This window comes from Marmota marmota, unplaced genomic scaffold, assembly GCF_001458135.2.
Source record: "Marmota marmota marmota unplaced genomic scaffold, marMar, whole genome shotgun sequence".
NCBI classification, from domain to species: Eukaryota; Metazoa; Chordata; class Mammalia; order Rodentia; family Sciuridae; genus Marmota; species Marmota marmota.
In genome coordinates this window covers 12,085,092-12,146,961 of record NW_026000000.1, presented here as the reverse complement: position 1 = coordinate 12,146,961, position 61,870 = coordinate 12,085,092, and the positions used below count along the sequence as shown (strand labels likewise).

Below are 61,870 nucleotides of genomic sequence, written 5' to 3'. Positions count from 1 at the left end.
TGCATTTCGCCTAGCTGTCTCCATGCAAAATTCCTCATTGACAACCTTCCATAACAAATACTGTCCTCCATTTAGCACAGATTTACACATGTTAGCCCAATCTGCTGGCGTCATGTCCAAGTTGGTAATGGATTCAGCCATGCTTACAATGAAGGGTGCTTGTGGACCATAGGTTGTTACAGCCTCCTTTAATTGCTTCACTGTTTTGAAATCTAAAGCACAGTGAATTCGTTGCCCTCCTGCCTGCTCAAGTACAGGGCATGCTAATGTTTGAGGTCCTGCCTCAGGATTCCATCTATCAACTGTGGGGGTTGAGGGCCACTCAGCTGTCTCTATAGATGGAGCTGTTGGTTGAATTCCGCCCTCTGGTGATAGAACAGAGTTAGTAGCAGCCACCTCTTGTAGCTTCCCTCCTGATAGCTGTTTGTCCTCTAAGCTTTCTTCCTTTAAATTTTCTTCCTCTATCTGACTAGCCTGAGAGACTTTCTCTTTTGCTTGATCTAACATGTTTTCTACCATAGTCTGGACCTCTAACAATTTACTTAACACTCTTTTGGTTTGTTTTTTACTAATTTCTAATCTACTATAAAGATAACGCAACCCAATAAGATAGCATAAAACAAAACCGAAACAGAATGAAACTAAAACGGAACAAAAAATCGTATCAATTTTCTCTTTCTCAGGGCGGAACAACTTCAAACCTTGAGCCAACCATTTTTCCCAGTTTGCCTGAGAAAGTTCTAGGGATAGGCAGCTTGAAACAAAAACAAAATAAATCAAAACAAGAACACATTGTTTTTTGAAATGGTCACCCATTCTCTCGCCTTCCCTCAGGGTTGAGCAATTTTGCTTACCTCTGAGCTTCAGGCGTCCCCCACACGGGCCACCAATTGCCGCAGTCTGGCTTGGCACAAAATCACGAGCCACTCAAGCAGGAACAAACTTTATTTCTGAAACTCCTGCCAATGCCACACACTCTCCCGGGAAATATGCCGAACCACACACCTGGCGTTCTACTGGGCCACACTACTCCAACAGACAAATCCCTCCTCTGGAAATCCCTCCTACTGCACTTCCCCAACCAATGGGAACTCTCCAGGAGTCCCGCTAGAGCTTCAAAGTAGCAGACCAGGCCCAGGCAGATAGCAGGGTTCTAATATCCATTTGAATGCAGATCTTAACATAATCATATCATCTCAATGGCTTGCTGGCGTCACCTTTCAACCAAAAATGCCATGCATCATTACTACTTGGCTATGGCTCTCAGCAGCAACCTCCCTTTAGTCAAAGGGTACTAGATGTCTAAATGGAGGCTGAAGTTTGGGAATTGAGTACCTGTGACTCTTTGTTTTCATTCAAGTAAGAGTTATGTTTGCTTGACCTAGAGAATTTCTGCTTAGCTCAAGAAAGAATTTAATAAGCTTCCTATTTCATTTCTAAGGACAGGGACACAATGATCAACTAGGCAGTAGGATAAGTCTGCATGAGTCAAACTATTCTGATCACTACTTCACTCATTACAGTAACCTTACCTACCTTGCCTGAATCAGTTAAGTGCTGCCACTTGTTCTCTGACACCACAGGATCCAATTATGGTCATTGTATTTAGGTTTTCCAATTCAATGACTGCAATTTCAACTATGAGGTCTGACTTAAAGAGAAGAGCAATCACAGAACTCTTCAAGGATGGCAAGGCTCCCCTCACAAATTTATTTCAGTCATGGTGAATCATGTCTTCTAAACCCTCTGTGTGTGGATGAGTAGGTGTACTCTAACATCCACATCGCCCTAAGCCTTTTAATCCCTTCTTTTACATTAAACCATGACAGGTCCAGCATTTTCAACTCTCTCAGGCTACAATATTACATGCAGAATCTCTGCTAAGTGAACATAAATTTGGCTGATCCAACTTTGTTTCTTCCATCATTATCCCACAGTCTTAGTATCTATTCCTATACACATTTCCTGATTGTATAAATTAGTGAGCTCCAGTAATTCTTTTGAATTGTAGTTTACCTCCTTCCTTTAGGGGCCTGCTAGACCCAAAATTATTTATAGGTCTAGAAGCAAATAGGAATAGTGAAGGTGGGTCCTGAGGAGACTCAGCATTGTCTTGTATGCAACTACTTCAGGGGCTGAATTATTACAGTTTCCTCTTGCAATATAGGGCCAGTGCTCCCAAATGAGGGTAGGGAGGCCTATTCTACTGGCAAAGGAGACTTATCAGAATTTAGGACTTCATGTCCCCAGCTTCATCAGTCTTCCTTCACATCCATTTCCATTCCAACTGTCACGACCCCGTCTCCCCCATTCCTTCCTAACCTTAACAGTAGAAACCCACTTTGTAAGGCTGTGAGTTTAACTTCATTAAATTCACACATTCACAGGATAAGATTTTGAGTTTGATTTTCAGCAATCTTAGTCCTGTGCTACAGGAATTAAGGGTCGGCTGGAGGGAAAACATGGGGGTTTTCAGATTATTTGTATGTCATTCGATATGAGGATTTGAATACCTGAGCTTATCTTTTCCTTTCCCCATTTTGTCCAGTGACAATAGAAGAAATCAGCTGATCACATTATATTCATTAGTTTTAATTTAAAAAATATTTCCAAGTAATAGTATACATGTGTAATCCAGATCCTTGTTTCTTAAAAGTGGTACTTCTATCCAAGTGATATTTTGTGAACTTCTATAACTAGATAAGGCCAGGACTATCAGTGTTCTCTTTGCTACTGGAAATAGTTATTAGTATACCTAATCAGACTAGAGACACAATTCTAGAAACCCCAGAACCTATTCAGAAAACTCATTCTCAAGATTCTGTTCCTTTAGACCCCTTCTTGGATCTACTTTGCTTGGGTCACAGTTCTACCTATCAGAAAAGAAGGTACCTGGGGGCCACAGGGGTTTGGGAAATGAGAAATGGATTAAAGAATAAAAGGAGTTTCTTGCATTCTGGGTTTTGGAAGGGGGCTATTTTATGCTCTCCAGCCAGATATGAAGGCTTCTTACAAGCTCTGTTTTCACCATGAGCACAGGCTGGGAGATCTCAGGGAAGGGAAATTGGTAAAACTCAGTGACAGCTCTGTGAAAATTTGAATTATGTTTCTTTTAAAATACCTGCAATTATTTGATTTTAAAAGTCCTCAAATAGCTTCTCCATGCTTACTGGCCTATATTTATGGTGGCATTCAACTGAAAGGTAAAACGTGCTTAGTCTGTTTCCCCTAAACTGAAATTCTCCTTATTTAGTTTCCTCAAAATGAATTACTATGAATAAGATCCCTTCACCATGTAAAAATGTTTATTATCTTTAAATAAATATAGATTTATATAAAGTTGCAAAGAAGTTTCTGTGCCCTTTTCCCAGCTTTCCCTAATGCTAATATCTGGCATAACTAATAGGAATATCAAGAAATTGACATTGGTACAACCCACAGAGTTTATTCAGATTTAATGAGTTAGTGCTGTACTCATTTGTGTATATGTGAATAACTCTATATAGTTATGTATAGTTTTGTGTACCTACCACCATAATCATGATACACTTATCATCACAACAAGGTTTCCTCCTATCACTTTATAGCCACATGACCCTCACCCCCACCTTCCTTAACCCCTAGAAAAGACTAATCTGCTTTCCATTGGTGTAATTATGCCATTTCACACGTGTTTTATATATGGAATCATGTAGTATGTATTCTTCTAAGATTGACTTTTTTTCACACAGCATACTTTCCTTCAGCATCGCTGCTATATCATTAGTTCCTATTAATTTGTGATAGTAGTCCATAATATGGATATACCACTCACCATTCTCCATTAAATGACACCTGAGTAATTTCCAGTTTTTCACAGCTACAAATAAAGCTGCTTTGAACATTACATATAAGATTCTGTGTAAAGTAAGTTTTCACTTCTCTGTTATAAGTGTCCAAGGTTGTATTTTCTAGGTTATTCTGTAAACTCTATTTTAGTTTTTAAGGAGCTACCAAACCTTTTCCAGAGTGGCTTACCATTTTACATTCTCACAATCAATGTATGAATGCTCCAGTTTCCTCTGCATCCTTGCCAGCATTTTATGTTACCACTTTTTTAAGCCATTCTAATAGATGTGTGATAATATCTCACAGTGGTTTTAAATTGCATTTCCCTAATGGCTAATGATGTTGAACATTTTTTCATGTGCCTATATGCTGTCTGAATAACCTCTTTGGTCAAATATCTGTTCATGTCTTACACATTTTTAAACTGTATTTCTTATTTAATGTCATTCTGAGATTTCTGTTATTCTAGACATAAGTTCTCCATCAGATATGTGATTTGTAGATATTTTCTCCCATCTATAATTTTTCTTCTCATTATCCTAACAGGATCTTTGGCAGAGATAATAATAATAATAATATCCCAATTTATTGATTTTTCCATTTATGGACTTTAGATGCAAAGTCTAAGGAACTCTGCCTATACCTCCTGGTCTTGAAGATTTTCTCCTGTGTTTTTTTTTTCCTGAAACTATATTTTCACATTTAAATCCATAACCCTTAAATTAAATATTATATAAAATGTGAAGCTTAGGTCAAGGTTTGTCACTTTTGCCTGTGATGTCTGAGTTTTTGAGGAGTACTTGTTGAAAATCCTATCTCTTCTCTACTAGGTTGCTGTTGGATTTTTGTGAAAAACTGAGCATATTTCCATGTTTCTTTCTGTGTTCTCTGTTTTTGCATCATTGATCAACATCTCTATCATTTCCCCAGTATGATTACTGTATGGAGTAAGCTTTATTGGCTAGAGTGATTCTTTCCATTTAGTTGTTATTGTTCAAAATTGTTTTGGCTATTCTAGAGCCATTTCCCTTTTACCAAATTTTTTTATAATAATTTAAGTTATTAAATTTTAGAATATACACACACACATGCACATAATACACAAAAAATCTTGTAATTTAGATAGGAATTATGTTAAATCTACTGGGTGATAACTGAAGGCAAGTAGGGTGTGGTTGGAGGAAGTGGGTCATTTGAGATGTGCCTTTGGGGTATATATTTTATATCTGGCAGTGAAATCTCTCTCTGCTTCCTGGTACCACGTTCCCAGTTGCTTTCCTCTGCCTTACTCTTCCACCATGATGTTCTGCCTCACCTTGAGCCCTGGCTGTCAAGGCTGTCTGTGGACTGAGACTTCTAAAACTGTGAGCCCCCCAAATAAACTTTTCCTCCTCTAATTGTTCTTGTCAGGTTTTTGGTCAGCAGTGAAAAAGCTAAAACAGATTTATACCTATTTTTTCTTTTGGAGCACTTGTAAATAGTATTGCTATTTTTTATTTTAGTTTCACTTGTTCATTGTTAGTACATCAAAGTGCAGTTTGTGTGTTTGTGTATTGATCTTGTGTACTGTGGCCTTGATGTTCTGATTAGATCAAGAATGTTTTTATATATTCCTTGGGGTTTTTTTCCCCCACTAGATGATCAAGCCTTGTGCAAATAGACTGTTTTTTTTTTTAATTTTAAATTTGCACATTTAAAATTTTTCCTTGCCAGGCACCAGTAGTGCATGCCTGTAATTCTAGCAACTCAGGAGGTTGAGACAAGAGCATTGCAAGTTTGAGGACAACTTCAGCAATTTAGTGAGGCCCTAAGCAACTTTATTAAGACTCTGTCTCAAAATCAAAAATAAAAAAGGGGCTAAAGATGTGGCTAAGTGGTTAAACACTCCTAGGGTCAATCTCCAGTATAAATAAATTAATATAATATAATTAATATAATATAATATAATATAATATTTCTTTTCCTTACCTTATTGCACTGGCTAGGACTTGTAGTTCTATATTGAATAAAAATGGTAAAAGGCTTTTGCGGGGAAAACATTCAATCATTCATCATTAAGTATGATGTTCGTTATAGATTTTTATATACACTTTTTATGAAATTGAGGAAATTTTCCTCTATTATAAGTGTGCTAAGAGAGTGTATCAAGAATACATTTTGAATTCTGTCAAACTTGTTTATAGATCAATTGATATGATCATATAATTTTCATTTTTAACCTTTTATATGGTAGATCACATTGATTTTTCAAATATTGAAACAGCCTTGCATAACTTGAATAAAATTCCTCTTGATTGTAATCTATTATTCTTTTTCTACATGGCTGAATTTGATTTGCTAATATTTTCTTGAGGAATTTTTCATCTAATTTATGAGCAATATTGGTCTGTAGTGTTCATTCTTCCCTCTCTCCCTCCCTTCATTATCTTCTGTGTGTCCTGTTTAATATCAGTACAATTCTGGACTTATGAGTCAGGAAGTGTTCCCTCCTATTCTATTTTCTGGAAGAGATTGCATAAAACTAGTATTAATTGTTCTTTAAATATCTGAGGGGTTGGGATTGTGGATCAATGGTAGAATGCTTGCCTAGCATGTGTGAGGCACTGGGTTCAATATAAATAAATGAATAAAATAAAGGCTCATCAACATCTAAAAAATTTTTTTAATGTTTGATAAATTCTCCAGTGAAACTACCTGGGCCCCTATATGTCATGTTCAGAGACTGTTGATTATAAATCCTATTCATATAATGATTATATGATTATTTGGGTTGTATATTTCATCTTTTCTGAGCTCTGGTAATTTGTGATTTTCGGTTAATTGGTCCATTTTTTCCCTAGGTTGTCAAATTTATGAGCATAAAATTATTAATAGTATTCCTTTTTTTCATGGCTACAGTATCTTTTGTAACATTCTCTGTTTTGTTCCTCATATTAGTGATTTGTGTGTTCCCTCTTTTTGTGTTTGTCAATCTTGGTAGAGGTTTATCACTTTTATGAATAAAAGTGGAGTGAGTGCCAGGATACCTGGGCAGGTTGGCTGACAGTACTGGGAAACTTCTTACTCCCTACTGTGAGGGAAAGTCAAATCACAACATCCAGACTGCACCCAGGTTAGAAGGACAGGGAAGTTTCTTGGGGGCCAGAGTAGCGCCATAGAAATGAGTAAAGAGGAATTAGATTTCTGCCCTAAACTCTGCCCAGAGAAGCCACCTGCCTTGAAATCCATCTGGAAGGTATCATCTTGGTTCTAAGGGTCTCTACCAAGGATAGTTAGCCTCCATATCTGTAGGTTTCATATTCCAGAAGTCAATCAACCACAGATAAAAAATATTTTAAAAAATTACAATTGTATGGAACATGTGCAGACTTTTTTTCTTGTCATCATTCCCTAAACAATATAACATAACTATTTACATAATATTTATATTGTATTAGGTATTATGTATCATATATCATCTAGAGATGACTTAAAGTATACCAGGAGATATGTATAGATTAAATACAACACCATTTTATAGAAGGAATTTAAAGCATCTTTGGTTTTGGTGTCTACAGGGGTTCCTAGAGCCAGTCTCCTATGATAATATGAGAAAATTGTATACCTGACCAGTGAAGATGGCTGACTTTCCCCCAGGGAAAGAGAGTGGCCAATAGGAGATACATGAAAGGAGAGAACACATGGGAGAGGGAAAGATCACAAGCTGAACAATGGAGGCAGCAAATGAACATTTAAGAAAGGAAAAAGCATTTCCATATGCATGAAACATGTCCACAGGAACATAATGCAAATGTGATGCTAGAAGAAGCAGTTATGCAGGAACAATATAAGTAGAGAAATGATGAGATTTGTGGGAAGGCTGAAATAATAACTGCATGAGGTGGGAGGTCAGGCTGGGGAGCACTTCTAAAAGGGACAAGCCAAAGCTAAGAAAAAGAAGTGATTATGTTTATCTAATGGAAGAGCCAGAAAGAGATAAGAGGAAATATCTGAAAAAAATGACTGTACATTTTTTATAATTAAGAAAAGACATATGCTTGCTTGCCACACTTTGGTAGCACACCCTTCTGCAAAATTTGCCTTGCTGAAGTGCTGAGTGACTTTTGAGTATGTGCCTGCTTTCTTGTGGCACCCTCATATTTCTAACAATCTTGAGGGCTCATCTGGGATAATTGTGTCATCCAGGGATCATGGAGAACCCTTCCTTAGAGGAATGTATTCCATTGCCTTGTTGTGGTGGCCTCAGAGTTGGGGGTTGTGGGGGGAGGAATCTGCAACCCCTGAAGCTGACAATGAACTTGAAATAAAAAGTTGATTGACAGTGCATGGAAAGGGTCCAAGCAAGCACCACAGTGACCAATTAATCCACTCAAGGGCCAAGGTAGGAGTTTTTTTTTTTTTTTTTTTTGCACCTAGTAGGTACTTTATTTATATTTCAGTTTATACTAAATTTTTTTTTTCACTTAGGATATCTCTTAATTTATAAATTTGGTAGTTCCAAACTTTTACAAAAAAATGAAAACAATTTCTGTGTACATGTCACCTAAGTTCAATAGCTGTTAACATTCTGCCATTCCTATTCCATCCATACTTCTTCCCACTTATACTAAAACATCTGAATAAATGAAAGCACCTCTTTCACATGGGCACAAACATCACATAAACAGACATATATGTATATCATCTGCCAAATAGGAATCTATTCTTGACAAAGAAGTACTTCCTTGTGGTTGAGACATCCTGGAGATTATGTGAGTGTGACTGAGATGTGAGTGCAAGAAACTTCCAAAATGGGTGGTTAAGCCTGTATTCAGAAACATCAGACCACACCCAGGACTGTGGGATGGGGAGAAGTGCAAGAAACCTCCAGTGGGGGTCTTGAACCTTTAAATAAAAATTCCTGCTGGCACAGGAAAAGACACTGAAATTCCCCCAGATAGACTTCTGGGCCTTAAGTTAAAATATTGGAAAGATAGTCACAGAACGAAAGGAAAAAACATAAGATTATAAAATACTGTTGTTTTATTTGGACTCAGGAATCTATATTAAAGCCTTCAGTAATTTGGCCAAAGTTCTAGGCAGATAAAATTGGATATGTCCATTATCAATAGAACATGTAAATGATAAAAGGTGGTCAGAAAGAGATAGATTATGCTCTTTATTAGAAAGGGGGGCCTATAGTCCTCTTTACTCTTAAAATTACTAAAAATGAGGATAACACTGGTAAGATTCAGAAGGAAGAATCAAATGAATGGGATCCCTTAAACTTGTCTTCCTCCCGGAATGTTTCAGAAGAGGGCTGAGATGAAACAGAGCTGGCTGCAGTGGCTTTTGCCCTTCCTCCAGCTTAGTACCCTTTCCTGCCTAGACTAAGAAAAAATCAGAACGATGCAAATAGGATATCCAAAGTTTCCTCTTTCCCCAGGGAGAGAAGAAATCTGGCTCATTTCCCTCCCCATCTACTCTTTATATTTTATGCCAGGTTCTTTTGGGAGGGGGAGAAATTGGGGAGAAATATTTCACCTCTAGCTAGCTCAGAGGTGAAATATTTAAAATGGGAATTAAAGTCTCTGTTAGAAACCAATTAGACCAATTCCTTGGCCCTCAACTTTACACCTGGACCAAGCTTATGTCCATCTTGACCATTTTATTTCCTGGGGAGGAATGGGGAATGACTCGGAGAGCAGTGATGGCAGCTTAGGAATGTGAACATCCTGCCATATCTGAGATTCTACCTGCCTATGTACAATTTTCTAAATCTAGAACCCTGCTGAGGTAATGATCATGAAATACATAGGGACACATGAGATTTTAGAGATTTGTTTGTAAAGGGAGTAAGGGAGACAGTCCCTTGATCCTAAAACATAGGCAAGGCTTTTGATATAAAACAAGGGCCAATAAAGGGCCAATGAAAGTTTTGAATAGATTGAAGGAACCGATGAGAAAATATTATGGATTAGATGTTGATGACTCTCTAGAGCAAGGAATGTTAAAACTATACTTGTGACTAAGGGCTGACCTGATATTACTAAAAAACTACAGAAACTAGAAAATTGGAAGGATACAAGTTTAGAGGAATTATTGAGGGAAGCTCAAAATATATATATAAAGAGGGATGAAGAGAAACAGAAAAAACACTAAACTATGTTCTCCATCATAGAACAAGTAACCCAAAGAAAAACAGGCCCTAAAAATCAGAGACAAAGGTTCCTCACTCAAGATACCCTAAGAGACAACAGACCAATAAGGGGCTGGGGATATAGCTCAGTTGGTAGAGTGACTGCTTTGCATGTATGTGGTCCTGGGTTCAAAAACCATGAGAGGAAAAAAAATTATTTTGGACTAGGATGTAGCTCAGTGGCAAAGGGTCTGCCTTGCATTCGCAAAGCCCTGGGTTCAAAGAGCCCAGTTCCAAAAGAGACCAAAAGAAAAAAAAAATCAAACAAACAAAAAAACAAAAACCTGGACCAAAGGACCACAGAAGGAAAAAGGAGAATGTTAAAGTAATAGTCTAATATTCTTTCTTTAAATTTTTTGTAGTTGTTTTTTATTTTTTAGTTTTAGGTGGACACAATAACTTTATTTTGTTTTTATGTGATTCTCAGAATCGAACCCAGTGCCTCACACATGCTAGGCAAGCGTGCTACCACCTGAGCCACATCCCCAGCCCTTTTTGAGGTTGTTGATAGACCTTTATTTATTTATTAATTTATATGTGGTGCTGGGAATCAAACCTCACTCATGCTAGGCAAGCGCTCTACCACTGAGCCACAACCTCAGCCCTATTCTAATATGCCTATATGCTATCAATGGGGAATAATAATTCTAGGCCTAGGTACAGGGAAAGGAAATGGAAAGATACTATATATACAAATCTTTTCCTTGAAAGCTTTTTCCTCAGTAACTCATGGACTCCCACATTTTTTAAACATCTGGACTGAAACTAATCTGGTCCAAAAGGGCACTGTGCTCTGATATAGGTTCCTTGTTCACCTTTGGGGTAATTATGGCTATATCATATTTTTTCAGAACCTCTATCTTGTTTAAGCTCATGGTTTTTATGGTGAATTAATGTTTTGTCCTCTAAATTAATGTGTTTTGTTCCAATAGTCTTGCTTTGTCTAACTGGAGTTTTAAGCCCTCTATTAGTTTTAATTGCTGTCTTTATTCAGAGGTCAACTATTCAACGAAAAACGATAAAATCTTTTTTTCTGCTGGTTTTATGTATATTTGTGCACACTTGTGTATGTTGTGTTTACATATGTGTTTTTGCCTATACATGGTATTCATTGTAACAAATTAGCATATAGATTAATGAGAGCTCATAAATGTAGAAAAAAGGGTCCAAATGCTTTTTTAGTTTATGTGACTTAAACCTTCAGGAAAATTTTCATTTTAAATTGATTAAATAGATAAGACTAAAGTTGTCTTTTAAATTACTAACCCACATGTTTTTCCAGGAGGCTAGCCAATCAAGAAAATATTAGTTTCCATAAAATGTTTAAGGTGCAATGTCCCCATTGCTTTTAAGGATTTTCCTTTGATGGGAATAACTGACTTAAAATGTTAACTAGACTTATCTGATACCTTGGTGTATGTAAATAAGTTTTAACATAAATGGAATTAATCTTCATAAATATGTTTGTTAGAAAAGACATCTGATTAATTTTTAAAGTTAAAATACTAAAACAGCAACTGCTACATATAAATTCAACTACCCTGGCTTCTTGAATGCTATGACACTATATTTGGGTCTATTAAATGTGTTTTTATAAGTTGTTGGTAAATGGGAAAACAGTTTAAGACTGCTTTGTTTCTGGGTGTTCATAGCAAGATTACTAAGAGTTAAAATCCTAACAGGTATAATGCTATATGCAAGATGTAGAATGTTCAAGTAAGTTGCAAAAGTTTGTAGAAGGTAAATCTCAAAAAATTCCTATATGAGATTAAGTTGGCTATAATCAGCACAGCTTAAGTTATTCAAGTTTTTTTTTCTTCAGCTCAACCTTTAATATGCTAATTCTCTATATTTAGAAACAACAAAGGCTCCTTAAAACATTGATTTGCTTCTATTATGATAATTTCTTGTATCTTTTAGGTTTTATTACCTAGGGAAACTAAGCCTTAAAGGGATTAGGGTTTATATCTGTTTTAAGGTCTTAGATGATTACTTTATAAGTAGTTAAGTAAACAACTGTTATTTTAGGTTATTACAACATAAATGACACCCCAAATATATATGTGTATATATGTGTATATATACACTTATAATATGTGTATATGTGTGTATGTGTGTGTGTGTATATATATATACACACACACACACATATATATGTATATATCTGAGAACTGTTCGTCCAACCTTTGTGTGTTAATGTACAAGTTTGTAAAATTATATTTTATGGAGGGTTACAAGCAAGTGTAACCTTGTCTCTAAGTGATGTCTCTTTCTTTTTATTTATTTTTTATTCTAATGTGTTATATATGACAGCAGAATGGATTACAATTCATATTACACATATAGGACACAATTTTTTGTATCTCTGGTTGTATACAAAGTATATTTACACCATTCTTGTCTTCATACATGTACTTAGGGTAATTCCACCATCTTTTCTATCCCCATGTCCCCTCCCTTCCCTTCCTACCCCTTTGTCCTATCTAGAGTTCGTCTAATCCTTCCATGTTCCCCCTTGCAACCCCACCACGAATCAGCCTCCTTATATCAGAGAAAACATCTGACATTTGTTTTTGGGGGGTTGGCTAACTTCACTTAGCATTATAATTATTCTCCAACTCCATTCATTTACCTGAAAATGCCATGATTTTATTCTCTTTTGCTGAGTAATATTCCATTGTGTATAGGTACCACATTTTCTTTATCTATTCATCTACTGAAGGGCATCTAGGTTGGTTCCACAGTTTAACTATTGTGAATTATGCTGCTATAAACATTGATGTGGCCATGTCCCTGTAATATGCTGTTTTTAAGTCCTTTGGATATAGACTGAGGAGGTGGATAGCTGGGTCAAATGATGGTTCCATTCCAGGTTTTCCAAGGATTCTCCCATACTGCTTTCCATACTGGTTGCACCAATTTGCAGTCCCACCAGCAATGTATGAGTGTGCCTTTTTGCCCACATCCTCACCAACACTTTATTGTTGTTTGTCTTCATAATAGCTGCCATTCTGACTGAAGTGAGATGATATCTTAGAGTAGTTTCGATTCTGCATTTCTCTAATTGCTAGAGATGATGAACATTATTTCATATATTTATTGATTGATTGCATATCATCTTCTGAGAAGTGTCTATTGGCCAATTTATTTATTGGGTTATTTGTTTTTTTGTTGTTGTTGTTACGGTTTTTGAGTGCTTAGATTAATCCTAGAGATTAGTGCTCTATCTGATGTGTGAGGGGTAAAGATTTGCTCCCATTCTGCGGGCTCTCTATTCACCTCACAGATTGTTTCTTTTGCTGAGAAGAAGCTTTTTAGTTTGAATCCATCTCATTTATTGATTCTTGGTTTTAATTCTTGCACTATAGGAGTCTTATTAAGGAAGTCAGGGCCTAATCCAACATGATGGAGATTTGGGCCTACTTTTTATTCTATTAGATGCAAAGTCTCTGGTTTAATTCCTAGGTTCTTGATACACTTTGAGTTGAGTTTTGTGCATGGTGAGAGATAGGGGCTTAATTTCATTTTGTTGCATATGGATTTCCAGTTTTCCCAGCACCATTTGTTGAAGAGGCTATCTTTTCTCCAATGTATGTTTTTGGTGCCTTTGTCTAATATAAGATAACTGTAATTATGTGAGTTAGTCTCTGTTTCCTCTATTCTGTACCATTGGTTGATCAGTCTATTTTGGTACCAATACCATGCTGTTTTGTTACTGTTGCTCTGTAGTATAATTTAAAGTCTGATATAGTGATGCCACCTGCTTCACTCTTCTTGCAGAGGATTGCTTTAGCTATGCTGGATCCCTTATTTTTCCAGTTGAATTTCATGACTGCTTTTTCTATTTCTATGAGGAATGTCATTGGGATTTTTATTGAAATTGCATTAAATCTGTATAGTGCTTTTGGTAGAATGGTCATTTTGACAATATTAATTATGCCTATACATGAGTAAGGTAGATCTTTCCATCTTCTAAGGTCTTTGATTTCTTTCTTTAGCATTCTGTAGTTTTCATTGTAGAGGTTCTTCACCTCTTTTGTTAGGTTGATTCCAAGTATTTTATTTTATTTTTTGAGGCTATTGAAACAGGGTAGTTTTCCTTTCATAGTATTTGTCACTGATATACAGAAATGCCTTTGATTTATGGGTGTTGATTTTATATTCTGCTAATAAGTGCTCTTTTTTATACATTATATCTGATATAGAAGGGCTACTCTGCCATTTGAAGACCTGGCTTATATCTGTTTGCTTTGACCAAGTCTATTTCTCATCATCAACACTGTTTCCTAAACATTTAAGATATTTAAAGTTATATTTTGATTTTTGTCAGTGTTGCTAACATATACAGACCTGAAATTATAATTACCCTACACTATGAGTTCTAATTTTTTCTTTCAAAGTTAACTTAGTTAGTATAAGGACATTGGTGTAACTGTAATACTAATTATTACTAGCTTTTTTGTGCATCTTAGATGTATTTGTGTTCTCTAAGTATACCAGTCTTTTAAATGTGAACCTTAGGAGTGCATTTTACCAAGCCTGTACTCTCCAAAACAAAGTTGTCTGCAGTGGTAGTCTCTTTCAGATTTATATAAATTTAATTGGGAATTTATTTAATGTTTTGTAATTGGATAAAATAACTTGTCATTAAATGATATATAAAGATTTTGTGTTACTCTTTACACTGGGATGATAATTTAAATATATTTTCAAAAGGTAATCAGGAGAGCCTGATTTATTTAAAGGTTGACAATACAGAACATGGAAACATTTTTGCCACTTTCTCCACAGAAAGAAAGTTCAAAGCTCTTTTAGCTTTTGTTTGATTCACGTTTCAGATGTAATATTGTATTATGTTAACTGATATTCATATAGACTGAGGAAGTATATATGAAAAATTTTTAAATAATATTTAAGAAGGAGGCAAAGATCAGCTTCAGAAATTGTGGAATTTTTTTTGTTCATAGCTATTATACAAACTGAATATGTTTTTGCTCTTTTTAACTTCATTTTGTATTTCCCTGTTAGTGTTTCACAAAAGTACTAACAGAACAATTTGAATTATGTGAGATAATAAGCCATCACATATAGGACAGACAGGATACAAAGCTGATTTTCAGTACTAATACTGACCCCCATTAAATGGAAAGGATAACTATAAAATTATAGTCATTGAAGTTAAAACTCAAGACTTGTGAAACTGGCATGCTGGGTGTTTACAACCAAAACCTGGGGACCAATGTCAAGGAAGTAAAAGCACCAAGAAAAACGCATACAATATTTTGGCCTTTGCCCTCTATGGTCAGCCAGGATCCAGGGAACAACAGGACTCCTCTAAGGGTCATGCAACTCCAGTGAGTCAACCTCTTTATCCCGAGAGCTCTAGAGGATAGGAAGACAACTAATGCACAGTCCACAAAGAGGAGGGTCATTGGAGAGGAAGAATATGTTCCTAATGTTTCCAAGAGAAGTTGCATGTGATCAGCAAGATCCTGACCCATCCTAGCAGATGGCATTACTGATAGAGAAAAGCTAAAGGAGTCAACAGGCTTCTTACAAGTTCCTAAATAGTGATAACTGACAAATCCCAGTTGATTCCTAATAACAAATAGGAAAAAGGCCAATTTTCATGTTTTGGTCTTAAACACCTGGCAGGAGAGTATAATCAAAAAGCACAGTCATATATGGCCATTTAAAAGAAAAGAATGATTCTTCTAATGTAACTTGAGATGTACATTTTGTCTGTCCTCTCAAAAGTAAGTAAAACTAAGAGGTTATAAAAAAAATGGCTTTTATATAGAAGCGTCTGATAAATATCACAAAAAGCTCTGTCAGAATCTCAAGGTTGTTCTGAGTTGATTTGAGACCTGTGTTTTTTTCTTTTTCTCCCTGTTATAACTTATTATGAACTGCTACTCAGACTACTCCTCTGGAGTTTACAATTCATCACTTCCAGCCCAGCAACTTTGATTTTAATCAAGACCTGGAAAGCAAGCTTCAGTTTAGCTGGGAAGGAACTTACAAGTGTTCCTGATCACCAGGATGGCTATTTGAACTCCAAACTGCTAAAAAGGGAAAAATTCATTACCATAGGTGAGGAGTGCTCTTCCACCTCAAAAAGTTAAGGTGGCAAGGATGGATGACAATACCAAAGGACACAAGAACAAACATGAGAATGAAATCAAAAGGTATAAAAAGAAAAAGGGGGGACTTGTGAGAAATAGAAAGTTCAGTGGTCCATTTTCAGAATATAGTATTTAATGTTAAATATGAAATTAGAATGTAAGATCCAATTGAAGCCATTTTGAGCTTCCCAATGTATATTATTTAATGTTAATTTATAATATATTATTATATATTAATATTATAAATAATAATATTTAATATTTAATTATAAAATAGCCATTTTAACTATAACCCTAGCCCTTTAAAATAAAGATTGAAAAAACAAGTTAATTCTCAACTAGTGTTTTCAATCTTAATTTTAAAAAGTTAATATGTGCATTACAGAAAACAGAAAAACAACAAAGTTATTTAGCCACAAGCAGCTTCTAGATCCTGGGTATGTCACAACATTCCATTTTTTGTGATTGAGATCATAGTGTGTGTTGTGTTTTTTCATACATCATGAATATTTATCAGCCACATTAAAAAATTCCAAAGTTACATGAGTATTTTTGATAACCAAGAATATACTATCCAATTCAATCTGTTAGAAAAGGATTGTAATTCTGCCTTTCTTGGGGATAAAAATTCCACTGAAGACAGAAATGACAACAGGTCTCTAGAAAGAAATACTGGCAGAGTTACAATTAAAATACTGCATTCCCTTAATGCTAAATTTAAAATAAGACATAAGTAACAAAGTACACCAACCATAGTGTTTCTAAGGGAGTTCATTATCAGATTTCTACTATTAAAATATTAGTAAGGAAGTTCCCAGATGCACATGCATTATCGGCTCCCATAGACACATAGATCTGAGTACTTGATCCCATCTCTCCTGTGCTTCCTACTGCCCTTCTGCCTCCAGCCTAATGAACAAGTCCTGATGCACACTGCCCAGAGGTGTAAAAATACCATAAGAAAAATACATTTTTTCTATACATTTTTTCAAATGATTCTTACACATTGGCTATTTCACTAGCTCTAACCTTTTAGAGCTAGTTTTTTACATTGTCACCTTAGGATCATTAACAAAAATAAAGTGTACTTTACCAAAACATGCACATATGACCTAAGGTTATAATCTAAAACTGTCTTCCAGATAGGAAGATCCCAGCAAAGAGCCCTTCCTCTTCTACTTCCTCTTCACCATTCCAGTGACTAAGTTCAGGACTATACCTAATTCCAAGAAGTAGATTAACAAAAGTCACCCTAGGAGACAATTCTTCCTAAAAACTAACAAAAGGACATTTGTATAGGGATTATTATTATTATTATTATTTTTGCTTAGGATTTTCTTGAATTTTATTATCAAATCTCTACTATAGAAACACTAAACAAAAGGGGAACATGAGGGTAAAATATCACTAGAGACGCAGAGCACAGTGGTTGGGACACGGCCTCTGGAGCCAACCTCAGCTCTACTCCTTACTAGCTCTGGTCCTCAGCTGGGTTCCCCAACATTTCTGCCTCGGTTCCCCATTTGTAAAACTGGGGTAATGGTAGTACCTAGTTAATGGGATTAAACAAGTTAATATCTGAAAAACATTTAAAACAAAACGGCAAATGATAAGTGCTATATGTATTTGAAGAACAAAACGAAAACATCTTAAATTAAGTGGGTTAATTTCTCCATGGGCCTCACAGGTCCTTATCCATATATACATTTTTTAGATCTGTTTTAGTAGATATCACTCACAATTCTATGTTCTGTTAATTCCTTTGTGTTATGTACATTGAAGCCATGTCCAAAGTTATAATTTATAGTGATTGTCTAAAACAAATTAAAAACTACCACCCAAGGAGGGAGTCATGAGCAGTGACAGGCAGTGGACCCTGGCCCCCAGGTGGTGAGTGTCACCTTCGACCCACACCACCCTCACCCTTCCAGGCTGCACCCTTTCTGCCCTCAGTGATCTCACGCACTCATCTTGTCTAAGGAGGTTCATCTTGACCAACAGAAAACCCCCACTCAAAACTATACTATTTCCTTTCCTGAACCAGATTAATATCCCATATTCTACCCCTTAAAGGGCACCTAAACCCTGCCCTTATAAAAGCAAAATCTATCTGCATTTCTGTAATTAATTATGCATAAAATGGTGTTATAAAGATTTCCACCCAATATCTCAGCTCCATGAGAAGTACATTCCAGTCCAACATGGCTCTGCACGAGCTCCCCCCCCCACGACAGAGCACGTGATCACAGAGGTGGGAGCACCTGCTGAAAGGTGCCGCCCCCCCTCCACCAGATCCTCAAGCACAGGCTCCTGGTGGGCTGCGTGAGGAGTCCAGAGCTTCCTTCTCTGTGTTGATATGAGGCTGAAAGGGCTGATGACTGCAGACACCCTTTCCCTAATTTTCTCATTCAGGGATTATTTTGCTACTTCTTTTTTTTTCACATTTTATTAACTTTATTGGTCCTTTAAAAGTTATACATAATAATAGGATTCCTTTTGACATAATTATAAAAGTGTGGAATATAATTTGTTTTAATTCAGTCCTCAGTATTTCCAATTTCCCTCCTCTCTTCCCTCCCCCTGTTCCCTCCTCTCTACTCTACTGATGTTTCTGCTATTTACTTACAGTTCTTTAAAAATTTAGTGTCTTGCGGATGTACATGATGGTGAGTTTCACTGTGGTATACTCATATGTGTACATTGGAAAGTTATGTCAGATTAATTCTACTGTCTTTCTCTATCTCATCTTTCCCCTTCCCTTCATTCCCCTTTGTCTACTCAACTGATGTTTTCTTCTTTCTATTCTTTTATTTATCTTCCTCCCTTATATTGGATAGTTTTGACTTTTTTTTTTTTTTAAAGAGAGAGTGAGAGAGGGAGAGAGAGAATTTTTTTAATATTTATTTATTTTTTTTAGTTATCGGCGGACACAACATCTTTGTTTGTATGTGGTGCATGAGGATCGAACCCGGGCTGCACGCATGCCAGGCAAGCGCGCTACCGCTTGAGCCACATCCCCAGCCCGAGTTTTGACTTTTTGAGCTGACTTGTATCACTTAGCATGATAGCAAATGCCATATAGTTATTCTCCTTTATGGCTGAGTAATACACCATTGTGTATATATACCACATTTAAAAAATACATTTATATGTTGAGGGGCACCTCAGTTGGATCCATAGCTTGGCAATTGTGAACTGTGCTGCTATAAACACTGATGTGGCTCTGTATACTAATTAATATACTATAAATATAATATAGTATAGTACACTAATTTTAAATCTTTTGGATATATACCCAGAAGTGGGATAACTGGGTCACATAGTAATTCCACTCTTAGTTTTTTTGAGGAATCTCCATACTGATTTCCAGAGTGGTTGTACAAATTTGCAGTCCTACCAACAATGTACAGATATTAATGTCCTATCTAAGGAGCAGGTGGTAAAGATTTTGTCCCATTTTGCTGGCTCTTTCTTCATACTCTTAATGGTCTCCTTTGTTTTGAAAAAACTTTTTCATTTTATGCCATCCCACTTCTTGATTTTTTATTTTATTTCTTGTTCTTATGCCATCTTGTTAAGGAAGTTGCTCCTGGTGTTGCTTATGGAGGGGGTCTTCCAATTCCGTTTCAAAAAATCACTTCCAAGAGTCAATTCTTTTATGATTTATGATTTTAAATGGGCATTGACTAGATGTGTTACTTTTCAACTCTAGCATATGTCGACAACCTACATTCAGATGTCCACAAGTAGCAAAGTTCTCTTTTAAAAGGGGTGGTGGTGGGGAGTACAGAGCAGGGTTTTCATGTTATACACACAATCTTTCTATAAAAGGAAAGTAAATCTTTCTAAAGGTGGTGGGCATTTCTCACTGAGCAAATGTGGTGTGTTACTTTCCTTTAGAAGATCAACCAGCCATTATGAAGACAAACAACAAGTGTTGGCGAAGATGCAGGGAAAAAGGTACACTCATACACTGTTGGTGAGACTGCAAATTAGTGCAGCCAATCTGGAAAGCAGTATGGAGATTCCTTGGAAAGCTGGGAATGGAGCCATCATTTGATCCAGCTATTCCTCTTCTCAGACTATACCCAAAGGACCTAAAAACAGCTTACTACAGGTACACAGCCACATCAATGTATATAGCAGCACAATTCACAGTAGCTAAACTGTGGAGCCAACTTAGATGTCCTTCAGTGGATAAATGAATTTTAAAAATGTGGCATTTATATGCAATGGAATATTACTCAGCACTAAAAAAGAATAAGATCATGGTATTTGCAGGGAAATGGATGGCATTAGAGAAGATTATGCTAAGTGAAGTTAGCCAATCCCAATAAAAACAAATGCTGAATGTTTTCTCTGATATAAGGGGGGTGACTCAAAGTGGGGCAGGGAGGGAGAGCATGGGAGGAAAATTACCTCTAGATAGGGAATAGGGGTGAAAGGGAAAGGGAGAGAGAAGGGGAATAGCTAGGATGGTGGAAGGAGATGGTCATCATTATACAAAATACATGTATGAAGATGTGAATTTGGTGTCAACATACCTTATATACAAAGAGAGATATGATAAATTGTGGTATAAAGGTGTATTAAGAATTGTATGCAAAAAAATAAGAGAGCTCATGTATAATGGCATAATTTGGCGTGAACATACTTTATATACAGAGTTACGAAAAATTGTGCTGTGAATGGATAATTATGAATATAATGCACCCCACTATTGTCATGTATGTAAGAAATAAATTAAAAAAAAAAAAAAGACCAACCAATCGCTGAGGACGTCACTCACCTTCCACAACTATTAGGGCTTTTATTGTCTTTATGGGTGTAAGCAAAAATAATCAACACAGTTTTGGCACCATTATGAAAACACAAATAACCCTGACAGAAGCAGGCCTCAAATGGATCAGCAAGCTTTCCTTTATTCCACAGCGGAGTCAATCAGGCACTACTGGACGGGCTCATTTTCTAGATATGAAAATGGCCTGCAGTTACAAAAGGGGTTTGAGTTTTATGGTTTACAATGAAGGTAATTTAGTCATTGGAAACTGCAGATGTGTTGATTTGGACAGTCAGGAAAGAAGTTGTAAAAAGCCCAGAACTCACTGTCACTGGGAAAACCTCAGAACTTGGTGTTCATTGCTTATCTTCTTTCTCTGGGACCCATTGTTACCCAGAGCTTCACTATTTGCTTTTCTCCTTCCAGAACTCATGGGCAATGGAAAAGGGTAAAAGTTCAGGGCCCAGCATTTCAGTCTATGCCTCCTCCCTACAGGACCCGTTGTGGTTGTGAAGGGATGGATGTTTGATTTTGGTGGAAATGCTGGGGATGAACCCAGGAAGGGAGGAAAGTTTGCTTTTTTTCCCTGGGGCTCATTGTTACTGGGAAAGGGTTTATTGGAAGAAGTTTATGTTTGGCTAATTTCTCTGCCTCCTCAGGAGCCACACCATCTTTCCATTTTTCCCAGGTCTTGTAGAAATATTATTTTCCATAACCCTTCAATGGGGACCAGGTGAGGTCTTGTCACCTGGCACAGGGCAGTCACCCATCTGTGCAATTCCATCATCTAAAGCGTTGGAGGAGCTTGCAGGGGTCAACCTGACTTCTTGGGCCCTGGAAACCCCCATGACCCTGAGCTATTTCTGGCAACCCCAGTTCTTCCCTCCAACCATGCAAAGGTGCTGCAACCTCCCTGGCCAACCAGACATGTATGTATACTTAAGGCTACAAATTTTCTCCTGAATACTGCTTTGTACATATCCCATAGATTTTTATATGTCATCCTTTTATTATAGTTTGTTTCTAAAGAGTTTTTCATTATAGTTTTTATATTTTCTTTGGCTCATGCTACCATCAGCTTTCTCCTTTCTCCCTTTTATCTTGTTTATGATAATTAGTTTGAGAATACAAATTTCCCTCTAATACCAATTTTGTTGAATTTCATAATTTTAGTATATGATACCTCATTACCCTTGAGTTCCAGACATTTCATAATTATCATTGTGCAAATTTGTTTCCAAAATGTATTCTTTTTTCTCCAACAGCTGAAGCCAGCAAGCTAGCCAGGGGAGGCCTGAGGCTTCAAGGCTTGGCCTGGCAGCAGCAGCAGCAGCAGCACAGGTCCCAAAACTGCAAGGGCAGAAGCAGATGCCAGCGGTAGCACCCTCTGCTCCCAAAAAGCTATTCCAGGTTCCTTTCCTCCCCACTATGCAGGAAGTGTTTATTTCCCCATGCCTACTAGTGGTGAATGGACACACGACTTTTCATTTTTGCCAGTCTGGTGAGCACAAGACACATTTCATTATTGTTTAAATTTGCATTTTAATCAGATAACTAGAGAGTTTCAGCATCCTTTCATGTGTTTACTGGGTATTTGGTCTCGCGTGATTTGTCCTTCCTTACCCATTTTTCTGCAGGGTTGGTTGCCTTTATTCATAGAAGCTTGTTACATGATTTCTGCATAAATCCTGTGACTGTTGGTAAGTGTTAAAAATATATTTCCCCTAGCATAACACTTGTCTTTTAACACATCCACAATGCCTATTTTTTTTTTTTGTTCAAAGAATTTAATGTCTATAAAAACAAACCTAATATTTTTCTGTATGGATTTAAAGTTTTATTTTTTGCTTGAGCAAGTCTTTCCTGCCCCCTAGTCATAAAAATGCCCTTCTATTTTAAACATCATCCTATCATAAAAAAAAAACTTTGTATGCATTTTTTAAATTTTTAACTTTTATTCTTTAGCTGAAAAATATTTTAATTAATAATTATTAAAGTATCATTTTTCTTAAAATTGTTTATTACATTATTAATATCGCCATTATTTATTTACATGTGTTAATTTGCATCAGTTTAATTGAATTGTTTTGAAGTACTATATGAATGTATTCAGTTTGTAAGCATCCTGACAATACAGAAATAGAGTGAAAATATGCCACACTTTCTGTATCTTTTGTAGGTGTGTGTGCTGGGGAAGAGTGCTGGGGATAAACCCAGGGTCTTCCATATGCTGGTCAAGTGCTCTACCACTGAGCTAAACATCTCCAGTTCCATATTTCCTCTCAAGTCCCTTGTCTTCTCCTGGCCAGTAACAAGGCCAATCTCTCTCTCTAGACATACATATATGTGTCTACATATTATTACTTTCTTCTGTGTGGTGTCCTTTTTTATATTAAAAATAAAAATCATACACACAGAGAAAGGATGGTTCAGAAACTTACTATTTGTGTATATGTGTAGTTCTGGGGATGGAACCCAGGTCCTTGCTCATGGTAGGCAAGTGCTCTACCACTGAACTACACCCAGCCCAGAAACTTCCTATTGACTCCTAAGCATCATAGGGTATCTTCCCATGTCATTGCTGGGTGTGTGATCCTTGTTCAGTTTGTTTATCTTATAGATAGAACCAGAAGCTTTCCATTTTCTCCTGTGGCTTGGGATATCCAGAACACAGCTATCCCCCGTCTCTGGAAGCTGATGGAGCCACTGAACACCTTTGGTTACTTTTCTAGTCTGTCCTGGGTTTCTTGTGCTATTCAAGTTTTATGTCTCCTGTTAAGCCAATTTTGGCAATTTACATATTTCTAGAAAATCTTCCATTTCATCTAGAAAAAAACAAAATCTACAAGAATGCAGCTATACCTTACTACCTTCTTGTGGTTTAAAACACCCCTATACATCTATGGTTGTGTCACTATTTTTAACCTAACATTTTCAATTTTTGCCTTTTCTTGTTTTCTTTTGCTCTACTTCAAGAGATTTATTTATTTATTTATTTATTTTTGTGGTGCTGGAGATTGAACCCAGGGCCCTATGCATGCGAGGCAAGCACTCTATCAACTAAGCTATATCTCCAGTCCCTATTTTAATAATCTTTTGAAAGAACAAGTTTTGAATTTTATTTGTCAAATCTACTTTTATTATGATGGTTTTAAAATGATATAAGTTCATTTCTTATTTTTTCTTTTTAGGAAAGCTGCTTGTGCTATTTCCTCAGCTTATACAATTTTATATTTCTTATGTTCAAGCACATGTATGTATACTTAAGGCTATAAATTTTCTCCTGAATACTGCTTTGTACATATCCCATAGATTTTTATATGTCACCCTTTTATTATAGTTTGTTTCTAAAGAGTTTTTCATTATAGTTTTTATATTTTTTGGCTCATGCTACCATCAGCTTTCTCCTTTCTCCCTTTTATCTTGTTTATGATAATTAGTTTGAGAATACAAATTTCCCTCTAATACCAATTTTGTTGAATTTCATAATTTTAGTATGTGATACCTTATTACCCTTGAGTTCCAGACATTTCATAATTATCATTGTGCAAATTTGTTTCCAAAATGTATTCTTTTTTCTCCTCATTAATACAGTATTTATTTGTCTTCCCTTTGTCAAAAACCCTGAGCCAAACACTTCCCCAGACTCTCGGGGGAGGAGGTATAGGAAAAGGGACATATAAGGGAGGCAAGACACTGGAGAAAGAATGAGAGGTGGAGACTGCTTCCTCACATGGCAAAGAGTATGAGAAAGGCCACCCTCAGGCAGAAGAGCCCCATGGCCTCTGAGAGGGCAAAGCCCAGAATGGCATAGGAGAAGAGCTGTTGCTTCAGAGAAGGATTCCTGGTATAACCAATAATAAGGCTTCCAAATACAGTTCTAATCCCGCTCCAGAGCCAGTCACCCCAACTGTGGCAGCCCCAGCCTCAATGAATTTGTCTGCTATGTCAATGTCCCTTGGAAGCTGTGGCTAGGGATAAGTGAGGTCAGGGAATGTAAGACTGCCAAGCTGCTGAAGCTCTCATATGTCAGTGTCTCTGGTCAGTTCAGCACCACTGCAGATAAACAATGTGGTTGGCTCAGCAGCTGAGAGGTACTCTTGACCAAGGAATGAGTGGAGAGGAACTTGGAACAGGCATACATTTGCATGAGGTGAGTGGCTGTGGCAAGAGAGTTGCTCCCAGTGCAGAGAAGACAGAGAGCTCCAAAATGTATTAACATTGTCTTTTTAAATGTTTCTTTCCAATTTTATTGCAACTTCACGAGAGAATATGATTTGTATAATATCTTGAGGTTTCCTTGCCCATCCTTACAATCAATTTTTCAATACACAATATAGAAACTTGAAAGGAACACATATTCTCCATTGGATATGGGTTCATATTTATCTGTAAAAATGAGTTTAAGATATTCCAATTTTATCTTGTTTTATAGAGTCTCACTAAGTGTTTTTTTTGTTCAGATCTTTTGAGCTAGCGAATCTTTTCATACATTCTGGATGTTTTTCTGCTTATTAGGTTTATAGATGGGGGAATGGAGACAAGCCTGGTATCTGTTTGTTCAGGACTGGTGAATTTTCAGTTGCCTTAATTGTGCCTTTCCGGGTAAGCTCCCTTGCCTATCCAAGCAAGTGCAGTGAGGCGCACGTCAGATGTATTTCCCTTGAGTTGCCGATGCCATCAGAGGGTTCCACCTATTTGTTTTTTGCAGCTGAGGCACTGCCTAGTGTACTAATAATGATTGACTATGTCAGCTGGCTTCCACCTGGTGAGCCAGCCCACCCTGTGAAGATGAGCCTACAGGTGTGGAATCTCTCCTTCAGAGATCTTAAGTCCCCCATGAATTTCTGCTCTGATGGTGTCTAAGGTCCCTTCCCAACCCTGGCCCTGCACAGAAATAACCCTGTGGACTTGCTTTCTTCCATTATGGTTTTTACAGTGCCCTGGATCCCTTGCACTGTGTCAAACCCCAACTTCCTCATTTCTTCACTCTGATGTCCCACACTGGCACATTCCACTTGTGCTCTTCCCTGAGTTTTATGGGAAGTGATTCTATGTGGCACTAAGAACATGATGTTTTTTTGAAAACAGGAATTTCAGCAGATATTTGCATACCCATGTTCATAGCAGTATTATCTACGATGGTCAAAAAGTGAAAGCAACCCAACTGACTATGGATAAATGAATGGCTAAGCAATATATGGTTATACATACAATGAAAAAATCATTCAGTGTTAAAAAGGAAGGCAATTCTAACACATGCTGCAATATGAATGAACCTTGAGGACATTATGCTGAGTAAAATAAGCCATTCATAGAGAAAGAAAATAGAATGATGGTGGCCAGGAGTCAGGAGTTGGTGTCTATTGGGTGTGGACTTCTAGAATGATCAATAAGTTCTATGGATGGATGATGGTGAAGGTAGCACTATGGGAATGTACTTAGTGCCACTGAATTATACACTAGAAAATTGTTGTAAATTGTATGTTTTGTGTTTTTTTTTTTTCACAATTTAAAAATCATGCCAGCTCTCATCTGTCAAATTGAAGTTGTGTGTATCCTGAATGGTTCTAGGAGTTAATAGGGCAGAACTCCTACAGAAGGTATGGGCCAAGGCTCAGATTACCACCCAGAGGCCATGTCTGTGCACTTGTCTGAACCCATTTGTCTTTCAGTAGTGCTTTGACAGCTATTCCTCCCTCAGGAGCCTCAGCACCCACTTTTGTTCTCTCCCCTGACTTTCAATAACCTTGACCTTGGAGACTTAGCTTTAGGGTTGTCCCAATCAGGGAATCTGTGTGTCCTGTCCCATGTCTTTCTCTGCACCATGTAGATGCCCATCCTAATCCTCGGAACACTCCATTGCACCTCTTTTTTCTGAGACATCTGCTTCCTGGTTGCATTTGAAAATGCAGGACAAACCTTCAGTTGTGACCGACAGAGGCCAAAGCAGCTCCTTCCAGGGCCCTGTGCTGTAATGCACAGTCTGCCAGCATTGCTGGGAGCCAGGGCTGGTGGTGACATCCCTGGGGCAGTAGTGCTGCTTTTCAACCTGGGAGCTGACTAGACACCACCCTGGGTCCCACATGTGGTGTGGGACAGCAGATACAGAGGGTTGGACTCAGGGTGTCTTCTCTCAGGTGTCCTGCTCTTCTCATCTTTTATAAAATAAACATGAGAGCATCAGGGCTCTGACACCTTGTGCCTTTGTGGGGGGAAGCAACATCCATTCCCCCCAAAGGATGAGGAGGGAGAGAGTGGTGCGTGTGCCTGTGAGTGTGCCAGTCTGGGTACAGCCACATGTGAGAGACCATGCATGATACCTTTGAAGGTTCTTGTAAGTGCCTGCATGTGCCTGTTCTTGTGAAGGTGTCAGTATATGTTCAGAGGACAGTCCCAGATCTCAGCAATGTTGGGTGAATTTTTTTGGTCTCAGGATCCTGGGGATTAAGGGGTGGAGACAGTCCTTTCTCTGTGTTTTCCCCACCCGCTTTTCTGTCTCTAGGTGGCCATTTGAAAGCTCTTTTCACAAGCTGCTCCAGCTCCTGCCAACCAAGGCCCACCCTCTCAAGGCCCTCTTCATGGGAAATTACATGCAGTGGCCATGAGGTGGCGCCACAGACAAGCGCCAATTTGAGGGAGGCTTTTGAGCCACCTGACCCAGACCTACAGTGACCCACTAGAATAATTGTTAGTCATAACAGTTACTGTTTATTTAGTGCTTACACTCCCAGGGTTGACACATGCATTTCTCATCTCATTTCTCCAATATTTGGAAGTTTGTCTTTTAAAAAATCTGTCATTTAAAAACACCCAGCTGAACTAAAAATGTACTAGAGATTTGAATTTTGCCAGTCCCTAGTCCTTTGCCTTTTGAACATGCCTTTGACCCTGAGGTTCTCTAACATAAAATATGTGTTTTAAGCATAACTGTGTGTATGTGCACATGTGTGAACATGTGTGCAGGAGTATGGACATGTGAGAGTGTGCACGTGTGCATGTACATGCCCGTTTAGAATTGAGGACTCAAGAGGAAATGCTTCCATTTACTGCTCAGGAGAGAAGCTGCCACCCAGATGCAGCCTAAGGGTCACATTTTGGGGCATAGGGTTGAGGAAGACCAATTTTAGTAAGGACCACTGAGGGTGGGACTAGGGCACTCCTGCACTTCCTCCTACACTTCAGGGGAGTTGAGGGAGAGTGTGGCCAGGAAGATAGAGAGTGACAAAGGGCATGGGGAGAATCAGAAGCATTGAGAAAGCCCCAAATCATCAAGAGGATAGCTTGGTGACTAGATCATCCCTTAGGAAGAAAGCTACCCCAGGATTGTCTTTGCAGGGGCCCACAACATGGACAAACAGGCACATAACCATGGTGGTGACTCAGGCTCCCCTTGAAATGGAAGAGACGGGTTATTCAGCAAGTGGGGTTGGGACCGCTAGTTATGGTACTCCACTGAGCATATATAAAGTCACTGCCCCCATACTATGCTTTAAAAGAAATTCCATATGGATTAATATCTTAAATGTAAGAAAGAGAAAGAGGTGGTTAGTTTGGGGCAATCCCAGGAATCAGGAGTGAGGGAGCAAACACAGGAAGGTAAGCAGCTTCTACGTGGAACTTCTGAGGACCAAGCAGAACATGCTGACAGCTAGTAGAGACCCTCCTCCCTCTGTGCCCAGGAGCTCCTCTGAGGTGTAATCTTGCATGTCCAGCCCCTGAACCATCAAAGAAATGCTCTGGTGAGGTACAGCAATTGAAATCCTGGCCTTGAGTACAAGGGGCACCCACCTCAATGGTTTGGAGTAGGGAGAAATTCTCAGTCTCCAAGACACAGGAAGCTAAAGGGTCAACGGAGGATTCCTGGAGTTGCAAGGCAGGAAAAAAAAAAACAAGTGAAGAAGGCAGTGAAAGGGGTGCGCATGGAGGAGTAGCCCAGCAGCAGGCCCAGTTATAGCTGGAGTCCTGCCAGGGATGGAGGCCCATGGCAAACTGCCCTCACAACCACCAGAGGGTGATGGAGCTGCTCTGTGTCTTTGGATATCTTCATTTATCCTTGCATTTGTACATTTTGTAACGAACCTAATGAGAAACTCATATATTTTCTCTCCATAGTCAGCACATAAGAATATAGAATTATCTTCCCTGGGAACGTTTATACAAAGTATTCTTGGAGAAGAAACTAGGAGGCATGGTTGTGGGATATTGATATCGTATCTCTTGGTTTTTGTGGATTGGATTAATAGGAGTTGTGTCTCAAGAATACTGGGACTGCAAAGTAAAGGAGCAGATCTGTGGGTTCCCTTCTGTTCAGGCACTTACTCCCACTGGAATGGTTCTGTCTTGTCTTCTAAGAAGTTCAGCTGCAGCTGTTATCATTTTCTGGTGCTTTCTTACGCCAGGCTCTGTGTTTAGTGCCTTACCTACATTCTCTTACTTTGAACCTCAAAGCAAGCCTATTATTATTCCCATTTCACAGGTGAGGAAAGTAAGCCTCAGAAAGGCTAATAGATGCACCAAGTTTCCTTAACCAGGAGGCCATAAACCAAGGTTAGGCCCAAACTGCGGACTCCAAAGTGTCTATCTGCATGTTCTGTGTCATGTATTCTCACTGCTGGAGTTTTCTGTTCTCAAAGCCTTCTTCTTGATGGGCTGAGGCACGGATGGGGAGCTGGAATGCCCTGCCCAGCATGCCAAGCAGGAGTTGGTATGAAATGGTGGGCTCAGATCCTAATCTCCCTGTGGCTTTGTGGCTTTTTCTAGGCTTCTTCCTGACCTGTAAAATCAACAAGGCTTGTGACATGGGGCCATGAGGCAGTAAATGGGGACATGGTGTGTCAGGGGTCTGCACAAGATCTCTGGGAGGGACTGGTCCTGGTCCATGTACATCAGTACTGCCTGCTGGCTCTGTGTTGCTTTCTAGCCCAGGTAATGCAGCCCTTAGGTCCTCTTGCCTCCCATCCTGAGTCCCAATATGGGACTTTCCTCCATCCACTATAGCCCTGGTTGCCCTAATTGAGCCACACTTCAGCAGCTTCCGGAAGCCGTATTCTCCAGGGAGATTTGATTATGTCCTGGTGGTGTGACCTTGTTAATGCAATCAGGAAGTTTTCTCAAGACTTCAGCTGCTTTGCTGGCAGCCAGGCCCAGCTCTCAGGGCGTCCACACTGCTCAGTGCTCACAGCTTCTCTCCAGGCTGGAAGGGCCCCAGAGACCCTCCAGCCACCAGGCTGCCTCTGACAGGGAGAAGCCTGCATCAGGCCAGTGTTCACTGGTCTTTCTTGTCTGCCCTCTTCCCTTCTTTAGCTCTGATTTTATTCAAAATCATTGAGTCTGCATCTGCTTGGAAAAAGCACTTAACAATGAGGAATCAGCACTTTGCTGAATACTCTAGAAAGTGGCCATTTTCCATCAAGGTTAGGCTCTTAATTGAAATTTTTAAGAGAAGAAATTTGGGGAGAATCCAGAAATTCTCTCCATTATGTTAATAGAGTGAAATCAGAGGTTGAGAGCTGTATTAATACTGGGGATTGTCTCCCTAGGATTTTCCAGGGAATATCAACATCAGGTGCCAGAGTTGCACAGAAGAGGACTGATAAGGCCAAACATTCCAGGAGATAGATACAAGGAGGCTCTTTGGCTGTCCTGCCCCACCCCCAGCCTGCACCTAGGATGATCTTGAAGGCCGCTCAGTTTTGAGAAGCTGGAAAACACCCCAACAGGGCCTTCTAGGCAGAGTGAAGAACAATAGCACAGCTGGGAAAGGTGGGGCAGGGAGTGCAGGGAACCTCCAGGGTCTGGGGTCTAAGTTTCCCAGCAAGGAAGGGCAAGGTGGAAGGGATAGGTGCAGTGCTTCTATTATGTCATTGATGGGGGTTGGGGTCTTGGAGGGCTAAATTGCCCGTAGCAGGCAGGGCTGAAAGGGAAGGAGGTGCTGGGGGTATAACAGGGTAGATATCACAGGCTTCCAGGAGGACCCAGCTGGCAGGAAAGCCCTTCTTGTCATCCTAGTGGCTGGAGTGTGTCTGGGTGTGTCCCCTGCATTTTTCTGACACAAGTGTCCTTTCCTTGTGGGGTTCCCACTGAGCTGGCTTCAGCTGACTTGGCCTCCTTATTCTTTGCAGTCTGGATGGTGTCCTGCATCTGCTTGGAAAAAGCACTTAACAATGAGGAATCAGCACTTTGCTGAATACTCTAGAAAGTGGATAGAAAGGAGATGCCCATTGATTTCAACTGTCCTCTGCTTCTTGAAACCTAGGTTCTGGACCCAGAAAAATGTCATATCACTGGCTTCAGCAGAATCCTATCCCATAGCCTCATAGTTTGACCATGCAGAGTGGCTATCGTGCAAAGAACTCAGCATAGGGCTTTGGAAATCTCAGGAGACATGGGACATGAATAGTGATGGTGACTTCCATGTCATCAGTGACTTCCACTGACCCCTGCTCTTCATGTCCCACTGCTAGCTTTTCTGGCTGTTTATTGACTTGGAGACTCCAGACTAGAAAGGAGAAGTGAAATTTTGCTTTCCTTGTTGGTTAAGAGGTAGTTAGAAAAAGCATCACCCATGTTTCCAACACTGCATACCAGAAGCTTTACATAGCACCAAATCCCTGTAACAATCTTGCCACTTTTGCTCCATCACTTTAGGTGACTGGAGGATAATGGGATTCTAGGAGGCTTAGTGATGGGCCTGAGGTACTTTTCCCCAGATGACTTGTTCTAGGTGGCACAAATAGCAAGGAGCCCTGACCAACAGGCCAAGCCCCCCACATCATGTGTCCCATGTCATACCAAGGCTCATGCTGGGAGAGTAAAGTGCTGGCGACATCCCTTTTCTGTTGCCTAACTGAGACCTCTGGTGCCATATGGTAACAAGGACCTCTGTTCCCCCAAAAGGACCAGGACCTTTGAGCAGGCAGCAGGTATCCATCCCACCTCCTGGCCACTGAGGGAGAGGCCACTTGCTGCTCTTGCCATTTTACTCCTTCATACCATTTGTGCCCATCACAAAATGAAAACCAAGGCTCTGTCAGGGAACCAGGAGTCTTGACTGCCATCCATTTCTGACCGCATTCAAGCTTGAATTTGTTCATTAAATGACCTACCTTGATTATAGTATGAAGTTTTCTTCAGAAATCTGTCAGAGAACCAGAACCTAACATGGCTTTTTGATGAGGTTGGGATGAGATTAGGCCACATAAAGGTAACCAACAATTGGAGACTCTGGGATGTCTTCAGATCTTTATATGTAACAAAAGATGATAATGCATCTCTTGGAGTCAGGTTAAGAGAACATTAGTCTTTCCCACAAATGATTATTGCTTCTTGTCCTGGATCTCTTTTTTACCTTGGCTTCCAGGAAGCTCAGTGGCAAGTTTTAGTCTCAACTCTAGTTCTACTTTTCCTGGGCTGGTTCTCTGGTACAACCCCTGGTCTCTCTCTCTCTCTCTCTTCTTGAAAGGGACAATAATGGGACATTTTTTCCCAACATTTTTCCCCATTATTATTGATTGCTGGACATCTTTTCTGGAAAGAGGTTGGGCATAAAGAGTGAGTAAATAAAGATGGGATGTGACAGGGCTTTCTGCTAAGGATATGGGTTGTGATGTGTGATATGGAAGTAAGAGAGGGAACCCTGTTCTTCAGGGGTGAGCAACAGGGAGAAGGTGAAGGAGCACACATCTATGACCTAGGTACCTTCTCCCCAAATTTGGAAGCCACTGTAGGTGCTGCCAAGCCTGGCTGGGAGTGGTCTATGGAGGCAAACTTTGCACACTTGTGTCCAGTACCTGGATACCTCCTTGTACTTTATTCCCACTGAGAACCCCTTTTTCTTGGGAGCTTGTTCAACACCTGGAGAAAATAGGTCAGCCAGTGTCTGGGTCTTCCCAGATCTACTGGCCCTTCCTGATTGAATCAGCTGACACAGAGCCCTGGTGGACACCAAGTTGGGGTAGCTTGAGCAGGCAAGTAGGAAGCTTTGTTCAGTGGTAAGAGACAAGTGGGGCTGCTAACAGCCCAAGAGATGCTGTTCTCCAGACTCTCATACCCAGTGTCTGCTCAGTCCTCTTTCCACCACACTGTATCCTTGGGTGTTTTTGTCTTCTTTCAATCCTACACCCCTACACCCATCCTGTCTCCTCTTTTTCCTGCTTTCCTTTGCTGATGTCAGTCGCCAGATCTCTGCACTATGATTCCTAATGATATATCTCAGAGGACTTTAGGGTAGAGGTGTCTGGCAGGCCCAGACTTGCTGTGTGCCTGTCCTGCAGAAGTGTAAAGGCCGTTGTTGCTGTTGATGGATGAGTGGGACCTTGGCTTTGAGAGGAAGAGTGAGGTTATCTTCTGGTCCCTCTGGAATACCCTCCCTACTTTGAGAGGTAAGTGCACAGACTGGGGGTTCTCTGGGGGATGGGGGAGGACAGGAGGTACCCCACTCCTGGACACCTCATTGTGGAGCCTGGGTGCAACTCAGGAAGACAGCCAGCTGTCTGTCCCCTTGTCTCCGGTCTCCTTTGTGTGTGAGTCACCATCTGGAAGTCGCCTGCATTTGTTTTAATTTAAAGGGACTGGGATCATCCCCAGAGCACTGCCACTGGCTCATCCTTCTTTCCACTGCAGGGAAGGGGGTGGAGTGCAGAGTGCTTTGCAATAAAGCACTTTCCTTTCATCATCTTTAAAATATTTTTTTTTCTTAGCAGAAGCAATGGGAGAATTTACTGGCCTGTCAGAAAAGCCATTGCTCATCAGACTTGAGAAAGGAAAAGCAAAGGTCATCAATTCATGGGCAGTGTCTCAGGAAGGAATTAAATCATTTAGAAATGTGTCCTTAAGAAATCATTGAGGCTTCACACTGCTGGCTTCCTGGGTCTTCCCATCAAATCTATTTTCGAAATGCAAAGCCGATCAGATGCAGGTGGCCACCTGCCCAGCTTCTCAGAAGGCTCTGCCAGAGCCACTTTTTGGTAGAAGTCTAGGCAGAACTTTGTGTGTGTGTGTGTGTGTGTGTAATGCACAACTGAGTGCCTACAAATAGGTATTTGTGTGATACAGTTACATACACACACAATTACCATCTAGCTATGATGGTATTCAGTTTTCTTAAGTTTGTGTTATATTGTGAATTGCCACAAATTCATCCAAATAATAAGGGTATAAATAAATAAAATCCCCTTGCTAGAGGATTCCATCAGGCATGTTAGAGTTCCCTGGGAGTCATCTCTGTCATCCACTGTGTTCTGCAGCAAAACCTGGTACAGCGCTGTCCTCATTCATGTTGTCAGATAATGGGGAAGCTAGAAAATACCCTGGGTGGGTATATCCTTGAGAGTCAGTGGCCCAGTATTTGGGAGCTTCGAAGCTCAGTTGACCTGGGTTCAGATGCCAACTCCCCACAAGCCAGCTGTGTGGCTTACTCTCCTCAACCTCTCCTCTTAGAGCCATGTAAGACTGACCCCTGTGGCACTTGCTCAGTGTTTCAATAGATGGGTGAGGATTCTTTTGGTCATTAATGTGCTGATGTTAGGGCAGACTGTCTCAGCCAGCTGGCCCATGCTGGGGGAGACCAAACATGAGGCACGAGGTAACTAAGATATTGTGGTGGTTAGCGTGTGCCAACTGGACTGGACCATGGGGTGCTCAGATTAACCATTATTCTGGGTCAGCCTATGAGAATGTTTCCATAAGAGAGTACCATTTGGATTGATGGACTGATTCCCTGTGAGTGGAATCTGTTGAAGACCTCAGTAGAACAAAAAGGTGAAGAAGGGAGGGCTCTTTGTCATCCTACCTGCTTAGGTGGGACATGACTCTCCTCCTGCCCTAGCACCCATTGACTCCCCTGGTATTCAGACATTTAGGCTCTGACTGGTTCTCCTGGGTCTCTGACTTGCAGAAGGCAGTTTGAGGAGCTTGGCTTCTACAATCTTGTGAGCTGATTTTAATAATACACCAAATCTTCTATTGGTTCTCTTCCTCTGGAGAACCCTGACCAATATAGATATGAAGATGGTGAGTACAGCCTAGCCAGTTGTGAAAAACAAAACAACAACAACAACAAAATTTTTTTAAAAAGTCTGTTGGAATTAAATAGAAAGCATTGGAAGAACTAACTTTATCACCCCTGTTTGACCATTCCACAAAAACTGGCTGAGTGCTTCCTTCTGTAAGTCCTGGTCCAGGGATTCAATGGACCAACCCCTGTCTCTGTCCTTCTGTGGCTTATGTTCTTGGGGGAGGTGGCGGTGAGCTGGCAGGTGAATACAGAAGCAGAAAGCACAGAGAACACAGGGAGATGGCCTAGAGGCTGAGGGCTAGTGCCTCACCCACTGCATGGAGCATCTGGGCAAGGACATAACTGTGTGGGTGCTTTCCAGCTCCCCTCAAGGAACCTGTTGGTAAGGCAGGAGAAGCTCAGCAAGTCCATGAGACACAGGAGGCTGGAGAAGTGCCAGGCTCTGCAGGGAGTCACCACAGACAGGGTAACTGAAGTTCAGCTGCGTGGCACTGCATCTCAGTCTTGTTTCCATCTTATAAAAGCCACTGAGACAGGGACCATGAAGCATGGAGGTAGGCAGCCCTGCTCCTTATGGCTCATGGACTCTTAGATCCTTGAGTATCCTGTTCTTGCCTGCCATCCATAGAGTGACTTCCATTCTCCTTTCAACGTGAGGATATCAGCCTCCCTCAGGCCCCCAGACAGGGCCTGCCCTACCCTGATTCTTCACCTGGTCCCTGCGATTTGATTGGCATTCAGCAATCAGAGGGTCCTGCTGAGCTTGGTGCGACCTCAGCCAACAGGAATCTGAGCATCCTTTGAAGTCACCTGGGTGGATAACACATGGGCTGTCTGACCTATGGTCACCTTTGGGGTCCCAGGATGTTTTGTGGGGCAACTCCTGCCATTCCCCTTTCTCTCTGGGCTCTTGTCACTGCTCAGGCCATAACTGCAACTGGATGTGCTTCTTGGGCTGTTGAGTTCAACAAGTATGTTACTAGCAGGGACAGAGGGATAGAGTCCTTCAGAATGGCCAGAGCTTCGCCCTGTGGATAAAATTCAGCAGATGGCTGAAGACTGACTGCAGGATATAGAGTTGTGGAATGCACTTATGTCCTGCAGTGGGAGAGGAGCCTTCTGTGCTAATGATGGGCTCCATTTGGACCTGTTCTCAGCATGGCCTGTGGCAGAGGGAGAGGAAAAGTTCCTCAGGTAAACAGCATCTGCCTGTCCCTATAGAGCTGTGAGGCCCCTCCTTCATACCTACTGAGGGCCCTGAATGCCTTCCTAGACCTCTGGGCCACTAAGTGTTGGTGCTCTCCATGGTGGGAGAGTCCCCAGGGAATTGGTCATCAAAGATTGAGAGTCCCCTGGGAGTACTTAGGGCAAAAAGAGTCAAGGGCTGCCAGAGGGAGCTGCTCTCAGGAGAGCCAGAGGGACCCAAGGAGGTAGGGCTGAAATCACTCACCAGGATGGGACATAGGGCACAGGCAGAGTAGCTGTCAGGGCCATAGAGGGGACAGTGGCAGGTGTCCTTCAGGTTTGCCCATTGAATGCTTTAAGAGATCAGTGTGAGCCTGTAAGTGTGATTTCCCTAGTTGGCTCCTTGGAGCACGAGATGGGCATGTCCTGGGTGTTGCATGGGAAACAGTGCTGAGAGCAGTTAAGTTTGGGAAAACAGAATTCATCATGTTAAACGAGTTTCTAAGTGACTGACCACTCAGGGCCAGACCTCAGAACTTGCCATAGGCTTCTGCCCAGGAGGACAGGTTCTCTGGTTATATACTGGAAGGGTTGCTGCAGAATCTGCTGGGGGGTTGGCCACAGCAGGGAGATGAGGTGGTTTTGAAGCCAGTTATGGATGGGGCTGAGGGAGGCTTTATATTTCCTTTTTTTCCCATTAAGAGAAGAGATTAAGCACAGTTATATGTGTTAGGGGACTGGGGAAGAAAATGGATTGAGGGGCCAGATGGAAAGGTGCAGGAGCTTGTAGGGAAGTGGACCTTTGATGAGTGAATGACTGCCTCATTAACTCCCTCAGTAGTGCAAATGACTTTGTATGAGCATGTGTGTTAAACATTCATGTGTGTGCATTTGTGTGTGTGTGTTTTCCAGGGAAGGGAGGCGTGTATTATGACAAATGTAGGCATTGAGAGACGGGGGTTAGGAATAAGGCAAGAGGTGGGGGTCCTTGAGGCTGTGATGCACCTATGATAACTCCAGAGCAACAGCCATATTCTGAAGGAACCAAGAAGATGGACATTTGGTTGGATTCAGGTCAGAGATGGGAACAGTCAACAGAAGGATAAGAGGTCAAGAGGTTTAAGGACACCGTGAGAGCTGGAGAAGAGAGTTTGCATTTTATTTTTATTTATTTTTTTAATTAAAAAAATTTTTTTTATTAGTTGCTCAAGACGATACAATGATCTTGACATATCATATATTTGATTCAAATGGGGTATGAATTCTCATTTTTCCACATGTACAGATTGCAGGATCACATTGGTTATACAGCCACGTTTATACATGCAGCTGGGAACTTCTAGTGCTAGAGATTTGAAATAGTCAACTCTCAAGGGCTGCTGGCAACTTCACCCATCCCAGCCCAGGAAATTTTGGGGGACAAAAGCACAGAGCAAATGGAAAACTACAGGGATGATTAAGGAGTCTACAGGAGTGGGTCCCTGATTACAAGGAACATGATAGGTACAAATGAAGGAATGTTGGGTAGCTCCCCAGTCATAATGGGTTCTCTCCTCCCTCTGCATTACCTAGCTGAAATAGTTTGAAGGGTACTTGGCTTCCGAGCATGGAGAGGCTCCTCCATTACTGGCACAAAAGGTCCTCAGATCAAGAAGCTCAGACAAGACAAAATCCACATGTATCTGCACGAACAGTCACCAGCTTTTCCAACCTGCCCCTACCCTGACCATCTGTATAGTTTATGCCCTAGAGTTGGGGGATTGGGAAACAAGAGGTAGCCCCAGTTGTGACATGAAGATTTGCTGGGCACAGAGCTGGTGGAAATTCGGTGAGATGATTGGATTCAGGTCAGAGATGGGAACAGTCAACAGAAGGATAAGAGGTCAAGAGGTTTAAGGATATCGTGAGAGCTGGAGAAGAGAGTTTGCATTTTATTTTTAAAAATTGTTTTATTAGTTGCTCAAGACAATACAATGATCTTGACATCTCACATTCTGTGAGATGCTCTAACAAATTATTTGAACCTGAGGAGGGGTCACAGGGACCCCAATTTATAGACAGTTGGTCAGAAGCACAAGTAAGATTACCCAGGGCTTGCAGGTAGCATCTAAAATGTGAGATGACTGCAGTCTCCTGGGACTAAACCCTCCACCATGGAATCTCCAGATAGTTTCAGAACTGAATTGAACTAGATGACACCTAGCTGGTGTTCACTGAAGAATTGCTTGCATGCTATATGAGGAGAAATCTCCACACATCTGGTGTCAGAAGTGCTGAGTGTGAGAGAGTTGGTTTTCTACCCCTGTTTCTAAGAAGCTAATAGACAACTTCCAAGAATTAAAGAAAAACATGACTTCACAAGAGTTTTAGGCAAATGGCAAAGTCATCACCAAGAAAGCTGTTAAGGGCAAATACAAGTTTTTGAAGAAGTACTATCACTGAGGTGCTTTCTTCATGGATGAGGATGAAGAATTATACAAGAAAGATTTCAGTGCTCCTACTTTGGAGGATCATTTCAATAATAAAATCATTCTTCCCAAAGTCATGCAGGTCAACAACTTTGTATATTCTGTTTGTACCAAATACACCCATCTTGCAGATCAAGATGCCACCTCTGTTGACTCAGCATGGGGCCAAGAGAGTGCCCAGAACACAAAGTTCTTTAAACCAAAGGCAGTCAGAATATGAGATGTGTTTGAGTGACCATCTGGTCCTTAATTTTCTTTTACCATTATTCACATGGTCTCTACTGGACTTACTGCCATACCTGTTACTGCATAGTCTAGTCCTTGAAGGTATTTGCGAGGTTTAGACTCACACTGAGAAACCCATAGAAAAGCATTATCCAGGTAGGATTAGAGGCTTCCCACTTAACACTGTTTCTGATAAATCTTAGGTTTCTCTGCTATGGCTTCCCATATTTGCTTGGGACTATTCCGAGTTTTCTTGCATCCACTTAGCTTGTGTCAGAAATGTGGGCATGTAATGGAAAATGCATTACTTCTACCTTTGGGTTAGGAGTAGTATACCAGGAAATCTAGGCTCATTGAAACCTGTTTTGCATTTTTGGTTGGAGTCAACTTTTTTAAGTGAATATAATTTTTATCCTTTTGTGTGTGTGTGTGTGAGAAAATAAAAGATACACACCAGAATTTTTGGGATAATACTAGATAATAAAATATGCAAGCTGACAAGTATTAACTACCTATTAACTAGAATAAAAAATAGTAGGGAATTGTAAAAAAAAAGAATTTAATAAAAACACAAGACTTCAGATGGAAGTGTTCACAGATTGCCGCCCTCCCCCAACCAGAATCAGAGAAGGAAATACAGTTTTGGAGAAGCAAGAATGCGTCTCACCTCAGAGTTCTCAGAGCCTCACAGTGTCACCAAGTGAGTGGGGAAACTATTGGAAAGCTGGACCATATAGTAGGCAGGAGGGGGCACAGCTAAAACATGAAAAGTATCAGAATGAAACTATAGTCCAATACCACTAATATGCACCAAAAAGCCCACATAAATGTTGATTTGTGGTTTTCCTATGTACAAAGACATGTAAATAAATAATTGGCACATGGCTTGGAAAGGACATGTAACATGCATGGAGAGACTCTCAGGTGGGCCATGTGAGGAAGGAGATCAGGACAGTGGGGAAGGGTTAGACCAATGCCAGTGATAGCCAGCCTGAGCAGGGCAAGGGCAGATGGGTGGGTAGGGTGCCCCTCATATGTGTGGAGCTTCTGTTTTGTGTACCCGAAAGTCACCAAACACAAAAAACTAACTGCCATTACAACCAAGAGACTTTATCACCTCTAGATCAGTCATGGGGATAGAGAATAAGAAAACTTGGTCCACTAGATAAGAAGCAAAAAAATGGGAGATAGAAAGTAAGTTGGTACAAGTCATTAAAATACCATTAGCTTATATTTCCTGGTAAAATGTGAAGAGATTAAACTCACCTATTCATAAAACATGCTCAGATTAGGTTTTGAAAAAGAAAGCCATCTAATAACTAAATGCTAACCCAAAGAAAGCAAATGTAGAAAGCCATTAAGGCAGGAAGTAGTGCAGGGATAACAGGGCCACAGTGATGGAGTGATAACCTGGACATAGTAGTAATACATCAGGAAGCTATAAGAGGCTGAACAATGACATGGCCTCAGAGTGACAAGCAAACCTTGTCATTAACAAGTACAGTTGTACAATGTGATATTTTAACACACCTCTCAGAAAATCATATGTGTAGCAGAAAAACAAACATAAAAACAAGGGGATTTGAAATATGCAGTTGTTAAGTTTGATATTTTGAGCAATTATAGAATCCTGTAAGGCATTCTAATTTTTTCCAGAACAGATGGGACATTTGTAACATTGACTACATTTTTGGCTACAAAGGAGACTTCAACAAATACCAAATATGATACACAGGACATGCTCTCTAATCACAATACAATAATGTTAGAAGTCAATCACAGAAAGACAGGTCCCAAACCCAGATGCATCTGGAAAACACAATAATTCAATGGCCAGAGTCAAAATGATAATGGAAAATACAAAAGATATAAACCAAACAATAATAGAAGCAGCATATATTAACTCTCATGGGATGCAGGTAAAAATGGTACTAGAAGGAAATTTATAACCTTAAGTGCTATGGTAGAGAACAAGATAGAATGAAAATTAATGAGCTCTATGTTCAACACCAGATGTTAGGAAAAGATTCACAAAAGAGCTTAGGGAAGAAGCTGAATACAGAGGAAGTGAAGTAAATGAGGAAAAAGGAGCACCAGCAAGGCAGTATGAAGGGTGTGGTGAGGGTTGGAGGGGGCCTGGCGTTCCAGCTGAGGGATGGAGTAGAGTTGGGAGTGTGGAGGAGGAGCTGCTGGTGTGTGCTAAGTTAGGTATTAGAGAATGGGCTGCTGCTGTGTTGGATGGGCAATTCATACATATGTAAGCCTTCCCAAGGATTTGGCAAGACTCAATGTAGAGCTGAGGAAATTCAATTCCAATGTCCTGTGTTAATGTGGGGTGTGATGGTGATGATGAGAGACCATCCAAACCACATGACCTCAAAGGCAGGTGATGGATTTCTTTTACTCACAGGGAAGAGCTGTTGTCTAAGGAATAAGATGCTTGAAGAAAAAGCAGGTTGATCAGGGGACAGGATTTGATTAAGTTAGATGTTCTTGCAGAGTTGAGTGATGAGGTTGTGAGATGTTTGCTTATTTAGGTCCCTGGGGGCAAGAAGAAGGTTCATGGGAACAATATGACTGTTGGTGGTAGCTGTTCTCAAAACACAGTTAGTTTAAAAAGTACAGATTACCTTTGGCTTTGAGGGGTCCAGTGCCGAGGACTCTGCAGAGAGATTATGCAGCTCTTGGATGTTTTGAGAGAGGTGTGTAGGATGGTTCTATACCTGGCTTGCTCCCTCTTATTGCTTCTACCCAGTTTGGTCTTTCTGAGCACTAGGGCCTGGGGCAAGGCATCCCCATAGACTAAGTCCAAGGCCCACTTTGCTTGTTGAATGACTGGGCTATTCTGGTGTCTACTCTTTCTGCTATCTCTGGAACTTTTTTGTGAAGTCCTTAGGATTTTCTACGTACACAATCATGTAATCCACAGATAGGAACTATTATTTCTACCTTTCTAGTTGATATGTCTTTATAGATTTTTCGTTGCTTACTACAGTGTCTAAAATGTACAGTTTTTGTTTAATAAGATTGGTGGAAGCAGATCTTAAGGAGAAAGAATCTAGTCTTTTACCATTAAGTGTGATCTTAATTATATGTTTTTATAGATTTTTTTCACATTGAAGTAATCATTATCCATTCCTAACATTACTAGAATTTCTTATTATTGTGGTTGTATTATTATTATCATCATAATCAAGAATGGGTGTTGGATTTGTTAAATGCTTTTTCTGTATTAATAGATATGATAACATGATTTTCCTTTTTTAATCTATTGATATAATCAATTATATTACATACCTGGAATAAATTCCATCTGGTAATATTGGAATTGGTTTGCTAATAATTAGTTGAGGAATTTCTTTAAGTTTATAAAGGATATTCCCCTGTGTGTACTGTTTTTGCTGATTTTTTGAGATAATACTGTTCTTCATAAAGTGAGCTGGGAAGTGTTTTCTCTTCTACTTTTTGGGAGACAATATGTAAAATTGGTACTATTTATTTAAATGTTTGGAAGAACTATCTGGACTTGAAGATTTCTTGTTCAGGATATTTTAAATTCCAAATTTAAGTTTTGTTAATGGTTGTAATATCATGGAAGTTATCTATTTAATCTTTTTTGAATTTGGTAGTTTGGGGCCTTCATGGAACCTGAGAGACCTTTCTTTCCCCATTTCTAATATAAGCATTTGGTGCTATAGGGTTCCTTTTCACTGCTAGGTTATTTGTATCACATATATTTTGACCTGTTGCTATGCTCATATTCATTCAGTTCTATGTTTTTTCCCTTCCAATACTTAGAATTGAACCCAGGACATTGCACACACTAGGTAGGCATTCTACCACTGATCTGCATCTCCACCCTTTTTATTTTTATTTATTTTTTAATTTTAAGACAGTGTTGCCCATGCTGGCCTCAAATTTGCAATCCTCCTACCTCAGCCTTCTTAGTAGCTGGGATTATAGGCATGTACCACCATGACCATCCAGTTCTATGTATTTTTAAATTTTATTTTGAGACATTATTTGGCTCATTTCTTCTAGGTTGAGTATATGAACAAAAAATTGGTCATAGTATTCTTTTGATCACTGTAGGATCTTTGTAATTTCCTAGTTTCATTCCTTTTGTTGGTCATTTATGGATTTCTTCTTTTTATCCATATCAGTTTTACTAGCAGATTATCAATTTTTATTAATTTTTAAAAAGAATCAGATTTTAATTTTGTTAATATTGTCTTTTGATTTCCTATTTTTAATTTTATTGATTTCTGTTCTTTGCTATTTCTTTGGTTCTTCTTGTTTTGGGTTTACTTTGTTCTTTCTTTTTCTGTTTCTTAAATTATTGATTTGAGTCTTTTCCTCTCTTTTGTGGGAATGGGATACCAAGGATTGAACTCAGGGGCACTCATCCACTGAGCCACATCCTCAGACCTATTTTGTATTTTATTTAGAGACAGGGTCTCTAGGAGTTGCTTAGCACCTCGCTTTTACTGAGACTGGCCTTGAACTTGAGATCCTCCTGCCTCAGCCTCCTGAACTGCTGGGATTACAGGCGTGCACCACTGTGTCCTACTCATTTCCTCTTTTCTAGTGTAGGTATTTAATTTACATGTTTACCTTTAGTCCATTTTCTGCTGCTATTATTGAATACCACAGATTGGATATTCTTTTACAGTTTCATTTATAAAGAATTAAGGTTTATTTAGCACATGTTTCTGAAAGTTGTGAGGTCCAAAAGCATGGTGCCAGCATCTGCTCAGACCCTGGTGAGGTCCTTCTTTCTATATCACAAAATAATGGACAGCATCACATACTGAGACAGAGAAGCCAGAGAGAGAAAGCTCTCTTTCATTAAAAAAAAAAAAAAAAAAAAAAGCCATTCCTGTGATAATCCATTAATCCATTCATGAGGGAACAGCCCTCATGACTCAATCATCTTCCAAAGATCCCACCTACAAATACCATTAACATATAAATTTGGGGATGAATTTCCATTACATGTATTTGAAGAACACAGATTCAAGGGGAGAGGCAATGTTTCATCCCTTGGTAGATGGTGTGGCATGTGTGTACAAGAAGGGAAGGGAGGTGGCCATCTGTGGAGTTTTCTTCACTCTTTTTTATTTTCTGTCAAAAAGTGAACTTACCAAGTGAACTAGCTCAATACCAGGTATGTTGTCCTGAGACAGGATTATTTGGATACTTGGAGAATACTGCTATGATCATTAATTTTATGTGTCAATTGTATATATCACAAGGTGCCCAGATATTGGGTCAAAAATCATTCTGGATGGTTCTTTGAGGTGTTTCTGGATGAAATTAATATTAGACTCAGTAACTGAGTAAAGCTCTCTAAGCTGTGTGGGCCTCATCCACATTGAAAGCTTTAGCAGAATAAAAAAACTGAGTAAGAAAGAGTTTTCTTTCTGCCTATCTAGAGTTGGGCCATTGGTCTTCTCCTGCATTTGAATTCAGACTTGAACTGGAATTTATACCATTGGCCTTCTGGGCTTGGATTTCTTAGGCCTCAATTTCTTTGAGAGTCAGTGTCTCTCTCTCTCCGTCCCTCCCTCTGTGTATATACACAGGTTGAAGGTCACTTATCTGAAATTCTTGAGACCATAAGCTTTTCAGATTTTGGCATATTTACATATACATAATGAAATATTTTAGACATAGTTCTAAACACAAATTCACTGTATTTCATATACCACCTTATACACATAGCTGCATTGTATTTTTATGCAATATTTTAAAATAGTTTTGTGCCTGAAACAGTTTGTATATCACAGTTGAAGAGGCTGGGAGGATCATTTTTCCTTTGAGGATGTTGAATAAACTGTGTTGTGGGTCTGTGTTTTGATAATGACTTGTCACATGAAGATCAGATGTGAAATTTTCTACTGTGGCGTCTTACTGATGACTTTGTGGAGCACTGCAGATTTAAGACTATAAGATTAGGATACTCAGCCTTTGTGTGTGTCTGTCTCTGTGTGTGTGTGTGTGTGTGTGTGTGTGTGTGTGTGTGTGAGAGAGAGAGAGAGAGAGAGAGAGAGAGAGAGAGAGTCTATTGATTCTGTTTCTCTGAAGAACCCTAATACATCTGCTTTTAAACAGAAGGTTGGAAACAGTATGAGTAATACCTGGCCATCTAATTTTAAAAATGCGTTTGATTTATTTTTTGAAAATACAAAGTATAGATACAAATTTCAAAAGTGAAAACTAAGTCTCCTCCAGCCCTTATCCTATGATCCTGTTTTCTTTTACTGGAAGTGACACTATTAACAGTCACTTTTTTTCCCTTCCAAAATGTCATTTTGTTTTACACTAACCATAGCTGTACCCACAGTTCTGCACCTTGAGTTCTGTCTTTAATAATATAGAGATCTCTCCAGATAGATTCATATAATGACATCTCATTTTAAAATTGCTACTCTTAGTTATATGGATATATATCTCTTCTTATTTATTCCATTTCTCATTTATGGAGATTAGATTGTTTTCCTGTTGGAAACAAGATTGTAACACACAGCCTCATTCACAGATACTTCAAACAGGAACAAATCTGTTTGTGGGACCAACAAGTAGAATTGATGAGTTAAAGAGTCTGTGTGTTTGAATGGCTTGATGAAACGATTACCTCCCAAATGATGTTTTGGGAGAGAACCACTTTTGTACCAGTAGTAGATGAACCACTTAGGAGCCTGTCTCTAGCAAGAAGGGTGTGTCCTTTCCACATAACAAAAGGTGGTCTTTATTTCTCTTCATTTACTTTGGCCTTGGAAGTGTCCATTTCTGAAAGTAGAACGTGTACTTTGGAGAGAAAAAGGAAGGACATATTTAAAACATTCTAAAGGTATTTATTTAAGATATTTTCTCAACGTATCCTTGCTGCAAGCTCTTTATATATTTCAGTGAACCAGAGAACCTCAGGATGGGGACCGTGTGCCATGGTTCTAGTTCATCTTATCCTGAGAGGGGCAGGTGTGTAGACACTTGATAAATACATATATAGAGGAAAGAAAACAAATAGCACATTCTCTTTTATATGTACAATCTAAAGAAGTTGATATCATAGAACTGGAGAGTAGAATGATAGTTACCAGAGGCTGAGGAGTGTGGAGGTGGGGGAGAGGCTGGTGAAGGGGTACAAAGTTACAGTTAGACAGGAGGATAAAGTTCTGCAGAGTAGGGTGGCTACAGTGAAGAATAATATATTGTATATTGTTTTACCACAAATAAATGATACATATTTGAGGGGAAGAATATGCTAATTACTCTGATTTGATCACTATACAATAGACACATGTATTAAAACAGCACATAGTGCTCCATAAATATGTATGATTATGTGTTGATGAAAAAATCAAATTAAAAATCCCCTTGTAATGTGTATTTTATTTGTTTCTCATTTGATGGAAGATTGCTTGATCAGGCAGGAAAATGCCCTGTGTTCTGTGCACTATGGCCATCAGTGTGTAGCAAGGATGAAGTGAGAAGATAGAATGGCCACTTCATCCCAGCAAGGGACTCAGTGACCAACGGAAAGCCCTAACTGCTCACAGCTAGGGGACAAGTTCCTTCAAAGTCCAGCTTCCTGCCCCCTTGTGCTTCATCCCTTCATACTTTATAAATACATATATTCACCTCTCCTGAAAGCAAAAGTTATTTTAAAAATGCTTCTTCTCCATGAAGGAGGCATCTGCAAGCATTATTGTAAGACCCACTTTGTGCTGAACACCAATTCTAAGTCCAGAGTGGAGATGATTGTAAGGACTGTCTTAGGAATAGCGCTGGGCCCTGTTATTGCTTTTTAAATCAAGGAAGGCATGAGTCTGGGTCTCTGATCTTCTTTTTCTTCTTTTTCCATTATTGTTAAAGTAAAGCAGTGAGGAGAAACATTTCAGTGCTGACCACAGATCTTGGAAAAGAAAATAAATTTCCCATTTCTTGGAGAAGAAGCTTAAACTGGGTGAGGCAGAAGCAAAGTTGCTTGCAAATAGACTTTAAGGCCAGTGCTACTGCCCAGACCTACTTCACCCTATTGAACTTAATGCCTAATTATGTTCTTTGAGCTAGGAAAGTGGCTGCTTTGACTGAACAAGGAGAGTGTTCCTTGGGCAGAGGCAGGTGGGTGGCATTTTTTACCTTTAGTAGCAAGTGCTGGCTGAACAATAGGAGGCAGAACATTTGTGTGGGTAACAGTTCCTCAGCCCCTAGACTTTGGGCAGGGAATTTTAGAGATACCGTAGGCAGGACAGAAAGGAGCCTGTTCTGGGGGTTCTGAACCCAGATGGTGGCCACACCAGCCCATTCCCCCTTTGCCAACTTTCCCCTCCATTCTGCAGTGAGGCCACAGCTGCTGTGCACCAAGGAGAGGGCTGTCCTAGCCACCACCTCCACAGGGAGTCTCTGCCCTCTCTCCTTGGGTGAGGCCTTTCATGAGCACATAGGGGGCAGGTGCCTTGATGCAGCTGTTGGCTTCAGTGACCTGAAGTCACCCTGAGCTATGTTGCCAGGAGTGAGAGATGGAGTATCACAGCTTACAAATGAGCAGTTTGTACCACTCAGAATGAAGGACTCTACTAAATAGTGGAAAGATAAACAGAAAACAATACCAGAGTCGATAGCAAAGTGAACACAAGGATCCAAGTTCAAAAACCAAACAGATGTGAGGACAGCTAGATTGTGAAACAGATTGTTGCAGTGTGGACATATGAAAATCACAAGTTAAAAACAAATGGCACAACTAGAGAAGTATAATGCAGATTTTTTTTTTATTAAGGTGGGAAGAATGGAGGTGATGTAGGAGGAAAGAAGATGGACAGGTTAAATTCTTGCTTTTTAAAAAATATTTATTTCTTTTAGTTGTATACAATGCCTTTGTATTTATTTATTTATTTTTATGTGGTTCTGAGGATTGAACCCAGGGCCTCACACTCGCTAGGCGAGCACTCTACTGCTGAGCCACAACCCCAGCCCTTGCTCCTTTTTTATTAACTTCTGAATATGCTGGCCTTATGTATGTATGACTTTCATGTGTGTGTGTGTGTGTGTGTGTATATATATATATTTGCATGGTTGCGTGTTCAGGCAGAGAGGTGTAAAAGAAAATGAAATTAGACCGATTGAAATTCCTCTCATCAGCTAGATGACCTCTGGGAATTTGCATATGCTGCCTTCTGCCTGGAAGATGACACCTTGCTGGCGAATTCCCATTCATGAGTCATATCTCAGTTTGAAAGCCATCTACTGCCTCACCCTAGACCTACAGAGAATGACATGTACGCCTTCTCTCTGCTCCCAGGTATGCAGTGCTTTCCCCAGTTGTCACACTTAGCACACTTTACTGTGAGGTTGCTTTGTCCTCCCCACACAACCTACCTACCTTTCTTTTTTTCCTTCCTTCCTTCCTTCCTTTCTTTCATTTTGTATGTGGAAAACATAATTTTAACAGATAATTGTTCATCTTACATAGGAGCACAGTAAAATATACTACATTCTGAAGAAACTCCAGAAGTTACGAGAATAAGAATAAGGAAAATTCATATGGCTCACAATATCCATTTTCTGAAAGTGCAAGAGGCAAAAGATTCCAACCTGAAGGTCCCACATTACCTTTCAGTGAAACAAAATGCAAAACATAAACATAGAAGACTCTATACAATACAGATGCACAGTCTATAATTTTGCAGTGAGCAGGTCTATACTCACATCCAATTTAAGAATAGAATGTTTCTTTATCCATTCATCTGTTGAAGGGCATCTAGGTTGGTTATTCCATAGCTTAGTTATTGTGATGTGAGAGTGAACATTGATGTGAGAGTGAAGCAGGAGGCATTACAATACCAGACCTTAATCTATACTACAGAGCTATAGTAACAAAAACGGCATGGTATTGGCACCAAAATAGACATGTAGACCAATGGTACAGAATAGAAGACACAGAGACAAACCCACAGAAATACAGTTATCTCATACTAGACAAAGGAGCTGAAAACATGCACTGGAGAAAAGATAGCCTATACAACAAATTGTGCTGGGAGAACTGGAAATCCAATGCAGCAAAATGAAACTAAACCCCTATCTCTCACCATGCACAAAACTCAACTCAAAGTGGATCAATTACTCAGGTATTAGACCAGAGACCCTGTGCCTAATAGAGGAAAAAGCAGGCCCAAATCTTCATCACGTTGGATTAGGCCCCAACTTCCTTAACAAGACTCCTAAAGCACAAGAAATAAAATTAGGAATCAATAAATAGGATAGATTCAAACTATAAAGCTTCTTCTCAGCAAAAGAAACAATCAATGAGGTGAAGAGAGAGCCTACATTTTAAGAGTAAGTTTTTGCCACACACATGTCAGATAGAGCACTAATATGCAGGATATATAAAGAACTCAAAAAACTTAACACCAAAATAAAAACAACAACAACAACAACAACAAAAACAACCCAATCAATAAATGGGCTAAGGAGCTGAACAGACACTTCTCAGAAAAAGACATACAATCCATCAACAAATATATGAAAAAATGTTTAACATCTCTAGCAATTAGAGAAATGCAAATCAAAACTACTTTAAGATTTCATCTCACACCAGTCAGAATGGCAGTTATCAAGAATACAAACAACAATAAATGTCGGTGAGGATGTTGGAGAAAAGGCACACTCATACATTGCTGGTGGGACTGCAAATTGGTGCAGCCAATTTGGAAAGCAGTATGGAGATTTCTTGGAAAGCTGGGAATGGAACCACCATTTGACCCAGCTATTCCCCTTCTTGGTCTATTCCCTAAAGACCTAAAAAGAGCATGCTACAGGGACACTGCTACATCGATGTTCATAGCAGCACAATTCACAATAGCAAGACTGTGGAACCAACCTAGATGCCCTTCAATAGACGAATGGATAAAAAAAATGTGGCATTTATACACAATGGAGTATTACTCTGCATTAAAAAATGACAAAATCATAGAATTTGCAGGGAAATGGATGGCATTAGAGCAGATTATGCTAAGTGAAGCTAGCCAATCCCTAAAAAACAAATGCCAAATGTCTTCTTTGATATAAGGAGAGTAACTAAGAACAGAGTAGGGACGAAGAGCATGAGAAGAAGATTAACATTAAACAGGGATGAGAGGTGGGAGGGAAAGGGAGAGAGAAGGGAAATTGCATGGAAATGGAAGGAGACCCTCAGGGTTATACAAAAGTACATACAAGAGGAAGTGAGGGGAAAGGGAAAAAAAACAAGGGGGAGAAATGAATTACAGTAGATGGGGTAGAGAGAGAAGAGGGGAGGGGAGAGAAGGGGAGGGGGGATAGTAGAGGATAGGGAAGGCAGCAGAATACAACAGACACTAGTATGGCAATATGTAAATCAGTGGATGTGTAACCGATATGATTCTGCAATCTGTATACGGGGTAAAAATGGGAGTTCATAACCCACTTGAATCAAAGTGTGAAATATGATATATCAAGAACTATGTAATGTTTTGAACAACCAACAATAAAAATTAAAAAATAAATTAATTAATTAAAAAAACGGGGGGGAAGTAATAGCTAATTAAAATCTCTTACATAAAAAAATTTAAAGCCATTTAAAACTATGAATTTACTACTCAAGTATAGCTTTGGCATTTTCCCCTTGGTTCCAGTTTATTCTTTGATGCAAAAATCATTCAGAAAAGACTCTCATTTGGTCTGTCAGTCTTAGTGGTAGTTGAAGGAAAATGGCAGTGGGTTCTCATCCCACATGTATCTCCTTTCTCTCTTTTCTATGCAAGTATGGCCATTCCCTTGGTCTCTTCTGTCTCTGTACTGCCCTTCAACCTGACCTAACTCCTGTCCAGGAAGGACTGTAGAAGATCATGGCAGGAATCCAGTGCTTTTGAATCTTTCCAAAATTAAGGAAGGCTTACTTTCTGAACTAGGACTTACTCAAAATCATTTAAGTAATAGCGTATGAAAATTTTAGACAACCAAGGGACTGAGACAGTTGAAGGATGTTTCTCATTCTCTCTAATTAATATTAATAATAAATAATTAATATAATTAACATTACATGTTCTTACTGTGTGCCACTCTTATAAGCTTTATAGGTATATGGACATCTATTTATTTTCAAAACAGTCCTAGAATAATCCTGTTTGTATACCTTTTTTATAGATGAGGGAACTGGAGTTTAAAGCAGTTAACTAACTTGACCAAGATCACATAGCTTGTGAAAGTGACAGAGATTCAATAAATCTGCTTTAGACTCTGCATTGTTTTTTTTTTTTAAAAAGCAAGATAGCAGTAAGCTCTGTTCAGATGTCACCTGCACTGTTTATAGCCCTCTGATCAGTGTGAGTATTTGTTGCAACACCTTGCAACCCTGAGCAGACACCACTTGCATGGTTTTAGAATTAACATGGCCTATCTCTGAATACCTTCACCTAAGGTCACCAGTTAACATTTATCGTCTTCCTCTCTTCCCTTACCCTTCCCTCTTCCTCCCTTTACCTCTCCCTCTCTCTGTGTGTACCTTTTAAAAACAAATTGCAGATATCACAACCATTTTTCAGCATTTTCCCTGTCTCCTAAAACAAGGACATTCTCTTATATAACCATAATAAACTTATCTAATTTTACATTGATTTTCTGTGACACTGCTGAGGCATGCAGGCCATGTTGTTTGGTAAAATATGTTTTATTTGAATTTGATGTTCTTTCATGATTAGACTCGAGTTGCACGTTTTAGCAGAAAAGACACTGTATCTTTCTTAGGATAACATCTGATGCTAGTCCTGATACTAGTATTATTTAACCTTGAGTCAATAACAATGTAATTTCTGCCAGGTTTTTTTTCTTGTAAAGATACCTTTTTTCTCCTTTAAAATTTATAAGTAATCCATATAAATAGTCAATAGTCTGTCATTATTTTGTTTTCATGCTCAGATTACCTCAGATGTGGCCAGAGAGAGCATCTTCAAGCTGGATCCTATGTCCTTTGTTACACTTTAGTCAGTGTTCAAACAATTCCATATTTTCTGGCACAAAAAATGTCCTAAATAAATGTATGTATTAGGTTCTTCAGAGAAACAAAACCAATGGAATGTGTGTGTGTGTGCATGTGTGTGTGTGTGTGTGTGTATGCATAAAATATATTCTTTTAAAAAGTCTTTTGTGTTAAGATTGCACATGCTTTTCTTAAAAATTTGTTCTGATTAGTTAAACATAAGAGTAGAATGAACTTTGACACATCATACATAAATGGGGTATAATTTTTCATTCTTCAGGTTGTACATGATGTAGAGTCACACAGGTCGTGTAATCAAATGTGTATATAGGGTAATAATGCCTGATTCATTCTATATCCTTCCTTCCCCCATACCCATCCCTTTCATTTACTCCCCTCTGTCTAAACCAACATACCTCTATTCTTCCCTAGCCCTCCCATCCCCTTATTGTAAATTAGCAATCACATATTAGAGAAAACACTTGCCCTTTGGTTTTTGGGGATTGGCTTATTGTGCTTATCACGATATATTTCAGCTCCATTCATTTACTGGTAAATGACATAATTTCATTCTTCTTTAAGGCTAGGTAGTATCCCATTGTGTATATGTACCACATTTTCTTTATCTATTCATCTTTTGAAGGATACTTAGGTTGTTTCCACAGTTTAACAATTGTGAGTTGAGCTGCTATAAACATTGATATGGCTGTAACACTGTAGTATGCTGATTTTAAGTCCTTTGGGTATAAACGGAGGAATGGGATAGCTGGGTCAAATGGTAGTTCCATTCCCAGTTTTCCAAGGAATGTCTTACATAAATGCAGTCATAGAAATTGTAGTCTTTTGTGACTGTCTTCCTTCACGTAGTATTGGAAAATGGGAAAGCAGGTTTTTTTTTTCTATGAAGTAAATATAACATTAAAACTTGGCACAGAGTGTACTCACAATAAAAGGAGAGTATAGTGACCAATCTTAGTTATTCCAATTTAAAATCTAAGTAAATCCTAAATAAAATGTGAAAAACTGTTCAAATATATAAAGCAAATTAGTATGAATAAAGGTGGTATTTTGAAAAGTAGAGGAAAGACTTTTTTTTAAAATACAGGATGTGGTGACCCTTTGGTAGCCATCTGAAGTACATATTCTATGACTGCAATGCTTTCAAGGTTCATTCATGTTATAGCATACATCCGAGGGCTGGGTTGTGGCTCAGCAGCAGAGCACTCACCTCGCATACATCCAGACTTCATTTTTATTGCCAAATAATATTCCATTTTGGCTCGTATGAATAATGCTGCTACAAACTTTTGTGTGCAAAACTTTGTGCATAGATACTGTTTTTAATTCTCTTGGGCATACACCTAAGAGTAGAATTACTGGACCATATGGTAATTTTATCTTTAGCATTTTAAGAAGCTGCCAAATTGTTTTCCAAAGTGGATGCACCATTTTATATTCCCATCAGTAGATGACAAGAGTTTCAATTTCTCTACAGCTTTACCAACACTTGCTATTGTCTTTTTTAACTAACAGCCATCCCAGAGACTATGAAGTCGTATTTCATTGTGGTTTTTTTACATTTCCCCAATGACAAATTATGTTGAACATTTTTATGTTTATGTTTATTGACCATTTGTCTATATCTTCTTTGGTAGTATCTATTCAAGTCCTTTGCCTTTTCTATTTTGGTACTGGGGATTGATCCAGTAATTCTACTCTAAGGTATATAACTAAGAGAATTAAAAACAGTATCTCTGCACAAAACTTTGCACACAAAAGTTTGTAGCAGCATTATTCATAGGAACAAAAAGTAAAAATGACCTAAATGTCTATCAACTGATGTACAGATAAATAAAATGTGGTATATTCATGAAATGAAATATTACTTGGCAATAAAAATGAAGTCCAGATGTATGCTATAACATGAATGAACCTTGTTACATTCCCAGCCTGTTTTGCAGGGTCTCACCAAGTTGCTGAGGCTGGCTTGGAACTTGCAATCCTCCTGCTTCAGCTTCCCAAGCTGCTGGAATCAGAAGCATGTACCACCATGCCCAGCTTCCTTTGCCTTTTTTTGAAATTACATTGTCTTTCTATTGGTAGGTTGTTAATTCATATTGTTGTTGACACAGGTGAAAAGATATGGATTTTAAAAGGCATTTTCTGACACTTTAGTAGATTTTCTTATTTGTTGTACTTTTTCATTGATTGTCTTGGATTTTATAGGTAAACAATCATATCTGCAAATAGTCATAATTCCTCTTTCCAATTTTTCTACTTCTTGTTTATTTTTCTAATTGCATTAGCTAGTACCTTGAATGTAATATTAAGTAATAATGGTAATAAAGAAATCCTAATTTCACTCTGACACTACTAGGATTCCTTCTAGTGATGCAAGTTTTTGGACTGAGATAGATAAATATCATTTATCAATATATGAAGTACTAATTTACTGTTGGTTTATGTAAATATTAAAATCAAGAAGAGTTAAAATTTTTATTGTCTATGGCAATAATCATTATTTTTCTCTTTAGAGTTATTTATTTTATGAATTATATGACCTTCCTAATATTCAGTCATCATCTTATTCCTGGAATAAAATCTGCTTAGTCATAGTTAATATATTATTATTTAATGAACTGTTATGTATAGTTTTTTATATTTTATTTAAGATTTATTTAGAATTTTATAATTGGAGACAATAATTAAGATTGGTCTACATATTCTCTTTTTTTTTGTGAGTACACTTTCTGCCAAGTTTCAATGTTATATTTACTTCATAGAAAAAAAAATCTGGAAGTTTCCCTATTTTGCAATGCTTGGTAACAGTTTAAAAAGCACTGAAAATATCTGTTATCTCTTAAAGTCTATGTATATTCCCTTATAAGATTATTTAAGGCTATTTTGGGGAATAATGCATTGATGACTATATTAGTCTACTAGGGCTGCCATAATGGAGTACCACAAAGTGGGTGATTTAAATAACAGATATTTACTGTCTCAGTTCTGGAGGCCAGAAATCTGAAATCAAGGAGTAGGCAGGGCTGTGCTCCTCTGGGGAAGGATCTATTCCAGGTTTCCCTCCTACCTTATGGTAAGTCTTTGGTGTTAGCAGCATAACCCCAATCTTTGCATGATGTTTTTCTTGTGTGATTGTGTCAGTGTCCAAATTCCCCCTTTAACAAAGACAGCATAAGTTTTGGGTTAGGTCCCACCCTCATATAATATGACTTCATCCTAACTTACCCAATTATATCTGTAATAATCCTATTTTCAACTAAGGTCACATTCTGAGGTATGGAAGTTAAGAGTTCAATATATGAATTTTGGGAGACACAATTCAACCCATAACAAGAGTCTAATATTTTTCTTGCAAATCCCTCTATTTAAACTTGCTAACACTTTTGGAGAATTAATTCTGGTGAATTATATTTTTCTAGGGAGTTATCTAATTTCACATGCTTTCAAATATGTTTGAATAGAATTGACCAAATAAATCTTTATGAATATTCTTTGAATTTTCACTTTCTAATTGTTTCTCCCCTATTATCTTTTCTTTGTGGTGTTTAAAAAACTTCATAGTGACTTATAGATTCTTCTCCAGCCCCATCCTCTCAGAATAGGCTTTTGGATTTACTTTTCAATTATGCCATTTTTTCCATATTTTCTAAATCACTCATATATTTGTTAATGCCTTATTTATGTTTTATTTCATTGTATATTTTCCTTATATGTACAAATACATTTATTTTAAAGATATTCTACAGTAAAATTAATTTTTTAACTCTTCTGGTTGTATAAGCTTATAAATCATAACATACATATAGATTCATGTAAATACTATCATAACAAAGATACAGAACTATTGTATAACCTAAAAAAAATACCCCAAAGCAAAAAACCTTTCATGTTATGGATACCTTCCCCCAACTTCTTGTCCCCGATAATAATTAATCTGTTCTTTCTCACCATAGTTTTGTGAAAATTACATATTAATAATTGTACGATATGTAAACTTTTGAGACTGGCTACTTTCACAAGCACTCAATGCCTTTGAGATTCAGTCAAATTATTCTGGGTACCAATATTTTGTTCCTTTCTATTGCTGAGTAGTGTTCCTTTGTATGGATGCACCACAGTTTGTTTCTCTATTCATCCACTAGAAGACATTTGGGTTATTCTCAGTTTGGAGTGGTTTTGAATAGAACTGCTAGATATAGTTGTATATAGTTTTTCACCTGACCATAAATTTTCTTTTCTACAGGATAAATTCCCAAAAATGGGATTTCTGGGTCATAAAATTGTATCTTTAACTTTTTACAAAAATGCCAAATTTTTTTCTAGATGGCTGTACAATTTTGTATCACCTTCATGAAATACAAGAACAACAACTTATAAAAACAATATTTAACAAGGTGATACTGTGAGACAGGTTCAAAAGCCATGTAAGTGTGTATAGAATTATCTCGGTTGAATGCTGTGTTTAGATGTATATAATTTGTTCTCTTGTGAGATATGTTTAAAGACTCTAGATGCATGAGCAACTAATTTTGTTTATTTATATTTATCTAATATATTTTTGTTCATATTTTGATTCATCTTTTGTATTAGCATTAAATTGCATTTTACACCCATCATATCTGTGAGCTCTGTGTTTGCAGATTGAACCAACCATGGGTTGAATATATTTTTTTAAAATTGCATTGTACTGAACATGTTTAGACTTTTTTTTGTCATTATTCCTAAACAATAAAGTATAACACCTATTTACATAGCATTTACTTTGTATTAGTAATCTAGAGATGATTCAAAGTATATGGAGGTTGTACATAAGTTATATGTAAATACTATGACATTTTCTGTAAGGGACTTGAGCATCCATAGATTTAAGTATCTGTGTATTGGTTCCTGGAACCAACTGCCCTTGGTTACTGAGGTTTGACTGCACTTTGTGATATAATTTGAAAATCCTTTTCTAAAAAAAAAAAAAAAAAAAAAGATGAGGATAACTCATTTGTAATTATTTACAGGCGAGGAGTAAATGTAGTCTGAGTTCTGTCTCAAACCCTTTTGTTTCTCTCAAGTTCTTTTTTAACTCTTTCATGTCTGTGTCATGTTAATTCCTGTTTTATTTCTAATCTTCCTTGTCCTTTTAGTATGTTTCCTCATGTCCACTCTCCCATGTATTCTTCAGTTCTCTCACCATCTTTTAGTTCTTCTTTGTGATCTTCCTCTGTTTTTCCTTTTAAAGATGTAAAAAAAATATATAGGTATTTTGTTACAAACATCTTTGTGGCTACGTTTTTCTGATGGATCTTCTTTGCCTGGTAAATGTTACTAATCTTTTTTTTTTCCTCTCTTGATTTTGTCTTTGTATTGATGCTGTGCCAGCAGCACTTGAGCTCATCATGTGGCAAGCTGGATTCTCCTTGTTTAGATATTGGAAAGAGGCTACTTAAATGAGTATATTTGCTAGCAATTTCTGAGAACTATAGCTTCTTTCTCTGGGTGTTTTCATAGCACTTCCTCATATGCAGTAATCCCTTTTAACCATAGGGGATATGTTCCAAGACTCTCAGTGGATCACTGAAAACTCAGTACCCAAACCCCATATATACTGTTTTGTCTTATATATACACACATGATAAAATTCAATTTATAAATTAGGCATTAAGAGATTAACCACAATATTACTAATAATAAAGCATAAAAGTAATAATATACTGTAATAAAAGTTTGTGCTTTCTGGCCATTATTAAGTAAAATAAGGCCTACTGGAACACAAGCACTGCATACTGAGACAGTTAATCTAATAACTGAGATAGCTATTAAATAACCAGGGACAGGTACAATGTCCAACATGAATACACTGAACAGAGATGATTCACATCCTGAGCACAACCCAGCTGGACAGTATGAGATTTTATCATATTACTCAGAACAGTGCACACTTGAGGATCTATAAAGTATTTATTTCTGGGATTTTCCATTTAATACTTTTAGACCCCAGTTGACTGCTGGTAATTGAAAGTGCAGAAAGTAAAACTGTGGATGACAAGTCTACTGTAATCCCTCTCCTGCTCCCACTCTGAGCTCCTCTATCCATAGCCATAGCAATCTGTAGCAGGGAGAAGCCTGCCTCTGATGGTGCCCTTCACCTATAGTAAATGTAATATTTTTTTATTTATATGACAGCGGAATGCATTACAATTCTTATTATACATATAAAGAGCACAATTTCTCATATCTCTGGTTGTGTATAAAGTATATTCACACCAATTCATGTCTTCATACATGTACTTTGGATAATAATGATCATCACATTCCACCGTCATTGCTAACCCCCTGCCCTATCCCTTCCCCTCCAACCCCTCTGCCCTATGTAGAGTTCGTCTATTCCTCCCATGCTCCCACTCCCTATCCCACTATGAATCAGCCTCCTTATTTCAAAGAAAACATTCGGTATTTGGTTTTTTGGGATTGGCTAACTCCACTTAGCATTATCTTCTCTAACTCCATCCATTTACCTGCAAATGTCATGATTTTATTCTCTTTTATTACTGAGTAATATTCCATTGTGTATATATGCCACACTTTTTTTTAATCCATTCATCTATTGAAGGGCATCTAGGTTGGTTCCACAGTTTAGCTATTGTGAATTGTGCTGCTATAAACATTGATGTGGCTGTGTCCCTTAGTATGCTGTTTTTAAGTCCTTTGGGTATAGACTGAGATAGGAAATGCAATTTTTGATATTGTCCTCTGAGAGCTGCAGCTGCTGATGACTCCCCTCTTCAGCTTTCCTGTTCTTGCCCCAGGTGAGTTGTGAGCAGATTTGTTTATTTTGACAGTCCCTGCTACACATATTTTGGGTCTGTAGATTATTATGTTATTATTATTATTTGTTATTATTATGTTATTATTATTATATTATTATTTGGGTATGTAGATTATTATCTCACTTTTGCTAAAATGGAGTTTGTGCTTTTTTTATAATTACCCTGCATCTTAGTTTATTTTCTGTTGCTGTAACAAAATACTTGAGATTGGGTGATTTATTTAAAAATGGGGTTGATTTAGCTTACAGTTATGGATCCAAGAGCATGGTTCTGGTATCTATCTGCTCAGCTCCAAGGAGGGTTTCATGTAGCTCCATGCATGGTGGAGAGCGGAGAACAAGTGAAATGTATACAGAAGGAGTTTGTGTGTGATGGAGGTGCATGCATGTGAGAGAGACAGAGATGACAGAGAGGAGGCTGACATGCTTTATAACAAACCACTTTTGAGGTAACCATTCCAGTCCCTCAAGACAAACTCATCCCCCTCAAGACCTAATCCAGTCTTAAGAAAACTAACTCAGTCTCTCAAGAAAGACATTAAGGAGCTGGGGATGTGGCTCAAGCAGTAGCACGCTCGCCTGGCATGTATGCGGCCCAGGTCTGATCCTCAGCACCACATACAAACAAAGATGTTGTGTCTGCTGAAAACTAAAAAATAAATATTAAAAAATTCTCTCTCTCTCTCTCTCTCTCTCTCTCTCTTTAAAAAAGAAAAGAAAAGAAAGACATTAATTCATACATGAAGTTTGGACCTCCATGACACAATCACCTCGCACCAGGCCCTACCTCTTTTTTTTTTTTTTTTAAAGAGAGAGAGAGAGAGAATTTTTTTTTAATGTTTATTTTTTAGTTTTCGGTGGACACAACATCTTTGTTTGTATGTGGTGCTGAGGATCGAACCCAGGCCACATGCATGACAGGCGAGCGTGCTACCGCTTGAGCCACATCCCCAGCCCCAGGCCCTACCTCTTAAAGGTCTCCTCTTCATACCATTATGTTGAGGACTAAGCCTCTATCCTGTTGACCTTTGGGGACAAATGATATACAAACCATAGCACCCTGTTATTTTTTGCAGTCTATCTGAGAAGAGATGGAAGAAATTGCTGCCATATAACACCCTTGTGTTTGTACTATGGACTTGTAGTACAAACACAAGTCCATTCTGTAATTGGTAACTGTGGTAGTGGTTGATAAGCCATAGCCTTCATTTCTGAACTCAGGTCTCTTATCACCCCAAACAACTTGTCACTAACACCCTAGCCAAGCTACTTCATGTCTAAGCATTGTTTTGAGTAGTCCTAGCTACTGTGTTCCTAACAACAGGAAAGATGTTTTTGCATATTCAGATTTTAGGATGTAACACCTATCATACATATTTGCTTTGTTGTGTTAATTCATCCATCATTAGCATTTCCTTTTCCTTCTCTTGACATTCTGTTTTTTCCAAAAGGCTTGCCATGGCCTAGAAACATTCTGTACAGGGGATGCCTAACCGCTAATGGAGGCAGTTGGCTGCCTTCTCTTGGATTGTCAGTATTTCCTGGATGGTGATCTTTTTGCCTGTAGAGCAGCTGAGAATGGTCTGTCTGGGCATGTTGACAGGCTCATTTGCACCAATGCCACACATTCTTTGACATGTTCTACATTTTCAGATTCTACTAGGGCCATTTGCTTGAATGTCCTCATCATCATATAATGCATTGTCCCATTTTTGTCAAGCGCTTTCATGTGCTCATCTTCTCCTAAAACTTGGAACATAGATGCTAATGGGAAATTCCCCCACTTCCAACAACTGCTACTGGCAGACCATCCTTCATTCCAGAGCTCTACCCTGCTGCATTATCCATAGTGTCCTCCTTTGCCATTAGGCTCTCTTCAGGTTCCTGTTGCCTGATGATAAGGAGGATGCAGCTGAACTGGGGGGCTCCATGGGAAAGCTTGGCCATGGCAGTGCAAGGGCTTTTATGTTCCCAGGCTGGTCTCATCAGTGGCTTCCTGTTTACCATCCCCTTTCCCACAGCAATATCAAAATGGGCTAAATGCTGTGGGTCTTTTTCTAATAGATACCTCAAGTAGCAACACACATAATTTCTAGTCCTGTTGTCTTTCATAAAATGTACAATTTATTTTCTGGAAAGGAACACCCAGCCTTTGGCACAACTTCCTTGAGACTCCCAATTACTAATCCATTTTTTTTTTTTAAAAAAAGGTAGGGAACGGATTTGTGGCTTAATGGTAGAGCACTTGCCTATCTTGCATGAGGCACTGGGTTCAATCCTTGGCACCACCGTAGAAATAAACAAGTAAAGGTATTATGTCCATCTACAACTAAAAAATATTTTTAAAAAGAAAGGTAAAAAATTCTTTCATTACAGAATGAGAAAGTGAATGCTGGAGGTGAGGTGGAAGGGAAATTTTTAGACACAGAAAGCATGATTTGGCCAAGGATCACCAGGCCTCACCACATTCCCTTGCCCACCCCCTGCTCCCTGACACTCTTTGCCTGACCCTTGATCCATTTATGTGTGGATCCCCCAGTGACTGAATAATATAAGTACAAAAGCCTGGCCTCTTTCTTCTAGGTTGGGCAGCTCTGTGCTGCCATTTATGTTCCAGAGTTCCCCATGGGACCAAGCTGGGTCATCCACTGAATCTCTGCCTTGCCTGATTTCTCTCCTATCCTTTCCTCCTTCCTCAAATCCTTTATAGGTTTCATCTGTGAGCACTTCCTCAACAAATTCCTTGCACGTAAACATAAGTGTAACTGTATAATACATAGGTTTACATATATGTATATATACACATGGGCACATTCAGAAAAGAGCCCATGTGGCGTTTTGGCTTTTTCATGAGACAATATACTAATGACACCTCATGTACTTTATTTTTTTTATGGCAGCAGAGTTCTCCCCAGAATTGATCAAGAGCCCTGCTAATGAAATTGAGTATTCATTCATTAAATAAGTAATTCACAAAGTGCCACTGCATGCCAGGTGCTGCTTTAAGTTCTAAGATTGCCTCCAATTCCTCTCTCACAAGAAAACAGGAATGTTTTTGTAAGCACATTCAAGTATTTGTGTAAGTGATTTTGGAGGACAGATTCTTGGAGATGGATTGTGGTGTCAAAGAAAAATTACATTTGCAGTTTTAATGGGTCCTTCCTTCCTTCCTTTCTTCCTTCTTTCCTTCCTTCCTTCCTTCCTTCCTTCCTTCCTTCCTTCCTTCCTT

The 61,870-nt window shown here is 38.9% G+C and overlaps 1 pseudogene; it reads right to left on the bottom strand.

The window, feature by feature from the left end:
• Positions 1-24,640: 24,640 nt before the first annotated feature.
• LOC107153469 lies at positions 24,641-25,111 on the bottom strand (annotated as a pseudogene).
• Between the last annotated feature and the right edge of the window lie 36,759 nt (positions 25,112-61,870).